This window comes from Solea senegalensis, linkage group LG6 (genome assembly GCF_019176455.1).
Source record: "Solea senegalensis isolate Sse05_10M linkage group LG6, IFAPA_SoseM_1, whole genome shotgun sequence".
Lineage (NCBI taxonomy): Eukaryota > Metazoa > Chordata > Actinopteri > Pleuronectiformes > Soleidae > Solea > Solea senegalensis.
Genome location: NC_058026.1, coordinates 7483811 through 7555899, shown reverse-complemented (window position 1 = coordinate 7555899; position 72089 = coordinate 7483811). Strand labels below are relative to the sequence as shown.

Sequence of the window (72089 nt, the reverse complement as noted above, 5' to 3'; positions counted from 1 at the left end):
TTAAAGAGTAAATTCCTTAAAAAATAGTTTTTCAAAGACATCAGTATGTGTGAAATTGCCATTGTCACCCAATTTTGGTCGTACATAAAACAAATTTAAAGCTTAATTGAAGTAAAAGGCTGTGTAAACTTAAGGTACACAGCTCAGTGATGAGTTGATGAGACACTACTGCAGTCCTTATTTACTTCTGTGACAGCACAAAAACAGACATGGCCTACTTTCTACTCACAGAAAAAAATGCCAACATCGGTCTGATGAGAGCAAAATGAAACAGCACTGAAACACCACCATGTCTCTCTGTTTTTTTTACCTTGTCCTTCAGGTCATCGATGATGGCAAAGTATTTGGTGTAGTCGTGGGCGATGATGGTCCTGCTCTGGTACCAGTCTCTGATCTGCTTGTCCAGACGCTCGTTCTCCTTCTCCAGGGTGTGCACCTTCTCCAGGTAGGTGGCCAAGCGGTCATTCAGATTCTGCATGGTGGCCTTCTCGTTGTCTCCGACGTGCATGTCCAGGCCGTCAGCCAGGTTGAAGCCTCTAGCAGATCCAAGGCCCATGACCTGGGATGAGGAGATACGGGTGCCACGACCGCCTGCTCCACCATAGACACTCATGGTCTTCTGGCCGTAGGATCTTGAGATGAGAGACATGTTGGATCTGGAGTTGATCTGCAGTTGAAAGCATGACTTTAGCCTCCTTCCTTTTATACCTGCCAAACACAGAAAAGTGGGAAGGGCCAGAAAGGATAGTTGAATGAGAAGAATGCAACTGACATGTTGCCCCATTCCTCTAATCACTCCATCAGTGTGGGTGTGGTGAGTACTGGGTATGGGGTACAACCGCCCATTTTTCAGGTTCAACTTGTGATTCCACATTTTCTTTCTCTCAATAAAGGGCATTCCCCGACTACTATACGTTTCCAGAGTCATGTAACTTAAGCCATTTGTGGTAGCAGTTGGCCTTGTTTGGCAGCTTTCAGAGCAGGTTTAAAAACACACTTTCCCCCTTTTTTGGGAAAACCTGTGTGGTGACTGTGGAAAAAACATGCGAGGATGTAATGTTCTGTATGATCAGTGAAATTAGAATAAACACACACACGTACACACATAGAACAGTTTGAAACGATGCATTCCTGTAGAAGAAATAACTGAGCTCACAACAGTGAGAAAAGTGGCACGTACCGGTGAGTTTTTCACCTTGGTGAAACTTGGGGCCAAAGGTTGAGGCCAAGCCATTTTTAGGTTATATTTGTCTTGCCACAGATGAAAAGATCATAAACAATTATATTAGAATGACCTGTAGAAGATTTCACCATCATCGTGCTTGTCTAAGTTACACAGGGAAACATTCTGAGCTATCTGTTCGTCTCTGGTTTGGAGGGGAGAATTGAGAACCTGTGGAAGTATTGCCATGAAATGTGGTTTGTGATTGTTGTAACGTGTTCTATAATGTGTTTTGTGTTGGACCCATCCAGTAATAAATTCTTCAAGATGAATTGGACTGACTCTGATTTGCTCTTACCTCCAGTGTCATGTGTTTCATTTACTTGTTTGTTCAATTGTGTTTTTCCTGTGTCATTGTTCATTATGTACTTTCCTCTGTCGCTCCTTTCCACCTTCTCAAACTCCAAGGCAGTCTGCGTGTGGTAAACTGATCTTTTAAAACACGGCAAACACGTGAATGATCAACCAAACACAGGAATCTGTGGTATTAACAATTCAGGTACATCCACTAAACGTTTTCACAGTCACAACATGTCCCTTGTGTCATACTTATGACCTCCATCTCACCACAAAACTCTAAGTTGTGTGAGAAATATGATATTGCGCGATAATATCTTTAATGCACTAGACACTCGGTGAATGTGCTGGTTAAATGTGCAAACCAGTGCCTCATTATTTCTTAACTTTAATACTGAAAATATCCAAAACTGCCTTAACTGATGTTTCAGAGAATAACGCAAAGCAAACTGTATCTGATGGGACTGCAACACAGTGAATGGTTAATGTGTAGATAGGTACCCTTTAACACTGTAAATATGCCTGCAGTGCCTGAAGTGATGTTGAGAGAATGTGGGTGGACGTCTGTGAACAGGATGGCTTTAAGGTGTGTTAGTTTGTGGACAAATTTCCTCATACAGTACATTTACAAAAGCACAAAATACACATGACTTGTAAACAGTGAGATGAGGTAAAAGCATCAATAAATAGTTTACTCAGTCAAGTCCTACTCCAGATCCTGAGGGATAAATAATTCTGATTTGCTGCTTGATAATCTAAGCTTGTCTCGTCACACACAGAGCGTGTCAGGCCTCCACTGCAGCATCCAGGCCGACTGTGACATGGTTTCATAATCGTTTCTCGCGAGTCTCTCACAAGTATCACCTCATTAAAATGTACCAGAAAGCTTTATTAGTTTATACATAATGATTGTGCGGCCTCCTCATCCTTGAAAAGAAAATGATCCGGAATCTCTTTGAACGGCAGGCACGAGGCGGCTCGACCGCCTCTCCGCTTATGTGTCACACACACATCACTCAGCGGCCACACTGATAAGGAGGGTGAGGTCTGAAAAAGCAATGACGGATGGTTTGTGACACTCTGAGAATGTCGCACTGTTGTTTACTGAAAAACATAGTAAGATGGAGCGATGCATGACACCTTTTATTCCCATGACACATGAGGCCTGAGGTCTGTATCAAGTTCTCGACTTAACTGTCGGAGATTCTTCGGATTGTAGACATTTACTTTTCAGTGAGACAAACTTGATTTTAGGTCGAGGAAAGGTGCTTCAGGTACCAGGGCCGAAGTATAACTATGTTAATGATTTTATGTGTGTAGTTACACGTGTTTATTAGCGAGACAACCAGGAAACAGTTTGCTGTTGTAGTCAGTTTATTGTGTACTTGTATAGTAGTTTTTAAATTCTGTCATTTTACTTTTACTTAAGTATGTTTAATTTAAGATTATGCACCTCACGGTGTTTTAAAACACCTGTGTGACTGTTGTTAGTGTTGGTAAATAAAAGGATGGCCCACAGAATTGATTATTTATGCCACCTTGCATTGCATTGTTTAAAAATGTGTTATGGTGTAGTCTGCACTAAAATGACACATTTTACCACACTAAATGTTTGTTGACATGTTCATTTTTGTCATTGCCCTTTAATTTGTCGATGTTTTAAGAACTTATTTGTGATTTATTTCCCCTCTCAAGAGTTAAAAAAATGAACATTTTACTCCAAGTAGATTTTCAATGAGCCGTTTTTTTTACTTTTTCTTGGGTGGATTATTAAACTTAAATTATTTAAGTTTATTATACTTGTTCTTTTAACTTAAAACAAATATTGTATTCTTTCCATCTCTGCTCACAATAATCCAAATTATCTGCCCAAAGTACAGGTCTAGGTCCAGTTTGTGAAATTATGGTGAATTTATTTTCATTTGGCAGCGGTTTAAGATAAAAAAAATAATTATACTTTCCTTTTTTTTTTTCTTTCTTTAAATAAATGTACAATTGCCTGATTGGATTATTTTTCTATGAGCCTTTTTATAAAGTTCCATTGCACCTTTATTTATACAGAGAAGATCCTTGAGATGAAACTCTCATCATGAGTCATCATCTGCAACAAGTTTTGGCAGAAACAAGAAAAAGAATGAAAACATACAAGCTCAGAGAAAATAATACAATTAACCACCCGCCATCATGCAGAAAACGCCGGGTAAAAGTGATGATATCAGTTGAATATCTTGTGTTTCAGTTAATGTTGTTGTGTTTAAGTTAATGTTGGTGATTAGCACTTCAGGGCCACCGTACAAGCCCTAATAAAATAGAATACAATTGGAAAACAATTAGTAGTGGTAGATGTCAGGGCGAGGGAAACATGGTAAGAGAAGCATGAAGAGTCTTTGTGTGGTGTGTCTTTGAGCTGGTGTCTTAAATGTATGAACGGAGACCAGTCGGTGTAGTTTGAGTTTTGTTCTGGAGGTTGTTCCATTTGTCAGGTTTGTAAATTAAAAGGCACTAACTCAGTTTTTGTATGCGGGACAGACAGATTTATGTATTTCTGTGACTGTGTATGATAATGGTTTTTCACTTGTCTGTGTTAGAGGGGAGTTTATAACAAATATAGCTTCATAGATTAAAAAAAGTGTAGCCTTTTTTCATTCTTCAAAACAAAGCAACTTTCACCAACAAATGCTTGTACATTTTAAATTCCTAGACAGATTAGTTTTAGGTTTTTTAGATTAGACTTCATGTTCACAACACTGTGCTTACTGTATAGGATGTTTTACACATCAGTTTAATTTAATTAATCTTTGACCCCCCACAGTCCTGCAGGTCATGCAGAAAACTGATCGGCATGATTGGCTTGTAGAGCAGGTTTTCTTCCACTTTACCTTAATCCTTTTAAACATTTTACATGACAGTTTAGAAAACATCTTTTGTTCACTGGGACACAGAGACAAAAATGCTGCTCCGTGCTACAGCGACACGACACCCCGGGTGATGTTACAAATTTTTCCTTGTAGCTCATGCGATCAGCAACAGCCGTGGGAATGTTTGCATGTGGTGAGGCATTTAAGGCGTACACGTACATCTTAACACGACAGTCCACAAAAATAACTGCAATTTGTACGTTTTATTGCACAGAGAGACTCAGCCGATTTGGCAAAGAGGTGAAGTGAATCAGTCCAAATGATCTGGTGCAGGAATATAAGAACCTGAGGGTGTGCTGTGTCATGCTTTGTTTGTTTGTTTGTATTGACACGGATTGAATGTGCTATCGTGTGCAATATTTTAACTCCATAAATGCACTTTATACAGCTGCTGCACTTATCTATTTATTTTATCTGTCTATTCTTGTTATCATTTACCTATATTAATATTATTTATTGCTGCCGTTTTATACAGTTTGTGTCCATGTTTTTGTATTTTATGTTTTCAGTTTTTAATATGTGCCTTGCCGCTGAGAGTGTACCAGCTAAATTTTGTGGTGGAAGCACAATGACAGTAGAACTTTCTTATGTCCTTATATTTGCTTGTCACGTTTATGTCATTATGTCAGTGAACGATACACTAAGCAACATGTTTTTATACAAAAAAGAGAGGACAAAACAAAACAAAACAAAACAATACATGGAAATATAACCAAAAAAGGCAAAATCACGTCATATTTGTTCAAGACGAGAAAATAAATTACTTTTTTAAATGTTTTAAGATGTTTGTTTGTGTTTTACAGTGATACACTAGATACACAAGGGTTACACTACATAACATGAAAAGCCAGCTTTACTTCTTTACAATGCAAATGACTTTAGATAACACTGAATATTATGCACTGTGTGGAGCAGGTGAGTCCTCCATGTGACCTGCTGTTTACTGAGTCTTCTTGTGTACATTCTGTGTAAAACTGGTTTTGCATATAGTGAAAATGTGATGTGTGAAATGAATAGTGATGCACAGTAAATTCCTCTTACCCCTTCCATGTCTTATCTTGATCTCATGATTTACAGCTTGCTCCATGTTGACTGGAGCATTTTTTTTTATTTATTTTTTTTGCATGTATATGTTTATGTGTATCTATGTGTTTATGTGTGTGTTCCTACTCAAGCCTCTAGGCCAGGTCATGTTTGTAAATGACAACTGGTTCTCTAACATTTTATCTGGTAAAATACAGGTAAATAAGCAGGTGAATGAATGATGAGGACAGGTGAATGATGAGGACAGGTGAATGAATGATGTGTGTGTGACCTTTGGCCCATTTTGACTGATACATTATGTGTTTACATATTTTATTTTGTGAGCACTTTCATTTGTAAAGGTTTGCCTTTAAGCAAAAAACATTATTGTGTGTGTTCATGGCTGATGGGATGTAGTAGTTGTTGTAATAATAATAATAATGATACATGTCTTCATATTATAACAACAACAACAACAACAACAATAATAATAATAATAATAATAAACTACTACTTAATATACTGTATTGTGCATCTGACATTTAAGATAATTATTTTTCAGATTATTATTGTATGTATTGAGGGAGACAGGGCTGCCCTCTTCCCTCCCTATAAAGAACGCTGTCTCAGAAGGACAAAGATTATTCTAAAGGAACCCTCTCACCACAGTTTCCTGTTTGACCTGTTGACCTTTGGATGCACTACAGGTTTATTAAAGCCCGGAAAACAGGTTCAGAGGCAGAACCACCTGCAAACACACATGCAATATATATATATTTTTTAACTTAACAGCTGCTAAAAGTCCATTCTTTTTTCTACTCTGTTGCTTATTTGTTTTGTTTTTTTAATCCTATTTTACTCTGTTTTTTTCTTGTTGTTTGTATGTGTGCACTTTTAAGGAAGCACTCTAAATGTCTTTGTATCATGTATACAATGACAAAAAGGAATCTTAATGCTTAAGGGATAATGGTCAGTGTTTTGTTTTGTTTTGTGTGTGTAATTTTGAATTAGCAGTTAAATATCATGTTGTCCCACCATACTGTATACATTTGTATATGGCCATGGATGTGCACAGAATAGACTCCAGGTGGCGCTCAAGCACAGGCTCTTTTTTACGCCCTGACCAGGTAAAGGCCCCTTTTGAAAGAAATGTTTTTCCCTAATGTTGAATTTTATTTTAAAGCATCAACTTTAAAACTTGAAAAGTTGCATTGCATTCTCGCAATAATTGTTTTTGAAAGGTAAATTTTAGAAACTAAGCCTATTAAACATCCGCATGAGTGTATGGTTCTTGAAATAAATAAATAAACATAAAAATAAATGTATTGTATGTGGTGTTTATATTCTGTGTTTTATTTAATTTATTATGTTGGTGTTACTTTGTTGTATTGTATCGTATTTTCACTTTATTTTAAGCATGTACAGCACAACAGTTTGAATGTGCTGTATAAATACACTTTGACCTTGACCTAATTACCTTAGATTAATCACTGTAAGTTGTTTTTTCTCAATTAATGACTATGATGGGTGTGTGCCTTTTCACTTAAACCTCTGCCCACTGAAATGACTGTGTGCTGATCAATGCATTGAGCTATATTCTGAAAGTGAGTTGCTGTGAAGATGCAGGCGAGAGCTAAAGGAAATAAAAAAGCCCAAAGTTCTGTCACAAAGAATGGTGCAACACCACTGGATTTGCACTTCCAAACAAGTTCAAGCATGGCATCCATTACGTGCAACACCCCCACACCCACAGAGAGGGAGAGGGAGAGGGAGAGAGAAGGAGGGAGGGAGCGGAGAGAGAGAGAGAGAGGGAGAGGGAGAGAGAGGGAGAGAGAGTGAGAGAGAGAGAGAGAGATCAAAGTGGACACACCTTTTTTTCCTCTGCTAACCAGAACAAGAAGTGCATTGTCTCTTTCTCCTGCTCACTCAGACAGATTCCTTCAGTTGACACACACACACACACACACATAGATTCTGCAGCACTTTTTTTGTCAGCAGACAGATTGCAGATTACAGAGTGCATCTATGTGCACTGACATGTACAGAACAGCCACGTATGTATATGTATATATATGTATATATATACGTTCTCTCCCACTGAAAAGTAAGTTTGTGTGTGTGTGTGTGTGTGTGTGTGTGTGTGTGTGTGGAAGGTGCCCACAACATCCTCCACACTCATCTAATTACCACGTCCGTCGAGCAGGTTTCAACCATGTTTGTCTGCATGAACAACATTACTCCAAAAATAAAGGGTGGATGTTGCTGAAACTTTTCCAGGGCTGTAGATGACGGTGAATGTGGATTCATGATTGTGATTTCGTTGTTAACCATGTACAGACGTGTAATGCTGCCACACCAGCAAAATAAAAACACATCAGTCCGTAACCATGTCAGAGAAAAACTTATTATTCGGCCTTCTTTAAATTAGCAACTTACATTCCTAAGCACAGACCTAACAACTCAGTATAGACCAGCTGCAACTGGCAAATCATAAAGGCCTCTAGGCATCCATAATTTGACGACAGAGTGTTCTTTATTAAATCTTTGTTGAATCTAACTGGGGCAAAGGACCAATAACTCAACTGCAAAGTCCTCCCTAAGGTCGAGCTATCAGCAGAGGACAGTGTCAGACATCTTGACCTGACACCGCTCTCCTCCAAACCAAAGATATACCTTAACTCTGAGATTCACAGGAGAATGCCAGAGTATGTTTGGCATTGTCTCAGTTGTCCTCAGATCAGAGCTGTCTTCAATAAAGCTTCTCTGACTCCAGAGACTCCATCTTTGGTCGTATCATCAAAATCTCCACAGCAATACACAAGAAAAGACAAGTGTGGCCTTGCACAATTTCTCTCAAAATGTTTCTTATAGAAATGCAGAATCAGGCAACTGTCACACAGGGTAAAAGAACTAAAACACAACATCCATTATCAACATTATAATAAAATAAAAAGAGCAAAAGAAAGCACAATTGCAAAGAAGAAGATTTATAGATTTTTTTGAGTAAGAATATTTCACTGAGTGACTGTGACGATCTTCAGCTCACTGTCAACACGTACACACGGACAGTTACTCGATTATCTTTGCATCGGCTCATTTCGCAGTGCTTTTGGAACGTGGTGATGTCATTGTTTCACTCTAGACTGTGCTGGATCTGATCACTGAACGTGCTCAGTCTCCACAGTGAGCAGTGTGTGGGTGATCACTAGATGGTGCCATTCATCAGAAAATCCCCTGGCCCACTCCACTCACACATCTGTGGGGCAGGTTGGGTTGGGTGTGGCTCTGTGACAAACATGTGGAGAGAGACGTATCAGACCTTTTTTACTTTGTCTCCAACGTGACTTATAGGTTTCGTTCTGCATTTATAATTCTCTGTAACATAGTGGAGTGAAGTGCATGTTTGTTTTGTTCACGTCCAGAAGGCAGCTTTTGTTTAACGTTGTTTCCATGGAGTTAAAGGTGCAGCGAGTTAGTGAAAGCATTTACCCAGGACACTTACACTTCATTTGTTCTGTGTGAGATTCCATGAGGGTGACATCATATGACTCCTTTCTTCACGCTTCATCACAGTGTGTCTATCACTACCACTTTATCTGAGGATTGTGATGTAGTAATGATAATAGATTATTTTCATTTATACGGCACATTTAAAAACCATCCATCCATCCATTTTCTACCACTTTATCTTCCACATGAGGGTCACGGGGGGCACTGTGTGCCAATCTGAGCGGACATAGGGCGATAGGCGGGGTCACATCCTGGACAAATCACATTTAAAAACACAACACAACACACATTTATAAAGAGGTTTGACAAACTTGGCAGAAACATGTCACTCACGGACAAAAACAAGGGAAACACAAAGGCAAAGCCACACATTTCAGACGATGTCGATATAAATAAATGCAAACGACAATGTCACGCGAGAGCAAGAGAGTGGGAGCAAAGGGGAAGACAATAAAAAAGTGGTAAAAGGACACTTTGTAAAAAGAGGTTTGTGTAAAAATAGTTTTTAAGAAGTGATTTTAAGGTGCTAAGAAATTTATTGTGTTAAAGTGTGAAGTGATAAAACAATTGATCTCATCTCACAGACAAAGGTACGGTGTTACCGAACACCTCAACAAATCTGAGTGGCTGAAAAAGTCAACAAGTGTAAAAATTGGGTTTCAAATCATGTGAAGATTCAGCGACATTCTCACATCATGGTCTCTAAATGACCACGATAAGTCATCGGAAACTGAAAACACATTAAACTAAAATAACTTTCACTGATGATAATTAGGGAGAATGGGAGGGGCTTTCGCTGCATATCATTACCCTTTAAAGGTGTGGTTGGTGATCATTTTCTGGAGCATTTTTTACTGTATTGCTTAAAATCCTCTTCACTCCCCAATCGTAACCAATTACTTAATGCACTGGCACAAAAACGAAAAATGTCTGGCCTGTAAAAACAATCTTATTGAACGGCCCGGACAAATTCATTGGATGGTGATGCATCAATGACCCTTCCTCCCCTCTATGCTCGTACCCCTCTCCGTGCACTAATCACACATGCTCAGAAGACAACGCCAAAGACAGTTGCAGCAACGTTATGGCAGAAAAGTTGCCAACAACAGGTGTTGGCTGCAAAAGAAAGACTCTTTGAGGTTTTTTGGGGAAAGCTACTGCCAAGAAAAAGGCTGATGCAGAGCGATCCAAGACCAGAGTGAACATAGGTGCTACGTTTGAACGGTGGTGACAACTGAAAGCCCAGAAAGGGCTGCAAAGGGATGACATGGTGGTGCTGTTTCTACCAGACAGGGAGTCCAAGTATCCAAAAAACATTAGTAATAATAATAATAATAATAAAACAACATCTAAAAGAAAGTGGAATAAAACATAATCACTAAAAGGCAGATAAAGACACATTTAGTAATGTTTAGTCAGTAATGAGGTGCAGAGCCTCCGTCAGAGAAATGATCTACTGGTAAGTTATCGCACACTGAAGACTCACATAGCTGAGCAGAATGTGATAACGCCTGTGCAGGGGTGTGGCACATTTTTGAGGCATGCATCTCCACACAGGGTCACATCTGTGTTTCATTGCAGCTCGAGCTGCTCTGACTTGCACCATCACTGTGCATCTGTCAGTCTGTGTCTGGCATTTCAAGAGTGAGTGGGTGACGATTGTGCAAGAAAGAGCTGATTAGCCTTTCACACAGAGTGGATTCAGCAAATCTCATATCACCTTGGAACAGATTGGCAACAACATTCGGTTCTGTTTAGCCTTTGCTGGCATTCATTTATGGCATTTTTCTTATTCTATTTTGTATTGTATTTCATAAATGGTAAATAGTTTGTATTCATATCACCCTTTTCTAGTCTTTACGACCACTCGCACCCACTTTACAACACAGTTTTACCATTCACCTGTTCACACCCACTCACTATGTGCAGTCACACACCCATCATACCCACTCACACACTGCTGGCACAGGCGTCAGGAGCAACTTGGGGTTGAGTGTCTTGCCTAAGGACACGTTGCCTACTGTGCATAGACTAGTGGAGCAAGGGACTGAACCATCAACCTTCCAGCTGAAGACAACACACTCCACTACGGAGCCATATTATATTTTTGAATTACCTTTCTTGCTGGTTCTATTAGTCTCACTGATACCTCAAATCAAATCTAATCTCATCTCATCATGTAGACATTAATTATTTCAAGATATCCATGCTCTCCCAACTGGGTATTAAGGCAGGTTTTATATCTTTAATTATTATTATTATTATTATTATTATCTTGTCCAGCCCCCAGGGCCCAACGGCTCTTCCTACCACTGTCATCACAACTTTCATACAATGTTCCGCCATGTAGACCCATGTCTGACACAGTGACTAATATGATGAATGTAAAAAAAATTGTGCAATGCGACCGTAGCGATAAAAGTACACATGGCCTGCGTCACACTTTCCGCCTGTGATTGTAATTGTAATTTTCATCATCCTACAGTATTTTCTGGTCCAGGTAGTAGTGCTGTCTTGTTTTGGTCCAAAAAAAAAAGACAGTAAACCATGGAAAGTTGCTTGAGGTTAATGACCCATTGCTCAAAGAATACAAGGGCATAACAATTTGGGGCAAGAGTACAAATGAACACAAAAAAAGACTCCTTGGCATCTGTGACATCGTATTATGACATGCTATGACAGACAAACTCTTCATTACGGAAGTGAATGACTTGTGAGCGACATGAGAACACCGGCCACCTCTCATTCCCACCAACCACACACATCCATCAAATGAATGACGAGTGCAAAGTTACTTTTCTGAGATCAGGTGCAGGAATCCAGACCGTCCAGAGCTCAGAACAATCGAGATTTACACCAGAGCAGTGACTCATGCAGTCTGAGTCTATGATGCCTATAGTTGCTAAGCTGCAAACAAACAGTGGATGATTTGATGCTGGCTTGAGCCCATTGTAACATCAAGGTGATATATACCTAATATTAGAAACAGAACAGCGTGGACTTCCTTTCATCCCTCCTCAGGCCTTCAGTCTTTGTTTTTGCACTGAACACAAACCTAGCAGGACAGAAAGAAGTGTGTATTGAGGTGTTGTTGTCTGGCTGCCTCACAGTGTAAATCACACAGGATTTGGAGACTGATTGATGACGGTAAAACCTTTAATTAATGCAGTCAAACTTGCCTTTCTTCCCGTCGCAACTTGAGACTGGAGCACAGAAAACTATCATTAACACAACGCGACACCTTTGCATGACTCATTACACAAGAATTAACAAGTGTCAATGCAACACACAAACAGCAGTTCAATAGGTGTAGAGTCCTTCCTGCAAATCAGTTATCAGCACAGATGCCTGGAAGGAAAAAAAAAAACTAAAGGTTGCAGCCTTTTTTTTATAGAGGGACCTTATCTTTATTAATTCTTCACATATCTCAGTAAGCACTTGGATTTGAAGAGAGGAAAGGGTGGAGTGGTATTTCTGCCGAGTTTATTACCCATAATGCATAAAGAAAAACTCCTAACAATGGACAGGTGGAGGTTTATAGGATATATTATAAAGACTAGAATATATTATAGAATAGGAGAATAAGAATAGGATATTGAAGAACTGCTTATTTAGCTGAAGATATAAGATCATGTGTGTTTGTTTTAAGTTAGTGCAACTCTTGCAGGTCACTGTTTGTATTGGTTAAATTTACTCAATACTTTGTTTTTAGGCCTGCTCAGCCAAAAACCAGGACAGATCCATATTCTGGGCCTAGAGCTCTGAGAGGAATTTGTAAAGACACGTGTGACTTTTTCACCACAGTGAATAACATTACAGTACATCCTAAGACAGGTTCCATTTATATTTTCCACTTTAATGAGAGAGTTTGTTGTCCTCGTCGAGGGTTTTCAGCATCTGCCGTCTGAATCTGAAACAGCAAAGTGCACAGAATTATACTGTAAAAATGTGCAGTCACAGCCCGAGGCATAAGTGAACTAAGCAAACAATAGCGTGTGCAGAAAAGGAAAAAACAACAACATTTGAACATATTAAAGAAATCTAGATATATTTAGATAACTCAAAAGTCTCATGGTTTTAAGTGAAACCAGAGCCATTAAGCTGGTTTAAAGTTCAGTATCACCACACTTAGTGCTTCACATGTGATTTTACTGCCCTTTAATGTTAAAAACAAAAAGAAAACTCTGCTCATTAGGAGTAACTGACTCATCTATAATTCACATTTACAGATCCAAGTTACATTTGTACCAATAATAGTCAAGGAGGTGGTGACAGGGCCCCAAATAACATTCAGCTCAGGGCCAGATAAAGACTTGGAGACAAGAAACTTTCTTGTTAATATGAGAAACCACTCTGTGTGCTTCAAGCTACACAGAGAAACACTGAGGTAAGTTCCCTGCAGCTTCATAGAGGACACTTTCTCGATCAATCATGTGCATGATTCAGAAAGTTGGTTTGTAGTAAAAACATCCATTTGGTCTTTCACCATGGAGTCATCACTAAGCTTTGGCAACTGAAGATAGCTTTTGTTTCCACCATAATGAAGACAAAGCCGTGCTTGAACAAACACCCTCACCAGGAAACTTTCTGTCCACCCCTGTTTGTCTGGACTCAAGGATTCAACTGCTTTGTCATGTCCAAAAAAAACCAAGTTATTTTTGAAATGAAGCTCTGCTCTACTTTCCACCTGGTTTCAAACCTTCGTCGAGCATGATAACCACTCCACCACAGAAACGGCATTCTGTATCCATGAGGCTGACACTAATTCAATCACAATGCACTGCAGCCTTGGTGAGAAAAAAAAAGATTGTAAACAATGTTGAGGTCAATGTAAAAAATTGCTGACAACAGTGACTGAAGGAGTCTTTGTCCTTCCTCTGCACTCCTGGGACATGTAGCAGCACCTTCCAGGGTTCTGTGGTTTTGTGTACCCCAAGCTCAAGTGGGAGGTTTTGTTGTCTCAGTAAAGGGTCTCAGCGTAGAGGAGTTCACTGATTTCATACTGTGACAGGTCTGGTAAGACTGCACTTAGCAGCGATCCAAGGCTACACAAATACACAAGACATGACTAGATTAAGTCCAGCTGAGGCAAGAGTAACCCAGGACCCTAAAAGGCTCTTTTTTAAAAAAAAAATTGTTTCTACTCTCAGACCACAAAAGACTTCAGCAATTATTTATAAAATCATAACATGTTACACGTTAGGAAGTTCCTTTCCTAAAAAGGAGTTTTCCTGTGACACTGGGATTCATTTTTGAATCAATATCTGTTTACTGTGAACATCAGTCCATATCAAAACAAACACTTTTATTTTGAAATTCTGTGAAATGCTGTCACAAATGTTGTTAATGCGACATCCCGATGGATTATCGTGATATTATTTTAAGCTCGTACATCGCCCACCTTGACTGAACAGTTGCTTTGTTATCAAAAAGTTGGACTTTACTGACCAGACTATGCTCAGTGTAAAATAAGAGGTTTGATGCCACTCTTTTGTGTCTTTACGCTAAATATCAAACTACACACTGAGAGCACCTAGCTTAAATTAGCTTAGACTGAAAATAACCTGGTGCACTGAGTTTCTATATTTTTAGATATAAGATGATGACTGGGTCACACACATTTTACGACTGTTTATTCACACAGTCTCATAGCGACACATACAATCTTGACCTTTTTTACTAACATTTGCTACCACATGTAGCCCAATGTGTCGTTAGGATTGTTTTTTGCTATTGATGCCAACTCGTCTATTTAGAAGAGGCTTAAGAGTGATGAACCACGTACAGTTGTGAAATGAGAAGCTATTTCAAACAATCCTGGTTTCAAGTGCCAAGTGACATGACTCATGTTGGAATGATGCTATGACTTCAGCGTGCCGTATAAAGTGGCTTGACAAAATTTCTGGTTCTAAAAGTGAGGCACATAACATAAACACTTTACTCTGACTCCCAAGGTTCATTTTGTCAAAAAAACGCAATTCTGTCGCAGACGACAGAAAACAGAAAATGACAATGTGACGCACGAGGCCCAGCACACTCCAGCAGCAGCTACAACTTCACCTTTTAGTTCCTGTGTTTTGCTTCCTCTCCATAGTTACAGTTTCACAGGCTGATGAGTAAAAATAAAACTTTTGTCCTAATCGGAAGAGACTGAATAGCGCCTGGATCTCATCAACGGCGCAGAAAAAACCTTTTTGGAAAGCTATTTCCAAAAACTCCCCAAATCTTCCTTTAAATATATAAGTTACTTACTTCTTAAATTGATTACAACACGATTACACGGGGGTGTTCAACAGCTCACCTGGTCGCTGTCAGTTCACTTAACTCTCTCTCTCCTACTTTCACACTATGATCTGTCCTGTAAAATTAAAGGTAGGGTTGGAGATCCTGGAAAAACAGTTGGATCAGACTTTCCTGCAAAGCTACGTCTCCAGAGCACAGGAACGCGCAATGAACACAGATTCACGAGAACTGTACAGCATCTGTAACTTTCTGTACTTTTTGGTGACGGTACATTTTTTGGATACTTATTCAAATGACAACTTGATGATGAAAAACAACAAATACTCTCAAAAGATCCCAGAGACATAAAATTAACCTAACTGTTCAGTGGACACAGCACCACCATGGCATCACTTGGCGGTAACTTTCCCAAAAAAAGGTCTTTCGCTTTGCAACCATTAGCACCTTTTCTGTCATAATGTTGCATTATGACAGTATAAGCGCTGGCGTCGTCTTCTGTGCATGCGTGATTAGTGCACAAAGAGGTATACGTGCATAGAGGGGAGGGGGGCAGATGGAAGTTTGATTGATGCATCACCATCCAATGAATTTGTTTGGGCCATATAATATGATTGGATGGTGTTTTTACAGACCTGCCTGCTCCACAGCTGACTGAAAAAAAGGTTTTCATGAGATTTTCTACATGTGTTCTGGGAATAATCCTCTAATTTGTCCATGTGTTTGCTTTACAGTAAGAATGTATATCTTTTACATAATAACACAGTGATGACGAGCGACCAAACCCTGGTCATACACACACACACACATACTTCAAAGGAAGCATGATTTACTTCTCCCTCTCAGAGGTGAACCCCTGTGCCTTCAACCCCCACACCAAAACACACACACATACATACACACATTCTTGCACAGTGTTGACAGTGAGGACACTCATAGACATGATACATTAACTCGCCCTTTACCCTAAACTTAACCATCACAACTAAATGCCTAACCCTAACTTTAACCTGCAAAAATTTAGAAACTAAAATTTCTAAGTTTTTGGTCCTCACAAAGCCATACAAGAACACACACACACACACTCACTCGGTACCCGACCCCCAACTGACACCAGATGTTACAAGAGCCCAGATATTGCCCAGAGACCTCCTCCGAGATAAGATGGACGCATTATGTGCACACACACGCACACACAGGATGCAGGAATGAGGGGGGATGTTGTGCATGATATGGCGAACAATGTGGGGCAGGAAAATCCCTTCACATGGGTTTGACTACAGATAGGAAAAACAATCATGGTTTTGTGATCCAACTTCTCATGCCGCTTCTCAAGTCAGCTATGATTTTTATTAATTTCCTGCACACTTGATCTGGGTGGCTGCAACTCCATGTATGTAACCAAGTGCCAAAGCTTGTAATTCAAATCACTCAGCACGTCACCATTCTCAAAAGCATAATCGTCTTTGAGTGTTATAATACATGTTCCCGTTCAAGTGTTACTCTGGTGTAAGGGTAACGTCTGACACTGATGAAAGATATTATTTGCTGGGTGTAATTATTGACTTATGGCGGGACACTCGCACAATAATTGCATCTTTTGTTTGTATAAGGATAGAAAATGACTCGTGTGCTAACCCTAACTTGCTTGTGAAAAATGATTGCACATATATGGAGTGCACAGTACCAGAGAGATCCTCACAGAACCACATACACTCACACATTACATAATAGTTCCCTCACAGGAGTGGAAAGAAACTAAAATCTGGTCACTGAAAGAAAACAAATGGAGGTTCTGCTGCTCAGCCTGTGGTTAAAGTTTAAAGGAAAACCCCCTCCTTCCTTCTCTGCCTCCCTCCTCCCACCCAGGCCCGCCCTGGTCCAGCACTATATCAGGAGCCTGCCTTCTTTATCAAACTCCACAGTCTTGCCAAAGCCTGCAGCAGTACAGTCCTTTCTCCTCTTGTCCTCTCGTGTCCAGCAGACAGTCGTCCAAGATGTTTGGAACCAGGAGCATCAGACAGAGCCAGAGCTACAGAACAAGTTCTGTTCCCATGAAGGCTCACAGTGTGTCTGGGCTCAGCTATGGCCCACGCATCGCCTCCACCTCCGTGCGCACCGTCTCCTCTGGGTATGGAGGTGGCATGGGGATGAGCGGCGGTGGCATGGGCATGGGTATGGGCATGGGCGGCGGTGGCTTTGATCTGACCAGCGCCCTGGACCAGAGCTCCGTGCATCTGAACGAGAAGGCCACCATGCAGAACCTGAATGACCGTCTGGCCTCCTACCTGGACAAGGTCCGCTCTCTGGAGGCGGCCAACTCCAAGCTGGAGGTTCAAATCCGAGAGTACTACGAGAAGAAAGGCCCTGCAGCTGAGAGGGACTACAGCAACTACTGGGCCATCATCAACGACCTGAAGGACAAGGTATGTATGTCACTCTCCACAGCCGAGACGCCAGGAGACTCAAATGTTTGCATTGCGGTTAATGATTATCAAGGGAAGGCTTTGAAGGGTAGGAATGTAACCACTTAGCTTTGTCATGTCATCGTTATGACATGGCAATTGAGCCGTAGTTAGTGATTGTACTATTTCTATACTACTTTGATGAAATGATTGTGCATGTGTGATTTCTCAAAGCTCAGACCAAAGAAGAAAGTGTTTCACTGTAGACACGTGTTAAGTTAGTTGTGCAAACCATTCAATGCAACTGCACCACTGCACCTATCGGACTGATTTGTTTGCCTTTATACCAACTGCCAACCATTTTTGCTTTTGTTTTTTTCAGATCAATAATGCCACCATCCAGAATGCTAACATCCTGCTGCAGATTGACAACTCCAAACTGGCTGCTGATGACTTCAGGACCAAGTAAGAAAGAATCTGCTCACTCCTGCAGGGCTGCATCTAGTTAATGCCTAAGGAGGATGAGACAATGTAGCAGTTGATGTTCACCAAGTATTCTCTGTTCTCTTAACCTTTTAGATTCGAACATGAGCTGATGATGCGTCAGTCCGTCGAGGCCGACATCGCCAATCTGCGTCGTCTGCTTGACCAGACCACACTGACAAAGGCTGATCTGGAGATGCAGATCGAAGGCCTGCAGGATGAGCTGGCCTACCTCAAGAAGAATCATGCAGAGGTGACTGATGCACTTCCTCCCGCTGACTTTGACACTGGGAGCCTGCTTTAAAAGTCTGAAATTTGGTTTAAAGAAAAAAAAAGATCATGAAAGCTCACTTCATTCTCCCATTGGTTGTTTAGGAGCTGGCAGCACTGCGCTCTCAGTTAACCGGCACAATCAACGTGGAGGTCGACGCCTCGCCCCAACAGGACCTGAACAAAGTCCTGGAGGAGATCCGTGCCCAGTATGAGTCCATCACTGACAAACACCGTCGCGACCAGGAGGCTTGGTTCAACGAGAAGGTGAAATTACCCACACTTTGCAAATGCCTGGGTCTACACCCTCCACGCTCCAACCTGTAACTAAACATAATTCTGTGTGAAAGTCAAACAAGCAATCATTAAGACATGTAACTGCAACTTTATCTCCCTGCTCCAGTCGACAGTCCTGAGCAAGGAGGTGGCCATCAGCACAGAGACAATCCAGACGACCAAGACAGAGATCAGTGACCTGCGGCGCACACTGCAGGGCCTGGAGATTGAACTGCAGTCTCAGCTCAGCATGGTGAGAAAAAAAAAAACTCCAAACCATCTGTTGGCATCTCACAGAGTTTTCCTTATATGAGCAAAAATCCCCCACCCCTGTTTTGGCAAGAGGAAACAGCCAGTGATAGAGGATTGAAGAAGGAGGTTTTACTAAAAAAGAGAAGGGAGGGAAGGAGAGAGAGAGATAAGAATGATGGGAGACGGAGAGTAAAAGGAGGGAGGTGTCTCTGCTGAGGAACATATTTCAGACATCTGCTCAAATTCTGAAAAACATAAAAGAGTGTGAAGAAAAACTGCACAACTCTTGAACTGGACAGCTCAAAAAGTCATACTCCCACCCACTTCTACTCCCTCTGCCACGCCCAGCTGGAGTTAATCATTTAAAACTCCCTGCAAGAGCAACACGCTGCTCCTGCTTAACAGTAAACACAGCTAGCAGCCAGAGTGGCACTCACAACGCTAATTATGACGTTAAAAAAAGGGGAAAGCAGACATGCTTTTGTGTCCGTCTGAAATACATAATCCTAGGTGTGGCTGATGCATGTGCATGAACTGAGTGGTTTCCATTTCCCCTCTGGAACAGAAAGGGGCGCTGGAGAACACGTTAGCAGAAACAGAGAACCGTTACAGCGTCATGCTCAGCAGCTTCCAGAACACAATCAACATGCTTGAAGCAGACATCGCCAATGTGCGCGCCAGCATCGAGCAACAGGGTTACGATTACAAGATGCTGCTAGACATCAAGAGCAGGTTGGAGCAGGAGATCGCCACCTACAGGAGCCTGCTGGAAACAGAGGAGTCCAGGTAGACACTGTGATACAGGAGCATTGGAATGATGCTGATGTGATTTTTTGGAATTTGGAAATCTGACTCTCTTTACCTTTTCTCTCCCTCATCACAGACCAATTGGTTCAGGTACGTGATTTTAACAATGCCATGACATCACATGACTCCAGTGTGTTTGGTGTAATAAAAGAACTTTTTTTGTCTTTTACAGGCGGCTCAAAGACCACAGTCACAACCACCACTGTGCGTAGTTCCAGCTAAGAGGTCCAACCGGCAGAACAAGCTGTTCTCAGACACACGCAGACACAAACACACACGCCGAGTAATAAAAGCTGTTACACGAGATGAGTGAAACTGTACTGATTAAAAAAGGAAAAAAAGAAAAACAAGATTTGTCCAGTGAAGAGAAGAGAAGAAAAAGAAAGAAGAAGAGAAGCCTGTGTTAAAGTTGATGTATGAAACATTTGTCATTCAGAAGAAGAACTGTCTGATGCTGTGTGTTTGTGTTTGTGACCAGTTTGAAGAAATAAATCTGCCGATGAACATAAATGTGTTGTTTTGTGACTATGCTTTGCTTTTTGTCTTGGGAAAAAAAAAAGATTTTTCTTCCCCCCCATAAAGCCACTCTGTTTACAAAGTTGTCATGGCAACTGCATTAGATTCAGGGGGTGGGCTATGAGGAAATGTTATGTTATGTAACTGGAGCTGCTCTCAGGAAAAGGGTGAACAATGGCTAAACAGCTCCAGGGTGGAAAGCGTGAGCGTTTAGGGAAAAGAGAGCTCAACTGATGCGCTCACAACTTTAAAACTACCAGAGGAAACTTTCAGAAAAGTGCAAGTTATGTGAGCAAACACGGTGAGTGGCCCAGAGAGGTTTCTCAAACAAGGCACACCCCAGCGGCTGACTAATCTTTGCCCTAGGTTTTTCAACAGCATTACATTAAGTCTGTCACCTAGTGACAGGAACACACATGGATCAGGACAGAAAACCTGAGAGGGAATGTAAACACTAACCACACAAAGAGAGTCATTGTGGAAGCGGCAGCTATCTGCACAAGCACTTTGGCCCCTTTTTATGAAACTCCTATCGATCGCGGCTGATCGAAGAGCAGTCCTTATAAAGTTGAGGGTGGACTTCCATCGGCCTGTGGTGACTTCATATATGTTGTGAGAGTTGAAGAACTGTGTGTATGTGAACGAGAGGAGCAAAAGGGGGGGAGTGAAAATAGCATTTGAGCCTGAGCATGCTACACAGGTCAGCAGTGAGAGAGAAATCCTGTGAAGAATTCGTAATTCTCCCATGATGGTGTAATGTTGGTTTTGGAGAGGAGGGAGTTCATGGGGAGGATCAAATTGCAAAATCCAACTCCCCTCTGTGAAGCCTCACTCACCCATATTTGGACCCAGTTTGCTGCACATCAGTGTCTCCTGTAAAGTTACAATGATAGCTGATGACAAAGCCCTTCCAGTAATCCTTGTAATTAGATTAAAAAAAAAAGAGGTTCAGAGAAAGACGACGCAGCAACATCAGACCCAGATTTACCCAGATATGTGTTAACCCCTCTGGGCCTGTCTATAGCAAACTGTAAAGAAGTCAACTCATCATGAGTTCTTTGAAGACTTCACTCTGTGTTGGTGGTTTTAGTTTCACTGATTCTCTGAAGAAGTCACTATAAATAAATGTGTCCTGTGCAGGAGTTGCCCACATATGGATCCGGAAACATCAATCACAAGACATGAGAGTTACAGTAGGAGGATTCATTTTTAATCAACTCAATCTTTTGGCTCTAAAGCAAAGCATGTGGGGCCGACGAAGAACAGACTGTGGCTACACACGGACAACTACAACAAGCAAGTGGTTGGTTCTCAACTACACTGTTAACTTGATTTACTGGGCTCCTTGTATGAATGATTACTGAACCACCTCCAATGCTATTTAACTTGAACTGGTTTGACTAATTGCTTAATTTGCAGCAGACCCTTAACTTGGCACAAAAACTATCGGTACAACGTTATAAAAAAATAAAAGTTTTGGTTAATCATGATTGGTAGATGAGATGAAAAGAGGAAAGAATAGGCCGACTGTCTCCACGTGGCCGCACAAAGGAATGAGAGCAGAAGCAGAGCCAATTTGCCAACAGTCATTGCAGTATCTTCTCCCCGTCTTTGGCTGTTTGCAGTTCAGGGCCTACAGCCTGAGGCCTCGGCACAAAGTGAGGTCACGGCTGAGGAGATGTTACACCCTTGATGTCATGAAATACTTGTGCAAGAGTTCCGTTTAATTTGATAAGTGGCAAGATCACAGTGGGAACGTGAAAGCCACCGTTGATTCTCTCTCTCTCCGTCTGTCTTGATAACCGTGATAGCAGCAGGAACTTTTCCATGATGCACGCAAACTTCTGTTGTGCAACCACAAACCCAATATTCATCTGTAATCGACGTGTTGTTGATCATTTAAAGCAGAGCCGCTGCACATGCACACACATACACACTTTATTGGGACCAAAGTAGCTGAATGTTGCCGTTAATATCATTTCCATACTTTGTTTCCTCAACTTTAGGAATTGTAACGTTTTCAAATCATGAAATCATGGGAAGATGCATAGGTGGGACAAAGACATCTCGGCAGGGTTTTTAGGAATTATGTTAACTAAAGCTGAATTGAAGACTGGAGAGAAATGCTGTGTTTAACTGTAACAGCAGCCAACGCTGCACTGAACAGGGCAGCGTTATCAAAGGGGAAACACTCACTGCAAAGTGTTGATTTTATTTTTTTTTTGTGAAAAAGGGTTGAAAGTCTGACTTGAAAGTAGGTCTACTGTGTTTCCGCTGTGGCATTTTACAAACTCCAATTAATCTTGCATATCAGTGAAATGTGTAGTTAAGTATTAGTCATATCTGCAGCAGGCAAACCCAGAGTCTGAGGTCTGCATCAGCAGGAATGCTGTTCAGGGTCAGAAAGTCCATTATGGGTCTGGAGTGAGAGTGAGTGAGAGAGAGGGAACATTCTTCTTCACTTGGCTGGCGGACTCTATTCTTGACCAGTGTTAGGTTTGACACACAGGCTGAAAGGAATGCCTTGCCTCTTTGCTAAAGGCCCTGGACACTGCATGGCATCAGATCTTCCTGTGAAAGCTCCTGTGTGTCCAGGCTGCAGCGAGCCGTATACTGTAGGAACAGTTGAGAGTTAGAGAGTGGAACAAGATCCAAACCATCTTTCAGGTCCTGCCAAGCGCTTACTGGTCCTGTGCAAGCATGACCAATCACTGTCTGTCCTTTAACACTATTTTAAATATACTTTAAAGCAATGAGTATTGTCTTTTAGTGTAATGTGGCTGTTGCTGTGGTCGTGCAGTGCGGGGTGGCTGTTCAACAAGTATGACGGGTTTGAGGAACCACACCCTACATACAATCACTAGAGCTCAAGGATCAGGATGTGTCTACATGGGCGGGGCTCTCGGTGCTTACAACAGTATTATAGTATCTGTGCTGCATGCTATCATAAAAGAACAAGCTTTCTTTCTTTCTGTGGTGAGTGCAAAACATGATTTTGTGCAGTCAGTGCAGTCACTTCGTAAGCCTCCCATGGGCTGGGTGGATGTGTACTGGAACATATCCCGGCATGCACTAGGTGGAGACACCCATGTGTTTAAAGAAATGCGTTCTGTTGAAAGCCCCATTTAGGAGCGTAAAAGTGAGAGCCAATGCTCGGTTAATAGAAACACAGATCAAAAGTGCTCGGTGGCAGAGTGAGGCACATTTTCCCTACAAAACTGCTACTGCTGATGCTCCTGTAGCATGACTCTGATTTTCCAATTTTTTTTGTGAGCCCGTGGCTTATAATAAACTTCAACAAAAGAGCATTCATTGCACCGGTTGTAAAAAAAAGAAAAAAAAAAAGTAGTGGCAATATGAACCTGATGTTCAGTATGAGGTATTGCCACAAGAACAACTCAGCAACAAGCACATATGGTGTACTGTATACCTAAATAAATAAAGTCAGGGCTGCTACCAATCAAAAATAAAACAAAATTGAATTTTTAATTTATAGTAAATTCACATTGGCAGAAAACAGTAAGAAGTTATAGTGTGATCTTGACTCTGCATGTCGAGGTGTAGGTCTCTACAGGGCCACTCCCTTCTACAAAGTTTAATACAACACTGCCCCCAACTGCTGCTCTTCACTTTACAGTCTGACTTAAATACACATTAAAATTACGATTTAACACACAGCGAGTGAAACCTGACATTCATGGAGGAAAACCCAAGTCCTTGTCTGCACATTCTCAACATCACACTCGTCTAACAATAGACACAGAAACCAAGCATGAAGCCACTTCTCTGCCATTTCAAAGTAACACACCTATGATACAATGGGTCAAACAGCTGGTTGGGCACACACCTCGGTGCTTCACTGTGAACAACCTGGTGTAAGAAGTGTAAAAAAGGCGACGAGTGTGTTTGTCTGAGAGAGGGAGTGGTGGAAAAGGGAAGCGGAAGAGTAGCCTGTAACCACACCTGCTGTCAGGACAAAGTGTAACAACCAGATCTGGCTGAAGAGAAGTTTTTATTCAAGCTTTCGTTTTGTCTCTGCAAATGTTTTTGCTGTGTTCCTGTACCGCACTCTGTTTGGAATATGTTCTCGTCTGGTCTGATTTTCAGTGATTTTCTTGACTGATTTTACAATGTGTAGGAAATACATAAATCAAAAGAAGCAATAAATCTGGGATGTTCTGCAAGTTGTGTGTGTGTGGCTTTTTGACAAAAGTTTTTCGACATCGTGTTTAACCAATTACAAACAGCTGCAGACAATTGCCCATAATTAGACTCCCAATAAAAAGCTAATATACACCTGAAGAAAAAAAAGATGCTGCACCCTGTGACAGCCAAAACCACACAGCAATTCATCACACCTGGAATTAAGTCAGCGTGCAAGCAACTGCCAAAACAAACACGCATCATTGTTTCCCAACACCTTGGCAGCTATCAGAAAAATCTTATAAATGTGCACAGATTTATTTTGTTAATAGATTTATTTATGGATGAATTGTTAAATGCCCTACAAGCATTTCACTCTCTACAATCGCCTGCGTACAAAGAACAGACATTCTTCATGGACCATGATGTCACAGCTTGGGTGCATGAAGATGTTTCAAGTGCAGTGTTCAAATCAATTCGGCTTGGTTAGGTTTGGGTGGGATTATGAAGCATTTTGCAGTGGGAGAACAGTGCCATCTAAAGGTTTGGAGAAACGATTGCTTACAGTACGATGTAGGTGTGTTGAACTCACACACACACACACACACACCAGGCACTGCCAGGCAGGAGGAAAAGAGGACGACCACAGGAAGGTCCGTGGATGTTGTTGTGAAGGAGGAAATAAGGCAGGCGAATAAAGGAAGAAGCCGAAAGAAGATTTCATCCATTTTTACACACCAGTAGTTGAACAGACACAAACAGGGCCCATGGAGAAACCTGGTGCCTTGCTCATGGGCACCCAAGCCATTGACCCACACCGTGATTTGAACCCACCAGCAGTTACAAGCAACCAATTCCTTTGCTCTGGGCTGTCCTAAATTATTTTTTTAGAGCTATGGGGTGTCAGATACATGCTCAGGGGTACTTCTTTTATGACCTGGTAGGATTTGAACTGACAACCTTCCAGTTACAAGCCAGGTCCCATCTCCCACTTGCCATGGGCTTAAATGTAGTCTGGCTGCAGCAGTAGGATTTAGCACCTCAGTGGATCAGGAGAGTGTGAAAATAAACAGGCACAAGAAACCATGTTCTCCACCAACGCACTGAACGCACCAGTGCACCTGATCCTAAACAAAACCTCAGTCTGTTTACACCTGACATCAAAACAAAGACCCTGATTGAAGACACATCAAAGCACATTATTTATTATCACTTTAATTTTTATAGGGGAACCACAAGTACTTTAAAAGAAGGTTATACAGCGCTGTACATTCGGGGAGTAGTACTGACTGACTCCATAGTCACACAGTATCTTCTCCCTTTAAATACGATTCATTTAAATGTTCTATAATCTTATCATGATACAGTGATACAATAAAAGCTTGTGTAACTGGTCCTGCAGCTTTCCTGATATGTCGATATCATTTTTGTTGGGACTATTTTCTCTTTGTAGTTTCCAAAAAAAGGAAAAGTAAAGTTATGTTCAAAAACCATATGACAGGCAGAAACTGCCAGGCTGTAATCCTGCACGACTCCCAATCCACTCACACAATAGAGAGAAAGAGAGACAGAGAAAGGGAGAAGGGGAGAGAGAGAAAAAAAAAACAAGATACAATTTTTCATGTTCTGAAGGCTGGTCTGTGACGGAGATGGACATCAGTTCATAGCGAAGGACAGAGAAGCACAAGATATACATTTGCACTTTCTGTGACTCCAACTCTTACTCTGCCCAGCCATCGACCCGCTTGACGGCTCACTTCCATAGCTGTGTGCTCAGAGTCTGGCCAGATCCAGCCGCTGCCCAGCCACCCATCGCTGCAGTCGGCTGACCGAAGGTCATCTGACCACCAGCACCATTCAGAGTCAAACCTGACATCTGTTGGTTCATCTGAGGGTGAGAGGGTGAGAGGCAGAGAGAGCAAGTGTGAGCAACACTGCTGGATGAACATCAAAGAAACCTGCGATTATTGATTTATGACACCCAGCTTGACTTGAATAATGGCAAGACTTATTGAGACATAATAACCTGCATTAATCACACTGTACATCCACACTTGTTGCCATTCCAAGTTTCAGCAGAGAAAATATTCAGATCTCCAGGTAACGCCATCATTGCCACATTCCACAGCTTGAAAACCATGGTGCTCTCAGTAGAAGGATAAAGTAAAATGTATCCATCTCTGCTATGACTTACTATGAAACACAATAGGGTAACAATTCCCACGATGCCACACTGCTTCCCTGCATCATCAAACTAAGTCATTTTCAATAACAGGACGCACAGGAGGTCACGATGACCTTCAAGTGAATGTTTTGGCCATTGTCACCATGGAGGTGCAAAATATTTTCTTCTATTTGCCTTCTAGTAGTCAGAGTTTGGTTTGCTCCACTAACAAATCTCAAGTGCAGACATTCTGACAACCTGTCTTGAGCTAAATTGACAAAAATGAATTACCATTATATATATATACACAGTATATATATATATATATTAACAACCAGTTAATTTGGTCTGTGTTTCATTGGTCTGTGTAGATACAGTACACTCTTTTTGTGTGCGTTACCACAAACACGTTTTAAGTTTCTTTCCTTTCTTTGTTTTTGGTTTGGCTTTAATTTCCTGTTCTTTCTTTTGTAATGAGCACATGTGATTTGCATGTGCATTTGCTCGGTTTACCAAAACTAAATAAAGTAAAAAAGAAACTGTTGATATGTCCTATGCAGTAACTTACATTAAGAGTTTTACATGGAATACAAAAATACCTTTTCCTAAACTAACTAGGAAATTATGTTATATATTATGTTATTCACGCAGAGACACAAAGTTGTCTTTGTGTATGTAATGGTTTCTGTTTTCATGGATGTTCCTGGTAATGTTCAAAACCTACTTGGAGATACTAAAATGATCTGCATCACTGTTCCACTTCTTAAAAAAAAAAAAAATTCAGGTTTGTGCTGCCATCTAGTGGTTGTTTAACACCAAACCAACACAGTGTACAACATGACCTCTAACAATGCACCATTATAAAAAGAATCATTGCAGCCGAGTGTGGTCACATGTGAGACTAATCACAACCATTATTAGTGCCACAGACTAGATTCAGAGTGTGTTTTATGATCAATATCTGTCTTTTAAATGCTGATGACCTGGTTATTTCCAGTCCATGCAGCATTTATTAAAAGGTGCACTCACAGTACAGGTAAAGATTATGACATCAGATACAACAGAGAGTCAAAGGCAGACAGGACAAGAAATTACTGAGCCCTGCTTTTTATTTGCGTGACTCTCCTCTCACAACGTGCAAGGAAATAAAAATACCTCGGCCATTTCATCACTGAGACGTTGAACGATGACAGAGATGTTTATTGACAGTGCTGTAAACTTCATTCTCAAGCTAATACCATGTGATGTACATTTTTAATGTGCGTTGTCAATGACAACTGTTCATTCTTTAGGGCTTTCTGCACACCTATGTACACTAGGAATGGGGCAGATTAACCAATAAGCAGAGACAAGCGGAGTATTTGCGTGTCCGTCCATGACACCTGTTCTGTGTATTTATTTGTGAGTTAATTAAAGATGTTAAAGTGGTTAATTGGTCAGCCTGCTGTCTAATTGCATCATGTTGTGTTAAATTGTACTGGGGAGTAAATTGTATCACATCTGTAGATGCTACTTATGATCCTTTAATTTATCTGAGCATTGGCTTTATCAGTTTATCAATATTTGTACCATATCAGCCGCAGACCAGAGATGCACAACCCTAACGTACACACACAGTGCATCTTTGGTGTGAGGAAAGAGTTGAAGAACCACTATCTCCACCATATAGAGAGAATGTATGCAGGAAAATAGTTTGGACAGTTTCACCATAGATACCACCATAACCACGGTTATGTGATCCATAAATACTTCCTTCATGCAGTCTGTGTACCACAGACATCCACATGAAAGTCTCGAAAAGCTAAATGCTGTAGATATTAATAGTTATTATTATGGGACGTATGAGGAAAAGCAGTATAAAGAAGCTCAAGGTGGCACACGATGAGGCATCAAGGCCGCTGCTTCAGGTTTCAAGGTGGAAGAGCAGTTTTGTGAGTCATGTGAGGCACGTTTTAATGACTTTGTATCTACGCAACACACAAAACCAAGCAGTTCCATTTCGGTGTAGTGAACTGAATCATTACAATCAGTTAATTAAATATATTGGTTCATTACTTCATGCATGACCGGAGCACAGACTCCATCTGACACAGTCACTGAACTAAAATATGGCTCACGATCGGTGGCTTTCAGCAACGCTGTCGCTACATAAAACCTCGGTTAAATATTGAGATTTTAAAGATTTCCTTTGCTAAATGTTGGTTTTTAACACGTTTTCAGGATTTTTCAGTAAGTCTTTTTTGGCATTGTTTGGTTTGTTTCCACGCTCATGACTCTTCCAGTGACGACACTCTCTGACCAATCAGTGGCCAGCAGTCGGTCGACATCAGACTTTAGTATTGGCTCAACCCACTTGGAACTTTGCCAGAGCAGGTACTTAAAAAAAAAGCACCAGGTAACAGGTACCATCACTAATGAAAAAGCAAAATAAACCCGAGTAAAAAAATAGCATCATAAAGGCTTTACCCAGCCTGAGGAAGTGCTGATTTCCATATTCATCCACGCTCAGAAAACTCTGGGCAGATGCCAATATATGAATTGTATTTTATTAATCATGTGGTATATTGGACCCGCATTACTATTTTATTTATTTTGTGGTAAACTCATAAAACTGTCTGCATACCTGACCCATGTTCCACTGAGTCTGCTGCCCGGGCTGGATGGCGTACATGCCCTGAGCAGGTAACATGCCTGCAGGCATCGCACCGCCCTGTGGTCCCATCATTCTTGGGGCCATGCCCATCACACCTGTACCAGGTGCATTTCCCATGAAGCCATTAGGCATCGTCATGCCGACCATCATTCCTGGACTGGGCCCCATCATGGCTGTCCCGCTCTGAGCCATCATGGCACCCATGACTGTGGTGGGTGGCATGGCCGTGCCCATGCCGGGGAAGGCCTGATAACCAGCAGGGGCCTGGACAGGAAACTGCATCTGGGAGGGGCCCATGAACATGCCAGCTGGAGGGGGAAGAAGACGGATACGCGTGTTATGCTATGTGTGAAAGAGTGAGGTTGGAAAATATTTTGCTATACGAGACTAGATATTTGAGACACGTGTTTGTATTTTCGGCAAAGATATTAGGAGACATTTATGGAATTGTTGATGTAAAATGGGCACATGTTATTACTTGCTCCCTTTGGACCTTGCTAAAGGACATTCACAGCTTCCTTGGTGAGTTAAATGTTACCTTGAGAGACAGGAATATCGGCATGAAAAAAAAAATGTCCAGGTACAGACACGGATTCGATCTGTAGCTCGGGAAAAACAGACAGTGTCACTGAACAACTGCTGATAAACAGTAAAGGTGTTTGGCCTCGAGTCTGTTCATAATAATCAAACCAAGCTCTTAGATTTTTGAGCTTCTTAAGTGTGAATTATTTTTCTGGTTTCTTTGCTCCATAAAACAAGACAATTGAGAACATGATTATTTCGAGGTTTGGGAATGTTTTCTGACATTTTATGGACCAAACAATTAATGTATTCATTGAGAAAATAATCTACAAATGTATTCATTAAAAATAATCTTTAGTTAAAGAAAAACATTAGGGGTGTTGTTTTTGGCCTGAGTTCACCCTCTTCGTGTAAAAATGTAGTAGTTGTTTTAAAGGGAAGTTACAGAACATCAACATGATAAAGCTTCTGCTTCTGTTTTTGAGACTAGTGAAGCATGACACTTCCTTACCAGGTGGCTGTGGGTGGGACATGTTGTTAGTTCCATAGAGGGACAGGATGGAGTCCTTGGACAGGGGCTTCTTGGTCATGTCGTCTGTTTTAGTGGTGCTACTGCTGTCACAGAACAGGTCAAGTTCTCCCTGCGCCGACCCTGAGCTGGCTCCTACTCCTGCTGCTGGAGCTTGTGTCGGGGTGCTGGCCGCGTTACTAGAGCTCACCTGGGGGAAGGGAAAGAAATCCTGTGATGTTTAGACATGTTTTCATTCATTTAAAAAAAAAAAAAGAAAGACAGAAGGGGAAAACAATCACCTGTTAAAACCTTTAATGAAATAAAAGTGTTCTACCTAAAGGACTGCATAGAAAACAATCTTCAGCAATCAGTTCCATTTAAAACAGTTAATTAATAAACTGGCTGTTGTTAGTCTATCTTGTATAAAAAGGCTAATAGTAATTAAATCTCCACCTAATAAAAATGAATTCTAACAGTACTCGCTGTGCCAAGGCAAAGTAACATCAAATTGATTTTGCTCCCTGCCCACTTCGCTATATGTAAATGCATGTATGTATGTATATATATATATATACACACACACATACATACATACATACATATATACACATACATACATACATACATATACATATATAGACACACATACACCTATATATACACATATAGGTGATTTAAACTTGCGATGGCATTTCAAAAACTGTGTTTCTGAAGCACACTAAACAAATTAGTCTATAAAATTGTCCAATCATACGCCAGGAAATTGTGATTTATTAATTTTTCTGTAAATATAAAAGCACAATGTGCCCTTGTTCCATCCCTGTACAGTAGGATATTCTGCTTTTCTCTTATACCACTGTCAATATTATATTGAAAGACCAACTTAGACATTCAATCACCTTTGTTGGAAATTACAAATGAATGAAACTCATGTACAAAATCATTGGTCAGTGCTTCTTTTCATTTGAGTTCATCTGAGTATCAGTGTTGCTGTCTTGTGGCTGCTGGTAAGTGTTCAACAACTTGTTTTTATTACACACTTAATTTCAGTTCTGCAAATAGACTATCATTACAATTCAACCCTGCTGAGTAATATTTAGACGTTAGCACTAAATTAGGACTTGGGAGTTGCTACACAGTTTTACCTGAGGAAACTGAGCTGCAGACGTGGACACAGGGAGGGGGTTGGATACCATGGGGCCGAATATATCCAGGTCATTGTTGTTCTGGCTTGTGCTCGTGCTACCATTGTTAGCTGATGATGCTGCTGGTGTGTCTGTGAGAGAAAGGTGAAAAAATAAAAATAAAAACCATACACTAGGGAAAACAACACTGTGAAAACTCAGCATAACTCATGATTTTCTACCTGCATCCACCAAGAACTTGTGAAAAATCATAAATATAATAAAATCTTAATACACAAACTACTGTGAAAAGTGGTTTGAAACCAAAACAACTTGTGTGTTAATATGGGTGTGTTTATTTATTTATTGAACTACTTTGCCCTCCCACAGAAGCACAACAGCCTGCACAGTGAGAATAATATTTAGTACAGTACAAAATGAATCAGCTTACCCTAAGTAGCTCATCGGCCACAGAACAAAAACAACAGTTAACATTCCACCCAAATAACGCAATACCACTCTATGCCATTCAGTAACGTACATTTTATCCTCTTATCACTCTTATCTTAAATGAAACTGCTGAAATTAAGTTACTATTGCCTGAGAGACGGAATTCATTCAAACAATATCGTCATATCAAATAAAACAATGGATAAACAATAATCTGTACTTTTACCCATATATATCATTATGAAAAGCTACAAACATAGGCCAAACGTTTGATAATATATTAGGACAGAAATGACCACATAACTACCACATGGACACTGACAGACTTGGTGTAAACCTACACTATACAAACCAGTAGAGCTGAAGCGATTAATCGTAGAATCAATTATTAAATTAATCAACAACTATTTTGATAATCGAATAATTGGTTTGAAGCTTTTTTCATGATTAAAACAATATTTTCCAATTTAAGCTTCTTAAATGTATTTTCTTCATTTCTTTGCTCTGGATAACAAATAAATCATTAAAAGTCAATGATTTTGGTTTGTGGACAAAACAAGACATTTGAGAACATCATCATTTCCAGGTTTGACGAACACCGATCAACATTTAAGGTTTTCTGATATTCTGAACACAAAACGATTAATCGAGAAAATAATCGACAGATTAATCGATTATGAAAGCATTCGTTAGTTGCAGCTCTACAAACCAGTATCTCCCCTCTAACTAGTGTTTACAACACCAAGACTCACTACATTTCAATTGGACTGCCACACTTAAACACACAGGTCAGTCCAAGACAAAAGTGAAAGTGACGGCTAATACCAGTAATCTACTGTGCCTATTCTATCTGGTCACCATAGACACATATCTTAATGTATGCATCAAATTACTTAAAAGTGCAGGATAAAGAAGACCAGCTCCGAGTAATTCTGGATTCATTTCACAACTTGTAGAGCTCTCTATTGCAGAAATGACAGAACAATATTAACCCTGGTCCCTCTCCTTGTCTGACACCTTTAATAGCCAGAACAAGTTTTCTTAGAAAGTAAATCCACAGAGTCGCCTTCAGCTAGACTCCTAAAACAACATTCTGCCAAGACTGAGTGCCTTGTTACTCGCTATGTCTATTGCTGTATTCAAGTGGAACTTGAAAACCTGCGACAATGACATACACGTCACGTTGGGGACATCCTGAACTTTCAGAAAAGGGCATTTCCTGTGGTAAAACACAGTGAATGAGTATGAAGTCACTCATAGGTCTTTTTTCCTGATCTTGAGAGGCATAATGTTGCATATTCCAACACTGATCCTCCAAAATAAGGCACCAACAGCATTTACATCTAGATTTGCATCAACAACAAGAAACAAGAAGTTACTACTAGGTCTCTAATGTTGAGTCAGCAGCTGCAGCACTTCCTCAAGCTGACAGTAGTTTCCTGCTACAAAGTGTATAGTGCAAAGCAGCAGGATGGGTTGCATAGTTTGCATTAAGATCAACAGACTTCATTATAGCTCAGCAAACACCAGATTCAAAATCAGTAAACGTGGCTAGATATTTAGTGTTAATACTCATCAGGCTAACGTGTTCACAGTGACAACACAAGCTGCAGATGGTAATGGTTACAGTTTGGCCCTGAATCCTGAGCCAGTGTCAGTGCTCAATGCAGTCCTGCTCTGCTGCGTGTGAAGGCACAGTTTTACACAATCTCAGGTACAACACGATATGGGTGGAGACTTTCTGCATCCACCAAATACACAGCACGATACACTACACTGTTGTTTCTGAGGTAATAGAGACTCATTAGTTGACATTGACATTTACAGTATGTGGCACATAAAGTCCATAAAATGTTAGCACCAACCCAACGATTTTATGAAGTGATTCATTAAGCATCATCGTAAACAAAACAATTTTAAGCGAGGGCCATTTTAGCCCGATTCCACAAACACACATATTTATAAGGTCCATTTCAGACTACTCACCAAGGCCTAGTAGGTTCACAGAGGGTTCTGAAGTCTTTGAGGGACTGATTTTAGGAACTGGCCGAGGTTCTTCACTCTATGAATAAATTAAGAGTTTTAATAAGCAATTTTAATTTAATGGAGTACAACAAACTGCAGACAAGCGTGTTTAAACAGCTCTACTAATGAGTGTAATTGTGATACCTTGGTGTAGGATGACACCTTGCTCCCTCTGTCTGTCTCTCTCTCTTTCTTGCTATCTTTTGGCTGAAAACACAAAAGGAACTCAACATGAACCACGGGTGTATGCAAGTACGAAAAGCAATGATGGACAGCTGATCCAGCTTTAAGTTCAAATGTTAGGATTAAGCTTTAAGTTAAACATGTTAGACTGTGCTTACACTGCTCCCATTGGTCACATTCTTGCTGTAGTATTTCTTCTTCTCATATTTATCCCTGATAAAGAATTCCACAGCTCTGGGTCAGAGTTAAAGGGAAAAAAAGAGGTGGCACACAAAGCTAAAATGCATGACTTTCAAATGTACGTCCATTCAGTCTAAGTGGGTCTGCGCAAAGTGAAGGATACTGGTCTGTTTGAGGTCTTCTGAAGCTATCTGGAAGGTTGGCCTCGTAGAGCTGCCTGGCCTTGGTGTTACCCATGTCCTGTATACTCTGAAAACAGTAAAGACAGAAGAGTTAATAGGACCAGAGACGATTTTCCCTCAAGGCACTCTGAAATATTTAAAGGTCACCCCACTGAATTAAGACACGATTGGCTTGTTCATCATCAGCAATGCAACTATGACAGTGAAAACAGTGTTGCAGTGTTTTATGTGGTTCCAGTGGAGCTCTTTGATATATGGGAAAATAACCCTAATGATGTTATCAAGGTTTTTGTGATCTTGGCTTGAGCCTTGTAGCAAACTGGGGGGCTTTAATGCAAAAGATGAGGATGTAAACCAGATGAAAAACAATATTCACTGTGCAATATGTTTAAAAAAGTATGAGAGCTCACCACATCAAAATATGAACTACTCAATATTCTAATGCATGGACGGGATGTTTAAGATGTGAATTATCATTACTGAGATAATTAACAGTGGAGTGTAAACCTTGGGCTAAATATGCTGCATAACATGCATCCTAAATTGCAGCCTTTGAAATTTGATTATATTAATTTTGAATTGAAAATGATGAATTATTCAGCCCTAATGCAACTTTTCATGGATTCTGTGTTTAAATGGTTTATATAGTAGCTGGGATATAATAGTAGCTTTCAGGTTTCACAGTTGTAATTATGATGTGGATGTTAATGGTTATTTGTAATGTGGAAAATGGTTATTATGGTAATGTGCAAACTATATGATGCAGCTGTCTGAAAGGCTATCATGTTACAGTATGGAAAAGGAGAAGGCGAGGGTGTGATTGGGAGTGAAATGTAAACTGAGTCAGCTTCTGCTGCACAACTGGAAGTACCGCTCACACTACTACTTCCTAGTACAACTACTGACAGAGTTCAGAGGCACTGAAGCATAATTACAATGTGACAGATATGCAAAGCAAAAGGAGGCTGACTACACTTTTGTATGTCCTATAAAACAAAGATTTGTCACCAGACTAATCGTAAACTAAGGCTCTGATAAATCATGACCAAAATATTAAATCAACCACACAGTACCTGGATTTGGTCTGTGGTCCATTGGTCCAGGTTGACAGACTTCACTCTGGATATATGTACTCCAAGGTTCCTGTGGATGCCAGCACATCGAATGCAAATAAATACTCCCAGATTCCAGGATGCCCATCTTGGACCTAATAAAAAAGGGGGAACAAGGGGGCAGATTGTGGATTTTAAAACAGACAGATGTTTGACAAAAAACTCCAACAATCCAATAAGAGGCTTGTTTTCGGACATCCTGAGTAAATAACTGTTACTAAATAAGTAATAACTTTCTTATTTACACCTGTTCTACTGCTAATTAATTAAAATATTAGCAGTAGCCCATCACGTAGTAGCAACGCAAAGCATTTGGGCATGTAGACATGGTCAAGATGACTTTGAAGCTGAAGTTACAACCGAGTATCAGAATGGGACAGACAAGTGATATAAGTGACGTTTGAGTATTTTTAGAAACTGCAGGGATTTTCATGCACAATGATCTCTAGCTCTATTATAGTAAGGCAATAGTAACTCACACAACTTGTGTATACAGAGGACCATTACTGAATACCCAAGGCATCAAATCATAAGACAACAGTTTGCATGGGACAATAAAAGCATGGTTTTTAATGAATTAATGACACATTTAATAATACATTTATGTAATTATTTAATGGTGTATTCATTTATTTAATTTTGGCACTTTTAGTCCTTCATAACACAGAGGCTAAGATATGATATATATTACGATACTTATTTTAGGAGATGTTTAAGTCTCAAGACTACCATCACAGCATTTGCTGCTGTATCAATATTCTGTGATATTGTTGTTGTTGTTGTTTTTTGGCACAAACCCAATTGGTAACACTATAATTATTGTATATTTATATGTATAACCATAATAATACTAATGCTTTATGTGTAGTATTGTAGACTGCATCCACTTGCATTTGCAGTTTATTCATGTCAGTTTCAACAGTGTTTGTACAAAAAAGTAAACCCACAGAAAATGCTGCCAAACTGTCAAACGCCTCCAACAGGTTGTTTAATTAACTGTTAAAGCTAGGGATGGTACAACACCACAATACCACTTTATCATGTTCGATATGACACTGATATCACAAACTCCAAGTATCTGTCGATGCCAAAATGAGTCCAACGCAGTCATTTTTCAACTATGAACCTGTCAACAAAACGTGTGCTACTTCAAAGACACAATTCTCTTTCTTTGCAGCAATATTCAACCAAGCCAGACGTATCCTTGTGTTGTACTGAGAACAATTTACTCCTTTTCAAACATGTGAGAGATGTAAATGTGTTGTCATTGCAAATGTTGCACGAGTTTGAGAAAACAAACAAAAAAACTACCCATCTAAGATTGACAATAAATTGAGGAGTTCTGCTCTAGAGGACAAGCAAATTGCCACAGTTTTGTGTAACAGCAGCGTCACAAGAAGACTGAGCTGAGGGAGAGGATGGCGCTTTTGTGGCTTTAGAGAAGTTAGCTCGACAGTTAGCCACTTCATTTAGCTTAAGGGGAAGACATGTCAGCTGACTAGCCTGAGCCACTAACAAACTAGCGGGTTAGCCTAGCTAGGCTAATCAACGCATATGTTATCATGTTGCTAAGCGTTAGCGGTGGATAGCTGGGGTGAAACAGTAAACTTTGAAAAGAACAAAAAAACAACGACAAAGGGAGCGTCTCACCTTTCGCCTCGCAGTCGGCGCAGTACTTGTTGTCGTCCTCTCTCAGCAGTTTGGACAGGATGGCCTGGTGCTGCTCGTTCAGTTTCTGGGCCTTCTCTCTCTCGGAGCGGGTCGTCATGTTTGCGGCGGCTGTGGTCGCACTTTCTTAACTACGAAGACTTTACTATAATCCGTCTTAAATGGGAGTATATGAATGTTAAAAGACCATAATCAAAGGACTGGGCGACTCCGAGTGGGCTATGAAAACACCCGGAACCGGAATCTTTCTCCGCCCACAGGAATTCTAGAGTTGACGCGGCGGCGGCTCTGGATTGGACGAGAGTCGTGACGTGGACTGACGCACAGTTAAAATGTGTGTGCGTGAATTAAGTTCTACACTGTCATCAAAAATTAATCATCTGCACTCAGTCAATCCATACTTCCTATTGACAATGTCTGAAATGCATTAATCTCCTGCTGAAGACCAAAACGAGCATCACAGTGAGGAAGAAAGGTGACTTTGAACATGGCATGGTTGGTGGTGTCAGACAGATTGAGCTGAGGATTCCACAAACTGCTGATCTACTGGGATTTACACACACAAGCATCTGCAGTGTTCAGACATAATGGTTTCAAGGGGGGGTGTATGCAAAAAAGCCTTGTGGAAAATCAACTCCAAATTAACTTTAATAAAACATGAACTTCAGAACATTTTCAAGGATGCAGATAAATACTAACAGAGTACATTATTGAATGATGGGTCGAATAAAGACAGAAAATATGTAGTCAAGAAAAAAAATTGTCAACTCTTTTTGTACATTAATTAAACTCTACATTTACAGGTTACAGGAAAAATACTTTTATCACTTCATCGTCTACTACTGCTTTAACCTCTACATGCGGGTGGTGGGGCCACTGAAGCCAAACCCAGCTGATAGGGCGAGAGACGGGGATACACTCTGAACAGGTACTAGGTCGATAGTCCATCACAGGGCCAACACGAACAATCATTCAATCTAACGGGCAATGTAGCGTGTCCAATTAAGCTCATGCCTGTTTTTGGAGTGTGGGAGGAAACCAGAGTACCTAGAGAAAACCCACGCACATAAGGGTAGAACATACAAACCCTCGGTCCCGATCCTGGTTCTTTTTGCTGCAAGGCAACAGTGCTAGCCACTACTCTACCACGTGGGCCCATCACTTCAACCATATAGTTTTCTTATCCATGGTTAGTTTATATTTCTATACCATAGATACATACACAGTGCATTGGGGCTGCAATGATTGATGGGTATACGGTTTAATTACTGAATTAAGGCCAACCATTTAAATTTTATTTTAAATAAAAAAAGAGATTTGGGATGTGTTGTTTTGATTGATCAGTAATAAACATTATCATGAGCTGCATTCCTACAGTATATCACCAGCCTTGTTGCTTTCCCAGCACATTTTGTAACAGCTCACACAAATATACACAACGACCGCACTGTACAAGCAGACTTGAATTAGGAACTAAGTGGTGTGTGTGAGATGGTTAATGCACCAGCTAAAAGAAGGTTTCCAGGCGGAGCTTAAAGTTATTCTCTTGGTGCCTCACTGCAACCCCATAGCGAAGGAGCATCTCCACATACGGTGGCCAGTATGTGTCATCCATGGTCACATAGGGGTCATGTGGTGTGTTCAGGGCCTTGTTCATGAGTACCTGCAGAGCAAAACAAGACAGGGGTAGACTGGGGCAGCTACAGTGCAAAATTTAGAATACTGTATTACTGTAAGAATATTATTCTTCCAGTATACAATGTTTATTTCTAATGAACAGTAAATTAATTGTACCCTGCCTCTCACCCAGTGTAAGCTTGGATTAGCCATGGCTTGCCCCACACAAAAGAGAAAATGAATACATGTAACCCCATAAAAATATGTAGTCTCCAACAGGTCTAATCGGATGCTTTAAAAAAAAAACAAAAAAAACAAAACAAACTGTCCTGCCAGAAAAACGAAATCCTTTTAAGTGAAGCTTAATTTGTGTTTGCGTGAAACTGTTGCCTCAAAGGCATCCGTCATCAAAACAAAACATCGCAGAGAAAGCTGGTGCCTCTTCATATTACCAGAGCTAAAATATTAGACTGTTTAAGTAACACAACTATAGAATGACAGAACCGAACTGAATGCACACTACATACAAGTCATTGCCAAATGAGTTCACGCAGTGCATAGCAGTGTTTTGTTTTTGTGTTGCCTGGGGACATTCCCACGTCACATGCAGGAAAGTATTCAAATTATGTCCCAACTCACGGAGGCAAGATGAAAGGCATCTAAGCCAGCTGTGTGTGTGGATGCTGTAAAGTAAGAATGCTTTCACAAATACATATTGCAAATATATTGAAAGAACTTGACAGGTTGTTCCAAACATCTTGGAAACCTAACCCCAGATCTTCAACAGATGTAGTCTGGTTTAAATCCTTCTGTCTCCTCATTTAATCCCAGACACGCTCAGTGACGTTGAGATAAGGGCTCTCTGTGTGAGCCTTACCATCACTTTCGGGACTCTCTTGTTTATGCTGAATACGGTTCTTAATCACATTGTATGTTTGGAGTCCTCGTCCTGGTGTAGAATAAATTTGGAGCCAATCAGATGCCTCCCTGGTGATACTGCATGATGGATAAGGATCTGCTTGTATTTCTGCCATTAATTATGACCAAATCTCCAACTCTCCAATGCAGCCCCAAACCTGCAAGGAACCTCCACCATGCTTCACTGTCACTGTTCTTTATAGTTCTGCTCTCCAGCCTTCACAGAACAAAACTGCCTTCTGCTACAGCCAAATATTTAAAATGTTGACTCATCTGTCTCAGCTGCCATTTTTCTGCACCCCAGGAATCACTTGGCTTTGGCCTTTTTGGCTGCAATTCTTCCATGACTCGGGACAGTAGACATATTTGATTTGGCAGGGAAGTAAGCTTGATGTGTATTTCATCTGCCACACTAGGTATCTACAGTCCATAGCATTGTGCTTCTTCAAAAGAGCTTGAACAGTACATCTTGAAACCTTAGTCGTCTTTAACATCGTTGCCTGAGTGAAATCTTGCTGATGTAGTTTAACTGTCTTGTGTCTTGTTGCTGTAGTCATGACCTGTGACATTAAACTGTCTTCCACAACCTCAGTTTGGAAGCAGAATCATCCAGAATTTATATCCGTGAAAGCATTCTTACTTTACAGCATTTTTCCCCCCCATCAACGCTCATTGTGTAGTGCATAAAAACTTACCTCCAGAATCTCATTAAGGGAAATCAAGTTTTCACTTATCTCAGGGTCAATGTTCTGAAAACAAAAAGAAAGCAGTAACAGCACAATTTTACATGTAAATAGGCTGTAAAAGTGGGTGGCAATCACCAAACACAACACAGGTCACTGCACCTTTTTCTTCTTGTTTGTACTGGATTCATTCTGAGGTAGGGGAACATGCTTCTCCAAGATGTCCCCTAGACACTCCATCAACCTCCCCTGGTAGGTCTTCATTTTCTGGATTTTTTCCTTAGTGTCCTGTAATACACTGTGGAATGCAATTTTTTGGGGCATTATCTGTCCACTTTTCACATTTCTGGGTTGGTTTTTATCATGTTTAGTTGCCTCTGAGGGTACAGAATTATGAACTATTCAGTAGCAGCACCCTTTGTTGAATATAACCAACCAATTTCCTCTCTCGGGTATCCAGGTATTGATAGTGTCAACTTGGAAGTTGTCCTTTGAAGGAGACACTTTTGGATCCACTATCACCACATGGACTAAAGGCTCACTATGTTCACAGCTTAGTCTATAAAACATGCTGTATAACTCATGACATGAATGAACCATCTGATCTAGTGCAACCACTCTCACCTGTGCTCTGATAACGTCTCCTTTTCCATTTTAAGTCGTTCCGCATGTTCACTGGCAGCTCTAAGCACCTGTTTCTTCTCCTCCAGCCACTTCTGTTCACTACAAATAGAAAAACCACAAAGATCACATCCTCAGTCCAAACATGCAAAAACAAACAAATAAAAACATGTCAAAGGCATCTTCAGTCACTTCTATAATACGCTCATGTGCCCCGAGGCAGCACAGTCAGTTAGTGAAAGCCTGCAGTGTAACAAAAGGATTACGTACAGTTCTTTAGTTTCCCTCAGTTTGTCTCTCTTCGCTTCATAGCAGGAAAGAATCATCTCAAGTTCAGTGCACAGCTTGAGCATCTGCACAAAACAAAGTGAGAAGGATGGATTGCATAACCCCAACGATGCATTTAATTAAACACTTCATTGACACATATTCTTCAATGCCACAGTTTACATTTTAACATACATACCTCTTCTTTCCCAGCTTGAAACAAAACTTCAGAGTTTGCTGCCAGCACTGAATATCACAAATCAAGTGAACTCGTTAAAATGCACATTTAACAGCAGATATGACAATTGCATCATTAATTGGAGTTAAGAGGCCTAGAATTGCAATTTGACATGGACACATGAAATCAGTTAGATGATTAAACAGTGACTGATTTGGGGTATTTATGCATTCAGATACTTTGCATGATGGTTTCAGCTCACATCACAGTGTTATTGGGGGGACTTACATTTAGGCTCAACCGCCAGCCACTGCTTCAGTTCAGCTTCTGTTACCACCAGTCGATTTACTGACTGTTATAGATGAATAAACACATAGTATAAACAGACAATATTGATTATTAATTTAGCTGACAACCTAATGACGATCAACAATGAAGATCAACCCATAATAGCAAAATGCAACTGCTGAGTTTCTATGTGCTTGTGTGTATGCTGCCGTATGAGTACTCGTATTTGCATGAACATGTTGTCAGGCTTCATGGCTGTGACATTACATCACAAGAGGGTTTGTAATATAAACATTTTAGGGATGGCAACTGAGGATTATTTTTCCTTTTTTATTCATCTGTCAGTTATGTTCCCAATAAATTGATTAGGTGTTTGCTCCATGAAATCTTAGGGAAAAACAGTGGAAGTGTACACTGTACACTGTTTCCTATATCCTCAAATGTCTTGTTTTGTCCACAAACCAAATACATTTATAGTCTACCAACAAATCCAGAACATTATTTACATAAAAAAACAAAACAAAATGCATCTAGAGATATCTTTTAGATCTCAAACACCTTAGTAGCCAATTATGAATTTATCAATTAATGTTACAGCTCTAATACTTGTTTATGGCGTTTTTTTAAGCAGAAACATGTGCCACTTTGACAAATTTGGTGATTCGATGCTTTTCTTCAGTTTTGAGTAGAGCTGAAACGATTAATCTACTGGAAACTAAATTAAACAACAAGTATTGTGATAATCAATTAATCGGTTTGAAGCTTTTTTTCATGATTAAAACAAGATTTCTGATTGTTTAAGCTTCTTAAATATGAATATTTTCTTAATTTCTTTGCTCTGGATATCAAAGAAATCATTAAAAGTCAATCATTTTGGTTTGTGGTCAAACAAGACATTTGAGAATATCATCATGTCCAGGTTTGATGAACACCGATCAATTTTTTTTAAGGTTTTATGATATTTTATGGACCAAAAGATTTATCGATTAATCGAGAAAATAATCGACAGATTAATCGAATATGAAAATAATCGTTAGTTGCAGCTCTAGTTATGAGCGTGTACTGAATTGTAGTTTGGACTAATAATGGCAGAACGAAAAAAAGACAATCAAAACATTTCCTTGGCCGGTGGACATTACGATAAATGTTCACCGCCATCTGAACTGTACATAGCTTCAGATTTTCATGTGTGATCTGTGACTTTAGGAGGATACAGTAAAGAAATAGGTCAAGTCATCTCACCTGTTCTTGTGGCTTCTCACAGAAATCTGGCTCACACAGTATAATCTCATTCTGAAGCTGCAACACAAGAGACAGACCAGTTTTACAGTTTTACCTTTTCATTAAAAACAAGTGACTGTATAAACCCAAGAAACAGTGTGTGCACAGTGTGGATCATGAGAGTGAATGGAGAGATTACCTTCTCCAGCTGAGCAAATTGCTCCTCACACAGGTCCAGCAGCTCTGACTGAGCAGCCACTGACAGATCTGCTGCAGCCTGTCCAGCCTCTTTCATCTCAGCCTTGAAATGCAAACACAAAGGCTCAGAATCGCTTCTGCCTACTACTTCACCCAGCAAATTCGCTTTGCATGCTCCGATGTAGGGAAAGGACTGATTTTGATTGTCTTTGGGGTGGAGGGGTGGGCCTGCATTACGCTTCAAGTGAAGATTTTATACGACAATTTGGGCTGAACAATTTATCGAAATTTTATTGAAATGGCAATACAGCCTATTTTCAAATCACAGAATGTGTGTCAAAATATAATTTTAGATTAATTATTGTCTCGATCCATACACATCTTATTCTACAGACTGAAGAGAATATCTTTGTTTCTCACAGATCTGCACAAAGTAAATGTGCAATTCCTGTCAAAATAATCGTAATTCGATATCTATTCTAAATTGCACCAAAATTTACCAGAATGTCTGCAAATCACTGGTAAGATACTGATGCTGTTCTTTTCATTTCTTTAGTGTTCTAATGTTGAAGCAACATTTTACATGTTTCAAAAGGCAATACAGGGATGAGTCAATTCAGTAACATATCAGTTTGATACTGGACAAAATAAAAATAAAACATTTTGGAAAATTACAAATAAATAAAATGCAATGTAATAAAAAAACAACTCTCCATAACACAGAAATGCTTGATTAAGCACAGGCGGTAAAAATATTAATTAAATCATAAACATTTTAGCTAGATAGTCCAAGCGGCAGCTAGAAATATAAGTATAACAATATTATCCGACACAAACACTAGTACTATCAATATAAAATGGTTAGAAATATAAACGAGTATTACTTTTACCACACTAACTAAAAGTTCTAGGAAAGGAGATAGTAGGAACGATTATACATTAAGAAAAATAGCATTGTGCACAACGTGAAGGTAACATTTTCTTGGTCGTCCCAATTCACAGGGAAAACTTTCAACCACTATATTGTATTGGGGGATAGATTTGGCGTTACCCGCGTACATATCGGAGAAGTAAAAACGTATTGTTTTACATAAACAATGTCAATGTTTCTAACTATTGAACATGAAAATATCTCACTCACGTATCTTGACCGGAACTCTTGTCAAATAACGCGTATTCTTACCATAATGTGTCAGATTATCTCCACTGAACGACCAACAACCACTGTCCACTCCTTTTCAAAATACCGCCAACGCTGATGACGTCAGAAATGCGACAGCGCGGGTGCTGAGGAGCGCTACTGCTGCGCAGGTCTGCGCAAGAGCGCTGAATGATGTTTGTTAATGAATTAAGAACACTTCGTGTGGCTCTGTTGTAACGTCAGTTAAAAACAGGTCAGTCACCGTAAAACATCATGTTTTCTTCAGATAAAACACACCTGGTTTTCATTCTACATACACACATTATACACAAAGTTTATCATTACATTAACAAAGGTTTAACCAAGCAGGATGAATGTTATATAATACATATATACAATATGTAACAATATTATTTTTCTTTCTCATGTGTTGTGTTTTTTCCTGAATTGTGGACTCCAGGGATAGTAGCAGTGCTGTAAGGCCACTGCTAATGAGATCCTATAAATAAACAAATACATACTTACATCAAGGGCCTTATGTTGGACGAGTGGCGAGCACTGCTGCCATGCTGCAAAAAGACCCTGGTTTAAGGACCAGTCCGACTAAGGGCCTTTTTCCAAGGAGTTAACCTGTTCCCGTTTGTGTGTGCATGGCTTTTCTCCAGTTTCCTCCCACAGTCCATAAACATGCAGAGGTTAATTGGACACTCTAAATTGCCCCTAGGTGTGAGAGTGAATGTTTGTCTCTGCGTGTTGGCCCTGTGATGGACTGGTGTCCTGTCCTGGGTCTACCTCACCTTTCACCCTGTGTCAGCTGATTGACTCCAGCTCCCCCTGACCCACATATGTGAGAATAGAGCGGTAGACAATAAATGAGTGAATGAATGAATGAATACTTACATGATGACATAAATCTGACACAACCTGCACAAATGCAAATAGGGTAATTTAGCATTTTAACCCTTTTTGCCCCCTTGATAAATTACCACAGCTCCTTATAAGGACATCCTGGGGGATGTTATATGGGATGTTTATAGGTCTGATTTTAAACATTTTGAGTACTTTTTGCTCAGGTGTGTTTTTTCATCAGATTGTCTAGTTGTGCTGAAAAAAGGGATATAAGTCTATAATAAGTCTATAATAAAAGCAGCTGAAATGATCACATTTTCTTGAAACATAAGACACATCTTTGGCTAATTGAGTGCGGTGAATGAGGTTCACTGACACAGAAACACCAGAAGGTGTCACTGTTTGCCTCTGTACTCAGAGTGGGACTGAGTTTATGGTCCTCACAGTTTACAGTCTTCACCTGCACCTCCTCCTCCTCCTCCACCCTCCTGTTTTTTTTTTCCATTTCATTTTGTCAGTCTGAACACTGACAGTTTTTTCATCACCACAATGTTTAGTCTGACACTTGATTTAAAGGATCAATGCGTCAGATTTGGACGTGCCAACAGGACGGGCATCTTATATAATTTCACTTATTTAACAACCTCGCTTACATTCATTTGTCCATTTATCATAAGTTTTTTTACACTATGAAATTAAGTTATCCATCAGTTAACTTCATCTCAGCTCAAAGGGTAGAACATTTTTGCCTTTTTTTATTTCATGCACTTGACAATGATGACACTTACACAGCCTTTAATGACATGTCATTTTTTGGGTAGGAATTTAATTTGTTTTATTTTCAAGTCTATTTAAGTCTTTAATTCACATCCTTGCTGAAAAAAATACTGAGTTCAGAATGCTGGTGCAATTTTAAATATATTCATGTTAGACCATCTAAAAAAAAAGCTGCTTCTCCTGAAAACTGCAAAAAAATATCATTTTAACAAAGACTTGTTTTCCACACCCTTCGCCTTGTGTGACTTCTCACAGAGTCATTTAGAAGCCGTCTTATCATATTTAACCATTCTTTATTATTGTTGTTATTATTATTATTATGCTGCCTCTTCAAAAATATTTATCATCACTTGAAACACAGTGTCAGATTAACAATCACATCAAAAAGTGCCATTGTACGTATGATTGTTTTGTTTCTGCATATTCTTTTCTCTTTTTTTTTCTACTTTATCTTCTCTTGAGCCACAGACTTGGATTTGTTGTTGTTTTGTTGCAAGCACATTAATCTGTGAGTGCATTTGCAACACAATTAAAGGACTAATTCAGTCCAAACTGATTCATCCTGCAGCAAAACACTGGAGAATATCATTGACATGTGTTACATGTGCTGGTTTTCCTGGTGTAAAAAAAAAATAGAAAAATCCAAGCTCCATCCAAAAATAAAAGAAAAGAAGAAGAAGAAGAAAAAAAAATCACATAGCCTGGATTATTTGAATGATCAATTAGAATTTGATTAATATGCAAATTTGCGAACAAACTGTTCCATTTGAGCCTTCAGCGCAGCCTAATTAATCAACAGTTAAAGGAAATTAATACATACATCAATTCTGTCAGGAACATGCTTAGTTCAATCGCCCGTAAAATTGAAGTTTGAAGTATTAACTGGCTCCACAGGAAGGCTATGATTAAAACTCTACAATTCAGCTCTATTTAGATATATAGAGTGATTTAACTCCAGGCAAATATAAAGCCATTTACAGATCTCTCCTTTTTTTATATATATATATTCAATAATAATAAAAATGATTATTATTATTATTAGAAATAAAATGAGGGGTTGTTTGAGGCCTATGGATATACATTATTTTGAAATTTCCTGCAAAGACTGAGCTAATTAAGTCTGTGAAATGCTTAAATACTGTCACTCGGAGAGTGTCTTGATGACAGTGCCTTAATTTACACTTTGCACCTGAGACTTTTCCACAAGGTGCAAATAATAAAAGAGAGAGAGGGAGACAGAGAGAGAGAGGAGGGGAGAGTGTGAAAAGGGGAGGGGAAGAGATGAAAAGAGAGGGCTGCACTATTGTTTCAGTAGGGACTCATGCATCAAACTTCAATTTTCCGCACGATTGAAGTAGTGATTTTTTCCATCTTGAAGTGAAATACTGAAATACACTTAAGACCTCCAGATTAATTACCACGAAGTGGTCCCTCAGACTGTAGTATTACTTATCGCTGGGCCCGCCTGACAAGCCCTCATAAAATAAGCAAGTGGAATCCATAAACTTAGCCTGCCTTAACACTCTCTCCCTTCATAAATATGCTTGATTCAGAACAGGCTGCACAACACACACACACACACACACACACACACACACACACACACACACAGAACAGACAGAGTGTTAGGATACACTTTAAAAGAATCACAGTCTTCTTGGACATATAGCTTCACAGTCAATGGTCTCTGCTGGTTTAACAAACACTAACAATTTTGACTAATAAGTTATTGACACTCTAATAATAATAATTTTAAAAGGAATAATGGTAAGAAAGTGGCTGCATCTTATCACCACTCATTCATTTTCTACTTTTTTTTACTACATTCTGTACACACTTCTTTATACACACATACATATATGTGTGTGTGTATATAGAATATATGTACACACACATATATATGAACTGATTCTACGTTTATATATACTAAACACACACATGTATTCATGTATAACTGTGTGTGTGTATATATACACATATGTATGTATATCCATACATGAATACCTATGTGTGTATATATAAAATAAAAAATAAATATGTACACACACACACTCTATATATATATATATATATATATATATATATATATATATATATATATTATATATATATATATATATATATATATATATATATATATATATATATATATATAATATACATAATATCTTAGAGTGTATATACACATGTATAAGTGTATATGTACACACACACATACACACACTCATATGTATATATATGTATATGCACACATTTATTATATAAATATATACACATAGCACACACTGAGCCTGTGTCTCAAACCCCAACTTTTTCAGGTCAATTTAGGCAGAAGTTTAAAAAAAGAAAAGCAAAGAAAAGCAAAGAAAAGAGTAAAACCAGATCAAAGAAAACCAAAATAAAGAAAGAGCAAACACTATAAAACATTTCACAAGAAGACAGCTCCACTTATCGTTTCCCTTAACAAAAGAGGGTTAAACGGGAGGTTGCCTTTTGAGTTCCTCTTTCTGGACAGTCCCTCTTTCTCTCTCTCTTTTTCTCACATCACCATGTTTTCAGCTTCATTAAACTCCTCAAAGACAAAAGAAATAAAGGCAACAGCAGCAGCAGGGGAAAGGGGGTCAAAACAACAACAACAAATAAACAAACAAAACAAAAGAGCTCCCTAACCAGACTTTGGCGTAAACGCCACAGTCTCAACTCTTTATAGCTCCCTACTTAACATTAAAAACGCTCTCAACAAAATCCATTTCTTGTTTAGAAAACGTTCTTGGACAGAAGTCAAACATATTATTCCGCCGCTAAAAAAGCGGAGGAACACAAGCGGCTCACAAAAAAGGGGCAGTTTCATTGTAATTCATTGACTTGTTCAAAACGCCAGCCAAAGAAAGGGGCGAGACATTAATAGCCGCAGATGCCCTCATGAAGGGAGAGTCTATATGGCCTTTGTTCGCGCCCAGTTAAACTGTTTAAAAGGAGGGTTAACTCAATCCATCAAATTGTCTGAAATTGTGAGGAAATTTCAAAAACCATATGGCCTCCAAACGTTTGCGTCCTTTCTGTGCGGTGGGACACACTTGTCTCAGTATTGCTGCCTGCGGGGGACCGGCCCTGCTCCTTTGTGGCCCGTCCCATCAGGGAACGCTGCTCATTTGTCCCCACTTTTCATGCTTTACGCTCAAAATTACGGCCCAGTCCCGCAGAACAAAAAAAGGTCTATAAAGGCTCGGAGAAACTGGCCCAAAAACTCTGCGGTTTTGTGGCATCCTCCTTCTTCTTTTCTCCCCGCCCCCCCCTTCGGCACCAGATTTGTGTTTCTCACATAAATTTTTGCCACGAATGGAGAAACACGTCTAAGGGTCAAGAAGCCACGATACGCATTTAGGCGGTGAAAGGGGATGTGAGATTCCCGGCCACAAAATGTTTAGAGCATCACAGTAGAAAAGGACACAAAGGGGACAAAATAGTTCAGAATAATAACTCTAAACGGGCCGCTTTTCATGTGCTTACACGCCTGGATTTGGCAAAGAGAGCGTGTTTCTGGAATTACATTTAAAAAAAAAACCTTTTATAATATCACAATTAACCATCGGGGTCAATTCAAGAATTACAACATAAAAGGAATATTCAGAAAAAGCCATTTTATTCCCATAGTAGCCTATATACATTACAGTCTGTGCATTGGTTTTTCAAATAATGTCCTGATTTCAGAAAGGCACTTACAGGTGTACAAAACATAACAAATTTAGGCTATGACTGTAAATCTATTGTATCCAAACAATAAATCTAAAAAGTAGCCTTACAGCTCGTCAAAAACCACCGCAGTGTTCGTTAATTGTTGTTGTTGTTTTTTTCCTTCCTCTTCTTCTTCTTCTCCTCCTCCTCGCCATCGCGTGAGCATTCCCATTAAAAATCAACAACAGCAACGCACATACAGGACTGTGAGCGTCCGAGTTTGCCTTTCCGATCATCATCATCATCATCATCATCATGCACTGCAGCATCGGGACGCCAAATATGAAGTGAAGTCAGGGTGGGGGGGTATACAGTCAGATGATGAGGAGGAGGGAGGAGGAAGAGGAAGAGCCGGCAGTGACAAAACTTACACAAAAGTGTTTAAATAAAATAATAAAAAAAACAAGAATAATAATAGAGTCAAAAATAAATAGATTATGATCACAAATCAAATCATGCATTCACATGCAAAAAAAATAACAAGAAAAAAAACAAAACACATGGGGTGTGTGTGTGAGAGAGAGGGGACAGCAGGCCCAAAAGCAATGAAACAGGTGTGTGTGTGTGTGTGTGTGTGTACAGTGTAAATAATAATAATGATGATAATAATAATAATAATGATAATAACAATAGTCATGTGATGTTGGACCATATTGCTTTGATTGCATGGAGTAAGAGTTTGCTGTGAATACACTGTAAAATACCACTGCATATTTCTTTGTTCTGTGTTCATGCTTCACTATATGAATAGTTTTCTATCTGTGCGCGGATATAAAAGTCATTACATTTTGGTACATGTTCTGAGATATGGTATACAATATAAGCAGTAAGTTACAAGTCCTCTGTGGGGATTTTTTTGTTTGTTTGTTTTGTTATTTTTTTTTATAATCGTCTTTTGTGTTTCTCCACTTCTCAGCCCCACGCTGCGCCATCAGTCATCCACGTCAATCTCCACGTCCTCGTCCTCCGAGCACTCTTTACTCGTTGTGTGGTCCGAGAATGGAGACAGCGGCGACGTCCGCAGTTTCTGGGAGAGCTCGTGCTCCTGCTGGCCGACCCGCGCGGGGGACTCGGCGCGCGGGTGGCCCAGCGTGCCGTTGGCGCATTTCTCCAGGTCCGCCAGCTTGGCGAGCTTGTCCAATGGGACCTGGCCCAGGGCCTTGGCCGATTCCACGTCGGCCTTCATCTCCTCCAGGTCCCGTTTTAGCTTGGCCCTACGGTTCTGAAACCACGTGATGACCTGAGCGTTCGTCAGGCCGAGCTGCTGCGCGATCTGGTCCCGGTCTGCGGGGGACAGATATTTCTGGTACAGGAAGCGCTTCTCCAGCTCGTAAATTTGGTGATTGGTGAACGCCGTCCGAGACTTCCGACGCTTCTTCGGGGTGGTTCTCTGTCCGAACAGAGTCATCCCGTCCCGGCCTGCAGTGAGGAAGAGGAGGAGGCTGGGTGAGAATCACGGGATTCAATTCACGCCTGCAGGTGCGTGTGGATTTATCTGCACCGCTGCAGTATGTGTGTGTGTGTGTGTGTAAGTGTGTGCGTAAAAGTGACCATTACGCAAAAAAAAGTGAAGATGATCACTGAAACACTGAAACCTTCTTGGCCCTTATGGGAACAAGTAATTACAAGAAGATTACACAGACACCACTGGGAAATATTGAGCAGCAGACACACGAGGCCCTGATAATATTAAAGATATAAAAAAAACATGGCGATTTATTTCGTTGAAGAAGAAAACTAACGCCGGGTTTCTTCCATAAATGATCGCAAAAGGATCAAAAACGTGCTCTGGGTATGAACGAATTAAAATAACGTTTACATAAATAACAATAACATAATTTTCATTTTCTACAGGCTCTTAAATAACATGTTTTAAATAACCACACATGCTATAACAGAACATTTGCTTGCGGTGTTTTTGAGGCGTGGATTGAGATTTACCTTCCGCAGCCTGTAAAACGCTGACTTCCAGCCCCTTGAAGGTCTTGCTGGCGAGTTCCTCCAGCGCGCACAGCGGCGACGTCTGGTTGAGTAGAGCGCGGCTGGACAGAGGGATGCTGGACGGACGGTGCTTCTCCGAGGACGAGATGAGGTGAGCCGTGCCGCAGATCGTGTAGCTCCGCTTCACGGACGGCTTGTTGAGGATGTCCTCGATGCTGAAGGGGGTCAGCGGCTTGTTGGAGTTGGCAGGAGGCGGCAAGTGGTCCAGTGGACTTCGCCTCCTGTTTTCCACTGCATCACATTTGGCCACCTCTTTGGATGTCATCATTAGGCTTGTGCGCAGAGTTTATGCGGGACTTCGTTGAAATGATCAGCGGTTGGGGGGTAAAAAAAAAGGGGTGAAGTCACATAACAGTTGGGAGGTTAGAGGAGGAAAGGGGGGAGGAAAAAAAAGAGGAAACAAAGGTGCAGACAGAGGACGAAGAAAAAGAAACTCTTATTCCAAAAGTGTGTCTCCTCGGGAGCAGCAAGTCCGCAGGAGTGAGATGCCTCCCTGAAAATGGCGAAGTCCACACAGTTGACGATTACTAACAAGTTACCGTCGATTGGTAGGTAATCAATTATCTCCAGTGGCACTTTCGCCCTCTTCCTTTCACTCTTTGACTATGTTGCAGTCCAGTGCAGGGCTTTTTGCGACTGGGGGTGTCCCATTAATTAGGACGCATGGCTGGAAGGAGGAGGAGCCCGGCGGAATTATAATGCTTTGTGCTCTTATCATCTTTGGTCTAATTTAGTCGTGTGGTGAGACACCAGAATAGGTATATGGGGTAAATGAGGGGAGGCAGGGAAAAGGGGAGAGAGAGAGAGGGAGAGGGAGAAAAAGAGGGGAGATGAGGGAGAGAGAAATCACAATCCGTAGCCTACTTAAGCGTTTTTACGCGGAAAAAAACTTTCAGTTTCAGCTCAGCAGCAGCAGGTGCTTCTGGTCCTTGATTTAAAAATGTGTTTTGGATTATCCGGAGGTTGTCACCAAATAAAAGCCATAGTCATAGTCAGAGAAGGATGTTTTTTTTCTTCGTCCTCGAACCCAAAGCGCGTGGATGATCCTTTGTTTTGTAGTGAAAAAAAAAAAAGGTAATGTAGAGATGCTGGCTCATATATCAGCTGTGACGATCAGCCTCCTCCTCTGGGGCGGGAGAGAAGGAGCAGCGTGCGTCCCTCTCAGCGACGCCGGGTCCGGGCCATAACTCAGGCGAAAGAGCTGCTGCTTTTATATCATCCGAGAAAATAGTTCATCTCCTCTCACACTCTCCCCGCGCGTCCTCCAGGTTTGACATGATGGCTTTATTCTGGTGCTGTGGCGTAAAAATCAACGACAGTTTGTTTTATTTATTTATATATTTATTTTACACGAACGAATTTTCAATGTAGGACTTTTAAAATATTATGATTATTATTTATTTTATTTTATTAATCCAGGAATGTAAAAGGAGAGTAAATACGTTGTTTTTTTTAAACATTCGATTTCAGTGTTCAGTCTTAATATTTTATATTTGTAATTCGAACAGGCCTATTATTGTTATCATTATTATTCGATTGTTGTTATTTTTATATATATATATATATTATTGTGTATTTATTTCGTTTGTTTACAGTCAGTAACACCGTGATTTTACTGTAGTTTTACGTCACTGATGAGCAGTGGAAATAAAACATCAAAATGATGATGATTAGAGAAATACACAACCATATAGTATTTATACTATATTTTATTTATTTCAATGTTTCCGGTCTAATTGCTTTTTTTATTTTTTTTTATTTAAAGATCATGTGACTGTTATGTCAGAAATCTTCTCCACAGTGATTTTAATTCAATTCAAGATTTATTTCTCTTCTTATTATCACAGTTATAACTGTGTCTGTAGTGTAGTATAATATGATCCAATAAAGATATTTTTTATTTCGTTAACATCTGTTAATTTTCTTTACTATTACAGCTATAGTCTGCACATGTAGCACCTTTATTTTATCCAAACATTTCAACTTGATTTATGTTTTTATTATTATTATTATTGTTATTATGAACGATAGAGCGAGTGTGTAAAGTGAGATCTTTGCTGGTTTTGTTTCCAGTTTAACTTGATCATGGTTATAAAAGCAAAAAAAAAAATCAGACACATTTAAGCTAGCATACTTAACATTTGCACTGTGTGTGGGGGGGTTGGGGGTGGGGGAGTGGGTTATATCTAATTTCAGGATACATCACGTGTTCCTCTCAGTTTTAAATATATATTAAATATATATACGTATATATTTTTAATTTCCACATCATTTCTGCACACTTTGTGTCTGTACATAACCAAAACCCTGCAGCTGCAGCACTTTATTTTCCCCACTATGCTACTTTGAAAACTAATGTTTCACTCATATTTGTTTTTATTTTCAACAACATTATTTTGTAGAAGAAAAACCAGATTGTGTTTCATTTAACACAGATGAGAATACACACTGAGGGGAAAAAATGTGTTAAATGTGATAATTAAATACTATAGTATGGTCAAGTAAATCAGTTTTAAATATTACTTAACTTAAATCGTGTGCACGTTTCTTCACTTTACAAATCACATGAGTGAGTGTGTTCCCATGCAGGCTGTGGAGGATCATGGTGCTGAGTGGTGCAGAGGCCTGTTTATTAAAGACAGATATTTGTAGTGGTGTGACATCATCTCTGTGTCTGCCTTGCCAAGGTCAACGACATGTCCTGCTCTCCTCTGGTTGCAGGACTTCATTTCTTTTTAAGATCCTAAACTGTGCAGTAGAGAGCACACACACACACACACACACACACACACACACCAGTATACTCTCTCCCTTTACTCACATTTTAATGAATGCATATATGAAAGAGGATTAGCTAGTTTTTGAAGATGTAGCAGGTGATTTTGTAAGGATTTATATCCACAATAAACCCTAAAACCTTCTGGAGGAGGAATCAGTCACATGTATTCACAGTGTCCTATAGTCTGCATGCTCGGACATTCATAAAACAAAGTATCTAGAGATCACGACACCTCTTTGTCTCCACAACCAGGTGATGATTTAGGCCGTTTTTCCCTTCACAGCTGCACTGTGTTGGATTAAAGTGCCATCCTGCGATATTCTGTGACCTCACACAGGACAGCGCTCACTGTGAAGCTTGGACTGTGATTGTAAGCTTCAGGGGGAAAACTGTCCACATAGTAGCCATTTTGGGAGTCTCACCCCCCCCACCCACCACCCACAAAGATGGGTGTCATGTCTCCCTGTCTCCCAAAGGTCTGCCTGTTATCACACATGACACCAAATACAGAGAGAGAGAGAGGAAGGGAGGGATCGTCTGGCTCAGATGTGTCTCTCTCTGTGTAAAACATGTACTGTATAAATCACACGTCATTACCAGAGGTCACTGGCTGAAGGAACACCATTGGACGGTTTCATATAGCGAGGGCCAGTCTGGTTGGAGGAGAGTGGATTTATCTGGCAGTTGGATGTGTGGCAGCCATATTTTATGTGTCTGGAGATGTAATAACAGGCTTCATGACAAATCCCTGACGGGCCGGCTTTCCCCTCCTGCCTCACAGTGCTGTGCCCATAAGCAGCGCCATTATCACTGTGACCGCACTGTGCTGCGCTCTCACCAGCGCCACAAGCTCTTTGCTGTGACTTTCACAAGTGTCTCATTAAAGGGTCAATTCACCAAAATCACCACAAACATGACCATGTTTGTTTATGTCTGTCAAAGCTTCTGGTTTTGTGCAGGTTCTTCACCTCTGACCACTTGGTCATGTGACAATATGGTGTCACCACAGACATGTGCAAAGAGCACATCCAAAATAGAATATAACAAAACAATGTTTTTTTTTTTATTTTTAATTATTTTACAAATAAAATATTCAACTTATAAGAAAAATAACACAACAAGGTGTTTTCGCAGCAACAGTAGCAAATAATTGGCAAATTTAAAAATTTTAAAAATCTTTTTAAAATCAACACCAACACCTGAAAATATGAGTGGTCAGAATACTACACATTGTTTGTTTAAAACATAAAATATAACTACTTTAACTCAAACAAAGATGAAGTTGTGCACAATGTAGTTTTGTGTAGAGGTCTCTTTTAGAACCTTATTGCTAAATTTTAACTGCACAGGTTCCTTTCGTTGAAATGCAAGATAAAATCTGTTTATTTTCACATAGCTGTTTAAAACATGCAGTGAAATGCTTTGAATGCCAGTCCCACTCGACGCAAAACAATCCAAAATCTTGGCATATAATAGTTAAAATGACACTAGAATTTGACGAAAATTGAAATAAAGGGAAAAGAAGCCCAAATTAAAACAAAACAAAACACAGAGTTTAGAAAAAAAGTCATGGGCAGATGTGTTGTTAAGATTAAATGTCCAAGTATATCATAGAAGAAAACATAAATACTTCAGTTATACAGGAGAGCATGCGAGTAAAGTACATTTGCCACATACAGGATTTATTTGGGTGAACTGTCCCTTTAAAATGTATTTGCACTGATTCCTCCAAACTAAGCAGCAGTGGGTTTCTTTCGAAAAGTAAAAAAAGGTGACACAGACTGAGTGAGAGTAAAGTTTGTGGGACACGCCAGTCCATAAATCACAAATCATGACTTTATCCCCGTGCAGGAAAAAAGCAAAAAAACAGGTGCACCGTCTGCCAGGAAACACAAGAAGCACAGAAGTTCCCCCATGGGGTCTGCGTAATGCAGAGTAAGTCTCTCCTTAAAGAAAGCCTTTTTTATGGTCTCTGGCTGTAGAGATAAACTCTCTGACATGGACACTGCAGCACAGAAACACTCACTCACCGAACAACAGTCTGACACCGATTGACAGGCTTATTTATTTATTTATTTATTTATTGTTTTTTATTTATTTATTTATCCCCCCCCTCCCCCCCCCTTGCCTCGTGACGGTAATAAAACCTGAACCTGGTCAGATGTGCTTACTGCGTCGCCGTCAGTCGTTGTACCTGCTGGAACAGTTGCTCGTGGGCTCTGCCAGCCCAGTAACAGACTGGCTTCACGCCCCTGATCATACTGGTGTGGTTTGGGGCCTGTACACTTGTAGTTGGCGAGGCCTGAACATACGCGGTTGCTAATTTACAGAAAGCACACACTTTGAAAGTGCACATATGTGGCCACTGGAAATGAGTCGATTTTTTTTTTTTTTTTTTTTGATCATCCTTTCCCAATCTGTTGTCTTCATTTAAAAGCGATCAGTTAAGCAGCAGTTTGCACACACACACACACACACACACACACGCCTCCTTTGCCCTCTCCACGCTCAAAGATCCCTCCACTGCACCGTGTGTGGATGCCACAGCGCGGCACCGGATAGATGCTTCATTTGAATGTGCTTCCTTTCTCATCTACACTTCACTATAAAACACAGTAAGCAGTGATGCTGAAGGATTGTGTTATTTGGGAAGGCCAGGGTGGAAAAGATTATTCACCGCCTTTGGTAATAAAAACTGCCAGAGGAGAACTGGGGAGAATTATGACAGCAATCCTTTAGTTTTTGTTTGTGGAGGCTGTGTGTGAGTGTGTTTTTTCTTATTATTTTTATTTGATGTAAACACTTACAAAGGAGGACAAAGAGACCTTGAGGTGGGAAAACAACAGAAAATCAAATGTGTAGTGTAAATACCAGCTGCATTGCTGTTGATTACTCTTATGTAAAATTATAGATCAAATTGTATTTTTGATTATGACTTGTTACTCACTGTTAATAAAAGCAGTACCGGTGATAACCTGTTTTATCCACCCTGTGATCTGAAATCAGGTTCAGGAAAGGGCGCGCGGTGTCACCGCCTTCAACCGAATCAGAGCTTATATTGTTCAAACATGTATTTAAAATAGGATAAGACCACAGGGCCACTCTAATTACATGAAGTAGCTTTGGGTTGAGTTAATTCAATGCCCATAGGGGTTTTTCCAATATGGCCGCATGGGAACAAAATGCTGACAGGTCAGCTGTTCTCTCTGAGAGGAGAGGAATGTCTCCTTTTTTCTTCTCCTCGCTCCCTCGTCCTCACTCCCTCCATCCCTTGTCAATTACTTTCCACTCTTTTCTTTTCTCACTCTTCTCTCTTTCACATCCCCCAACTCCCCAACACACAAACACACTGAAGCACACACACACTCATGCACACACTGTGTCTTTGAGAGATGGCCTCTGTCTTTCAATTAGCCTGCAATGGCCCTCTTACAAGGCTGGCGTCTGGTGAGTAAGGCCCGCAGCAGATGCTGCCGCGGATTGGCCGTTCATCTGCAGCCTGCAGACTGTATTGAACACTCATTAGGGTGGAGCTGACTATTCATGACAGAAGAAGTGCCTTTGTGTGGGAGGAGGAGATGCTACTACATCAGGTTATGTTTACTCTCTTGTCCTCGGCGGGGTTTTTACTGCGCAAAGAGGGACGGACGGGGGCTCTGATTAGGAGGATAAACACATAATGAAGTGTGACTGTTTGACACTCGTCACTCGCGATGTGATTTCTTTATTTAAAGCTGCAGTGCGTCACTTTGGCTGATCTTTTTGCCGTTGTTGTCATTCTGCCTCTGTTTAGTCTTTGTGAAGAGAAGCGGATACTATCATAGCACAGGAAGTGCTATCCCATTGGTTTTCACCTCGGAAACTTTTCTCAGACGCTTCTTCGTGCATTCATTTGCACGCCCGATTACGCAAAGACAGGTTTTTCCATTAACTTCTCCTAACATGTTTGCACTTTACTAGTGTTACGGCGTTAAATTGAAAGATTTTATTGAAGGAGAACAACGCCTGAAATCCGAACAGCGAGGCATGATCGCAGATCGCAGGTCTGATACATACTGTAGTGGAAAATACAAACTTAGTTTGTTAGCTGTGGGCAGGTTCCTACGGGCTTGACTCATAGGTACTGTCACAATTCCTCAATCACCAAGGCAAGGAAGAGTCAAGGGAAGGGTTCGCACCTTTATTTCCACTTGCCGTGCATCAAAGTTTAATTTCTACCCTCATATATCCAAGCCTCCCTCGGATCAACAACATATAGAAATATTCCCTTCATGTTCCAGGTTGTGAATGACGATCTATAGATTGAACAGTAACATAACGGTCAAAAACTCTTACAACGGACACGTCAACCGACACAAAATGCTCGATATCTTCCAGCATCTATCATAGCTGTCAAAGGTATCACAGTGTCCATGTTACTCGTTATCTAATAAACTTAGTAAGTTTTAATAACATCAAAGGTTCACAAAGCCACATTCCTTGACTTGCAAAAAATATTTAAGGCCGACAGTTTACTACTTTAACTGTTCACTGTAACATGTAATCCTGCATTAATCCTTTAAACTAACCCTAAACTGAATGAACTCAGTACGGTCTCCTGCACATATAGTTAGTAAGATTTGAGATAGTGTATCCGGTCTGAATGTGTGAGTAAACTAAACGTTGGCTGAAGATGAGAATTTTATCTCGCACAACAAATTGAACATAAAATGAATCACTTCATGTGTGTCGTGTTAGAATGTCGCCGGGTGACACAAGATCTAAACACCACTAATACTGACAGAGAGAGAGAGAGTCATGTAGAGCTGAAATAAAATAAAATATCACAGTTGATTTTATGATTTTCTGAAAGCTGAGAAGTTGCACGTCAAATCCAACGTGTGGTTATTACGGTAATTTCACTCGTGCTGTTGCAGGAAGCTGACAAAACAGCGCTTTTGTCACCAGAGAGGGGAGAGTTGGAAAAAACGCCTGTACATAATTTTCCAGTTTTTGGTGTGTTTCTGGACATTGAGACAAAAAGTCAAACAAATCACAAACACAAAACTTGGTGTTTTGTGTTTGTGATTACGAGTAACTACAGTGTTTTTACTAAACAAAACTTTTGTTTTTTCTTCATTTTAAAATGTCAAAACTCTATTTTAACATGCAGTACATTGTAAATAACTGCACTGAAAGTTACTCTGGGAAAATGACTCAGTCACAGGACATTTTCTGAAGTTATTTTTTTAAAATAAGCAAAAACACTTGAAGCTTAGGGTTAATAAGAATTGTGTGAACATTTGACAATGGATATATATATATATTATTATAACAGATATTTATTTATATTTAACAGTTTTAAATTGGTTTTCTTGCTACATGTTTATCTCAAATATTGTAGGTCATCTCTGCCAAGTCAAGCAGCAGTGTGGAATTGTGGGAGTAGTTGTCTTGTGTAGTGTGGTTCATGTGTGCGTTTGCTCCAGCGTGCAGAACACCTAGCAAACGATGAGTAGCTGTGTAATCCGTTAGTGAGAAATACAAGAAAACGAGTGGCACTAAATATTTCCTTCCTCACTCTGACATTTCCTGAGGAATTTGCCCCTGATTTTAAAGCACAGAGGGGAAAAGAGAGCGGATGACGTCATTAAAGGGCGACCAAAATGAATCCAGGCTTCTAATGGATTTAAAGGAGTGTTGGACATGTAATATACAACATCACTGTTGGATATGTTAATGCATAAATGTTACATATGATGTCTTTAAGGGAGAAAGACGGGAGGAGCAGACAGACACTGGGAGCCCCCTGTTGAGCGCCAGAGCCACAAGCCTGTCTGTTACATTTGTGTATGATTTGTCGACTCTCTGTGGGTCCGTTCATGGAGCACCTGGCAACCCTGCACAGAGGAATACGGTGGCTGCCATGACCATACACCAACACACACACAACCATATGCCTCCATTGTCATTCCAATGAGCTCAGACAACATTCACTTTCCCCTCCTTTCAGCAAACACTATCAATACAAACCCCATGTGGAGGGGCCCGGGTCAAGAGGGAGACTCACTACAAAGTGGCTGCTGACACACACGGAGAGGCACAAGCAGGCGTGCACACACACACACACACACACACACACACACACACCCTGCTGCCTCCCTCTGCTCCTCCTCCTCCTCCTCTCCCCTCCCCTCCTGAAACCCCGTAGGCTGGACTGAGGAAATGTGAATTAGCTTCATCAATGCAGAGGTTAACATTGCGCAAAGACGATATTGACCTCTTGTTGTATTCTTGGTTTGATGTCTTTCTTAGGGCCAAATGCTTATGAATAAAAATGGCAAGGGGAGAGGTTGACAAAGGGATTTGTCTGACTAATGCCGAGGGAAAACCCCTGAGGGAGAGCCTGGTTAAGCCCAACACCACTGAATCCCCCCTGCAGTATTATCAATCACAGAGCAGCTCACGCAGCATTGTTATTGTTTTTGCCATAATTGTATCAGAACAGCTTTCATTTGTCTCTAATGAAAAGTGTCTGCATTCATCATGCTAATGCAGTGACAGCATAAATATTATGCACATGGCGACCTACGGTGCCTCCTTAAACATGCGGCCATTTAAAATATGTGTGGGGAAACATATGTGTTGCCAGGTTGTGACTGTGTTGTAACAAAGCAATTTAATTTCTCTCTAATGTGTGGGATCAATGCAGCCATTTTACAGGCAGACGTGGTGGTGTTTGGCTTTTATGTAATGCTATGTAATATGCAGGAGACAAATCTATGGAAGCAAGCAACACTTTATGAACGGAGCAAAAAAAAAAAAAAAAACCACAAATTATATAATACACAAATTGTAAATAAAATATCGATTTGAAATATGTTACATTTTGGGAGGTTTTTTGTAAAAAAAACATTTTGTTTGCAATGATCAGAATGACTCGTTTGCGTTTGCGCTCCCTGATTTGTTCTTTGCACCGTGGTTTTTTGTTTGCAATTCAGACCATGGGCGGTCCTCAAGAAGCTGCCTGCTGATTGGCTACTGCGTTTTGGAACGACAGCTCAATGGACCGGAAGTCGTCACGATGGGCTTGGAGTCGCTGTCCATCTCGTCAAATTATAAATGTTAGGTACCAACAATTATTTTCTCGGATGTTGACGGGGAAATCTTGGGGAACGAGTTCCAGACGGACAGCGACTCCAAGCCCTCGGCTACTTCCGGTCCATTGAGCTATCGCTCCAAAACTCAGTAGCCAATGAGCAGACAGCTTCCTAAGGCCCGCCCATGGTCAGAATCACAAACAAAAAAACATCGTGTAAACAACAACCCAAGGAGCGCAAACAAATTTCTGATCATTGCAAACAAAAAGTGTATTTTTAAACAAAGAAAATACAATACTTTTGAATGATTAAATCAATATTACATTTGTTCATTTTTTTATTTTTTGTTTCAAAGTGTTGTTTGAAACAAATCTACAAATCGAATTATTCTGGGATTTTTGCTCACACAGGTGGGTTTTTTTGTTTTTTTGGAAGCAAACAACCTTTGATTGTATCTGAACAATGACTTAGTTTTGATGAAATGATCATGGATAAACCAAAAGGTAAGGACAAAGTAACACTATCGGCCACATAGGAGTTACTGGAATATTACACCTGTGACTATTATTAATATTAGACATGTCGTGTTTTAAACACTGTAAATTATTCATATTCCTAACCTGGAGAGAAATATCTCACACATTATACTACAAAAGTTAGTTAAAGTAAGTATGCAAAAAAAATGTCTTTCTATAATTAAATAAATGATAAAAAGCCAATTACATTTGGATTCTTAGAAAAGAAGATGGAGGGGAGGGGGGCAAAAAAAGGCTTAATCCAGCATTTCCTGCAAACGGATTCAACAGAATCAGCACTAATTTTACAGCCAGTCTAAAGGGGCTTTGATGGCGTCGTCTATAAAAAACTGTTAATGGTAATAACCTTTGGTAAGAACATAAACAGTGGAAAACCCGGGGCGAGAGGGGTGAGGTAGGAGCCCAACCTTTAACCCTGGTATAATTGAAAAGCATGTCAGTGCTGCTCGGTTGGTTTGTTGAGCGCGGACGTTTGGAAATGAGAGCTTAAAAAATGTAGCTTTGTGTGAGCGTGTCCTGTGTGTGAGTGAAGATGCAGGTGGTCTGTCTTTTTTTATCCCTTCTTCTTCTTGACTTTTTTTTTGTGTGCGTGCAAACAAATTAAACACTGCACACTCCCACACACACTCGCCACATTATATGCTCCACAGGGCCGGGGCTTGTCTTTATGAGTTTATTAAAAGCGTCTTGTTTCATATCATGCTCTCGCAGCAAAGAACCATATACCCAATATATCATCGCACTGTTATTGTAGGTAATTAAGTCCAAAACTTGGTGTTATACAGCGCCTGTTGTGCATAAGCAAAATTGACCATTTTAATTGCAATGGAAATATTTGCTCGCAGTTTATCTAGCGTGAAAGATAGTATTACTCTTCTTAATACTGAAGGAGGAGGAGGACCAAGAGGAGATAGCGCGGGCATTCATTATACTAACAGTCCCCCTTTAAAAATGAATGGTAATGAGACACAACAGCTATTTACTTTGCTTTAATGCTGTGGCAAGTGGCAGTGAAAGCGCCCTCCTCCCCTCCCTCTGCAAAAGCCCCCGCTGCTGCCCAAAGCTTTTTAAATCTTTGGACTTGTTACACTGCGAAATACAACACAGCATAAAAAATTTAAGAGATATGAGTCGAGCTCAGACGAATCCACCTCGCGCTGATTATCCTGCTAATCAGAGCAACACAGCATCTGGTTTCTATTGCTACTACTGCTACTACCACTGCTGCTGCTGCTGCTGCTGCTGCTTGTCACTCTTTCTTTTTTTATTATCTTTACTGTTTATATGGACGGGGGGGAAAAATCCCCAACATCCTTATCTGTCACTCATCCCTTCTTTATTCTCCTCTTCTCCACGTCCGCTTGGTTTTTCTTTTTTTTTGGTCTTTGTCTCAGTGCTGTGCAGTATTTGTCACGCAGAGCCTGCATCCCTCTCTCTCCCTCTCTCTCCCTCTCTCCCTCTCTCTCTCTAACAGATGAGTGTGGCCTGAAGGAGGAGTGCTGCCATTCATCCAGATCTGTGACTGTTCCTGCCGTTTAAACCCGAGCAGGCTCGACTAATGCCCCTGCCTCACTTCTCTGACGCGCTGCTGCTTTATAGGCTTTGTTTGAGGTAGCACATTCACCCCCACCACCATCCCATCCATCTTTTCCATATTTTTCAACTCCTAATTGTGACCCCCACCCCACCACCACCTCAGCTTAATTTCTGTCCTCTCATCAGCTACTTTTTCCTTCTCCTGTGCTTTCATCTCATCACCTCCTTTACCTTTCACATCCCTCCTTAGCAATTGCTTTCTCCATCTCCCTCCTCCTGTAAAAAGAAAAAAGAGCACACACACACACACACACACACACAAAGAGCGGAAGGAGGGGGTGTTAGACGTGAAGTCAGTGGCGTTGAGCCGAGGAGGACACACTCCACTTAGATAAATATCCCCATCGCTCTGAGCAGAGCCAGGGAGATTTATTCATCCGCCGAGCTGGCAGAAAATTGACTTGTTTCATGGGGGCAGGCTAGTGACGCATTGCCATGAGAGGCAGAGAGACAGGAAAGGAGGGAGTGAGGGAAGAGGAGAGATAAAGGATGACAATGGGGAGAAGGCAAGTCACATGGAGAGGGGAGAGAGAGAGAGAGAGAGGAGGGAAAGGAACACGGCGGAGAGAAATGAAGGGGAAAAAAAACGGGGAGAAAGAGTAAAGCGATTTAGGGAGTGGGGAGGGAGAAAAACGATAAAGAGAGATGAGAGAGAGTGATGTCCCTCCCCTTGTACCAGAGGATAAAGCCAGTCGGGTGGTGAAACAGTGATGAGGGAAATGGTACAGCTGACATTTATATAAGAGGATATTGATGAAGCAGAGACAATAGCAGACTCAATCCACTCCTCCTCCTCTTCCTCTTCTTGCCTCCCTTCTCTTGTTTACTACTTTTCACTCTTCCTCTGCTCGTCTCTTTTCCCTCCGTCTCCTTCAACTCTGTCTGTCTTTGGACTGACAAAGCGACGTTATTGGCCACTACATCCTCATTGAGAGAGAAGGGCCACAACCTTGGGTGACTTAAGACTACAACCGACAATGCATCACAGTGATAATCTCTTATTTCCTCCTTCCCACCGGCACCACACACACACACACACACACACACAGGTGTGCGTCGCTATGCTTTTAAGGACTTGCACTGACGTCCATTCATTTGGAGTGGGCCTAAACAAAAGCGGTATCCCTAAGCTTAACCATAATCACAATTCACAATTCAAATATTAGCGTTAAACTTAACCAGATCCTCAAAAAAATTAGGTTCTGGACCAGGTTTTTCGTCTCTGTGAGGACTTCTGGTCCTGACATGGTCAGTGTTTATGCCTGAAAAATGTCCTAAAAAGGTAAAAAAAAAAAATAAAAGCACACACACTGGACTGCAGCAGCAGCAGCAGCAGCAGCAGCAGCAGCAGCAGCATCGTCCCTGAACAGCAAAAACTACAGTGTTCCTGTGTTTCATATTGCATCCATGCTAACACAGCAAATGGAGAGGAGACAAATGCTTCCTCCCCTTGGCTTTTCTTGAAGAGGTGTTGTGAATAGAGCTGTTACTGTGTGTGTGTGTGTGCGTGCGTGTGCGTGGGTGTATTTGTGTATGTGTGTTTGTGTGTGTAAGTGCGTATGTGTTCTGGGAGCGATGGGGCATGGAGGATTTCTGCTTGTATCAGCACCTGGGCTGCACTGAGAGAGAGGTATACAGGGGAGAAAGATGGGGGAACTGGGAGTCTGTGTGTGTGTGTGTGTGTGAGAGAGAGGGAGGGAGAGAGAGAGAGAGGTAAGGTGGGGGTGGCTAACATGGAGTGGAGTATAATTTAGTTGCACCGAAGCTCAAGGCTCATGTCAACCTTGGATAGGGACCCAGGATGATAATTTGAATTGGGAATTAAGTCACCAATCAATGGTTATATTTATGCTGAATCAGTGGTTTATTAATGTGAGAGAACTCAATCATCTGATTGTGCATGTGTGCTTGTGTGTGCGTGCATATGCGCAGGTGTATTTTCCTCCAGTGTGAGAACTGGCCCCTCTTCTTCTTTCTGTGTGATTACATGCAGATGTTTTATGCCATATTTATGTGTCAATGGAGTAATGCACTTTCTGCTGACGGAACAGATCGCCCCAAAAACTGAAGTGCAATGATTGGTTTTGTCTCAGCCCCTCCGACCGAAGTGATTTAATACCGTTTGTGATCTGCCTGCTCAGTGGTGAAGGTTTGGTTACAGACAAAAACAACCAGACTTAATCATCGGAAAGAACGCGGTTAAAAAAAAAAAAGGCAAAACAAAAATGAACTGCTTTGTTTAGTTTCATATAAAGTTCAGTCATGACTCATTCACTACAAAGTAGCCGTGTCACACTACGTCCTCTGCCTTTGTTCCTCAAACACAACAGTAATAATTCCCACGCAGCTGAACGCTGCCACTGTGGTTTCAAGGATAATAATCACCTTCGACAGCTGAGGTTATTTGGTTTTTAGACGATTTTGTCTGTTTGTAGTAAAGGGATTTTGGATGAAATTTTCTGGGGATGTAAGCTATGGCCCAATAAATGATTAGATGGTGATGCTGATTAAGGACACAGATTCAGGATTTCACTGTTAACCTTGTGAGACAGGGGAGTGAAATGAAAACTGTGTGCGGCCTGTTTTGTGGCTTTTATGATTTTGTTTGATTTTAGCCAGACCTCATCAGACGAAAGCCATAGTTTTATCGTCATCTCCTCTGTTCCTTTGTTAACCTGGTATATACTCTCTCTCTAGCTCAGGGATCAGCAAGTAAATGTGGTCAAGGGACAATTTATTTAGAAGCAATTGAATATTCGGACCCAAACATCATATCTTCATAAGGCAAAGTGCCTTAAAATGTCTTCAGTCAGAAACAAAAACACACATTTGCCACTTTGAGCTAACAATAATGTGGACGCTGTCTCAAATTAGCAGCGTGTTATGAAGACAAATGCAATATATGAGATATATGAGTTTTAAGAATTACTACTTCTTCTTTTGGCCTAACACATGCAAATAGTTATTTGATGGACATTCACTCCCCAAACCTGGCTGTCACCATGACAACAGCAGTGTTTTTCATTTTTATTTTTCAAACCAAACATTTAGTTTAGGTTAACCATCAATCATAGCAACATAATCTATTGGAATAGGTTCATATTTTTTCAGAATAAAAGCTCTGAACTCGATATATATATATATAATATATGTATATATATATTATTTAATTTTTTTTGAAGATAAGCAAATAATTGAACCCTTTAATACCTAAGCCTAGCCTTTTTTGCTTATTTTACCAATAAAAGGGCCAGAAAATGTCCTCTGAGTAAGTCTTTTGCCTATTTTTACCACCTGGCAGTGGTGCACCTACTGCATGTTAAAAGTCACGAAAAATAAAAAATGCAATTTCAGTGGGTTTTTTTTAGAAAAAACACTGTACATGAAGAAGAGATTTTGTATTTTAATTTTGAAATTTAAACAGTATAAAATGTAAAATGTACAAGTCTCAAAATTAGATTTTTGATAAAAAATAATATGCTCTCTGCTCTGTTGTATATGTCAGTGAAATTACCGTAATAACCACATGGTTGGCTTTGAAGTGCACATTCTTAGTGTTCAGAAATCATCAAATTCTTCCGATAGCACAAATCGTTGTGTAATTACTGTAATGCAAAGAGCGCTGGCCCAAACCTGTCACCAGCAATAATATCAGATTTGTTAAATCATCTGCCGGGCCTGATACTGATTCAGGCGGGCCACTTTTGGCCCACGGGCCTCCAATTGCTGGCCACTGCTGCTCACAGTGCAGCACAGGTTATATGTTAATAAAATGAACAGGAAAACAGTACAACTTGGGTCGTGGTGCACAATAGTTCCTCAAACTGCTGACCTTGCAGTCACAGCAGATAAATCAGCTTCCTTTGTTGTGTCACATATCTGCAGCGGGCCACTGACAAGTGAAACTGGAGACAAATACACCGTGTATAGCTCTTTACAAATGAGCCCAGCCTCAGTGTATCAGTGTTGAGGGTGGATTTGTCTTTGATGTCACAGCGGTGGTGAATTTGCAGGCCCCCTTTCTTGTGTGTGTGTGTGTGTGTGTTGAGGGGGTTCTTTTCACAACTTAAAATTTTGGTACTTTTCCGTTTTTGGAGAAGTGGTGCAGACAATGTATGCAGCACCCACCATGTACTGAAGTGTGCTACCAGCCCAGCACCAAACACACACAACCTTACCTCTGATCTCATCTGGCACAACAATAAAACAGCCTCCAACAAACAATACACCCAACACTTTCATACAACCTCAGGTTTTCTTGAGTGGCTGTAAGGTGTGTGTGTGTGTGTGTGAGCGTGTTTGTACCTCTGGAGTCTGGACAAATGTGAGTGGCAGCCGTGTTGGAGAGGCACCGTGACCTTCTCTCTCTGGACTGTAACTCAATCAGAGCTCAAGGCGTGACACCATAACCCTGCGTGGCAGGAAGCGGCCTGGCTGCGCCGCTCTGCTAATGCCTTCACTAACGGCCGTGACCGCGCTGTGCTCATATCCCCCCCAGAAAACATATCTGCTCCACGGCCAGCTCCTTCACCAACCAGAGATAAGCCATGCCTCTTTCCTCGCGATCTGCCGCAAAATGTGTGTTCAGGACGACAGGTTCACAGGTTAACTTTTCTCAGGTTACAGGTTCATTAAGGGAATTAATGATGCTTCTGTGGCAGCTGGATTAAGAGAGTATCTGCTTCCCTTTCCTGACGTGCTCCCCGAAAAACAATGTGTGCTATAGACAATTATCTTTAAATGGCTTGTAAAAACGGGACAATGGTCGCTTCATGCCTTCGGTGTTGATTTTTCTCAGGCTATAAGACGGCTTTAGGTTAGGTCACTAACACTTGTAGATGTTTAGATAAGGGGAATTAGCTAATCTGATTATGTGGAGTTGATTACAGGCTCTAAATGGTGGATGCTGGCTGTGTTTCATCAGCTGCTGAGAGGAAGCGCACAACTTGTGTCACTGTGCTTACAATCACCTGCATACTCCCCCCTGGGTGTGTGTGTGTGTGTGTGTGTGTGTGTGTGTGTGTGTGAAAAAGAGAGAGAGAGTGAGGGAGGGTATTTCTGTGCTTGAAAACACCAAAAAAAAAAGTAATTTGATATCAAATCACAGAATGTAATATTCAGAAATATAAATCACAATTATTACTAATATTCATACTAATGCTTGTTAGTCTAAATTAGTCTGTTAATATTCAAAAAGCAACAACATTTCTGTGACAATGAATGAACATGGCAAGAACATATTGATCATAACAAAGGAAGTATTTTTAAATCAATAGTATGTGGTTCTATAGCGAAATATGAAATGATAATTGGAATTATGGAGATCAATTTTGTTTTAAAGCAGTTACAGAAAAAACATTAGCCATCCATATAATTAATAAGGCTCGTTATTAAAATACAAATTGTTTTTTCATTGCCCTAATGCAGGGGTCTGCAACCTATGGCTCCAGAGCCGCATGTGGCTCATCAGTGCCTCTGCAGTGGCTACCTGTGGCTTTGAAAAAACTATGTTTATCTTTATTCTTTCTTTCTTTCTTTCTTTCTTTCTTTCTTTCTTTCTTTCTTTCTTTCATTCCTTATTTCTTTCAAAGTGATAACTTATTTTTATTTTTTTAGGGATCAAGGCGATACATGAAAGTGGTTTAATATGAAATGTGTTCATTTTCTTCATTTTATGGCTCCAGATTACATTCCTTTGGGTGGAGAAAGGACAAAAATGGCTCTTTTAATACTAAAGGATGTGAAATGTCATCATGAATATGTATGATAAGGTAAGATAATCCTTTGCATTTTATATTTTAATATTGTAAATGACATGTAAAATGTATTTCTATTGTTGGAGTTACACATGGAACACTGCAAAGATACATTTTTAGAACGGGTCCATTGCATGGCTTGTTTGTAATGAGTGGTCGTGCGTGTGACTGTTGCGTTTCTATCATTTCAAACCTGCCTCTCTCTCTCTCTCTCGTCTGACCTCTGGCATCAACAGGGAACATTTGCCAGGAGAAGCACTGCTCACTGGATAGTTTCCCCCTTTTTTTTGGACACATCTCTGTAAACCCTAGAGATGTTTGTAGGTGAAAATCTCAGTAGATCATCAGTTTCTGAAATACTCAGTCAGACCCAGCCCATCTGACACTGACAACCATGCCACGTTCAAAGTCACTTAAATCACATTCATTCGCCATTCTGATGCTTTTCTGCAGGTCATCTGTCATCTGTCTACATGCCTTAATACATCTGGCTGCTGCCATGTGATTGGCTGAACAATGAGGCAGTTGAAATGATGTACCTAATAAAATGGCCAGTGAGCGAGTGTATGTACAGTGTAATATCTATGCTCTACTACAACAAACAAAAGCAATCTGCATAAAAAGAGTGATATGATAGGAAATAATTGAGGTTTGCATTTGTGGGGGATCTAGTTTGATCGGTGGATGAATACGTATTGTTTGAGTGTGGATTTACAGCAGCGAGAAAGTGCTTTATGGCACGACTCCATATAAACTTCACTGGAGATGTTCATCATAATAAAAGAACACGTCGCCCAGAGCAACAGTGTCATTCACTCGTGGGTTTTATTAGTTTGTAGAGTGGACACACTAATGGGGACATAGAGTATGGCACGGACACGCAGGGTTTGTCTACACATGAATGATACTGTTATTTGCATTCATTCATTGCTTTTTCTTTGGTATTTTTGTAATTTGTTAGAAAAAATTACAATTTTAACTGATTTTTTTTGATGTTAGTTCATATTTTTATCACTTTCAAACACTAAACTTTGCTCAGCTTCATCCTCGTTCAGCACATAATCATGAATAATTAAAAATTAGCCATCAATTATTCTCAGGTATAAAAAGACACAAGCCCTTTCTGTTGTGACATTATGCATGTATTTATATGTGAAATGAAAATCAGGCCACTCTACTCATACATGTGGCAGAACAGGTGCAGCTTTCCAAACAACAGCAGCCCATTTTCTCATCTCTTCTCCCCCAGAGTCAGAAATCGTGAGAGTAAGCGACTTTTGTCTTCCAATGAGACGAACAATCGCGACCCTGCTCGTAAACGCTGAGGTGCCGTGGATAAAAGGAAAATGTCAAGAATTCACGTTTGGAAGTGATGGAGAAGTCTGGTGTGCTTGTGTGTCCGTGTGTTGCATGTTATTTCAGACCGCCGTCAGGTTTTGCAAAGCTCTGAGTCAGATTACATGCGGCGCTAACGGTGAAAATACATTCGGAGATATGCGGAGCTGTGCAGGCACGCACTCACACATACGAACACACATGAGCGCCACAGCAATGTGCTCTCTGACACTCTTGTTTATTATCATGGCTGGAGCTGGGGAAAGAGCTTAGTCGCAGGTCAGAGGTTGCGGTGGTGGGATTTCATGGATAACACAGTGATCGGGCCACTTGTGAGAGATCGTGGCCCCACAGAGGTGCAAAAACAAAGTAAATCCCCGAATGGACACGCTGGACAAACACAAAGGAATAACTCGAGCGAACATCAAGAGATACGCTTTGTTTCTGTTTTTCACCAAAGAAAAGTCCTGGTGGCAACTGGCCACGATGGCACAGATAAGAATCTGAAATTCACAGAAATCACCTGTCAGTCACACTGATGGTAAATGGTCTGTATTTACATTGATGACCACTCAAAGCTGCTTGACACTACAGTTTTGCCATTCACCCATTCACCACTCACTCTTACATACAGTGCATCTAATGCAGCACATTTCCTATCAATCATCTTTCATATCCATTCACACGCTGCCGGCACAGGACACTTCAGCATATAGACTAGCGGAGCCGGGAATCAAACCCACAACCCAAAAGACGACTCGCTCTACCACTGAGCTACCGTCGCCCCTGATGTCTGCTCATATTTTCCTTTAAACGGGAAGATAATTGCGATTGAAGAATAGCCGAAACGAAACTAGCGACTAAAACTATTGACTCCTCAGGAAAAAGGTTTTTTGAGACATTATCAAGTGGGATAAGAGAGATATTTCTGCAGCCAGTGGAGTCGCCCCCTAGAGGGTATATAATTTATTCTTACTTCCAAGATAACTTCACACGGCAAACCGTGAAGTACTCTCTCTTATTTTAACCATAAAAGGCTAGAAAATGTCATGCGAGTAAATGCTTTAGACAATTTTTCAGAATAACTTTCAATATCTGGCAGTTATTTACAATTTACTGCATGTTAAAATACTGTTTTAACAATTTAAAATGAAGAAAAACAAAAGCTATTATTTCAAAAACAAAAAACCCACTAGTTGTACGTGAACACCAGATTGTGCGCGTTAAATTGAAGTTAAAATGAAATTGGAACAGTAGAAAACATATGTAAAATAACAGTTGTTTGAGTCAGGCCAAAAAAATGGAAACTTATGTCCAGGCATATTTCCAACTCTCTCCTCTCTGTCAACAAAGACGCCGGCTTCCCAAAACAGCGCGA

At 40.4% G+C, this 72089-nt stretch overlaps 5 protein-coding genes across 5 annotated transcripts in view; 1 reads left to right on the top strand and 4 right to left on the bottom strand.

Moving 5' to 3' along the window:
• The window catches only part of krt98 (keratin 98), a 3245-nt gene extending 2561 nt beyond the window's left edge, over positions 1-684 (bottom strand). Inside the window, exon 1 of the mRNA XM_044029175.1 lies at positions 311-684. Coding sequence (XP_043885110.1) covers positions 311-649 — 339 coding nt within the window. The 5' untranslated portion in view covers positions 650-684. The remainder of the gene's footprint in view (positions 1-310) is intronic.
• Positions 685-17120: 16436 nt separating this feature from the next.
• On the top strand, positions 17121-20213 carry krt94 (keratin 94). Its single transcript, XM_044029184.1, has 8 exons — positions 17121-17636; positions 17998-18080; positions 18195-18351; positions 18474-18635; positions 18772-18897; positions 19462-19682; positions 19780-19793; positions 19876-20213. Exons 1-8 carry the CDS (start codon positions 17208-17210, stop codon positions 19923-19925), a joined length of 1242 nt encoding a protein of 413 aa, XP_043885119.1. The 5' UTR covers positions 17121-17207; the 3' UTR covers positions 19926-20213.
• Positions 20214-25561: 5348 nt separating this feature from the next.
• Positions 25562-37407, bottom strand: LOC122771549 (stromal membrane-associated protein 1-like). Its single transcript, XM_044029177.1, has 10 exons — positions 37119-37407; positions 35430-35563; positions 34338-34423; positions 34153-34228; positions 33956-34018; positions 33773-33848; positions 31358-31488; positions 30213-30420; positions 29150-29487; positions 25562-26250 (listed from the first exon to the last, which is right to left on the bottom strand). Exons 1-10 carry the CDS (start codon positions 37234-37236, stop codon positions 26116-26118), a joined length of 1365 nt encoding a protein of 454 aa, XP_043885112.1. The 5' UTR covers positions 37237-37407; the 3' UTR covers positions 25562-26115.
• A 359-nt stretch (positions 37408-37766) lies between these two features.
• Positions 37767-44374, bottom strand: cenpk (centromere protein K). Its single transcript, XM_044029185.1, has 10 exons — positions 44311-44374; positions 43129-43230; positions 42951-43007; positions 41709-41772; positions 41442-41488; positions 41246-41328; positions 40979-41077; positions 40517-40652; positions 40367-40420; positions 37767-38799 (listed from the first exon to the last, which is right to left on the bottom strand). The coding sequence occupies exons 1-10, from the start codon at positions 44311-44313 to the stop codon at positions 38644-38646; spliced, it is 801 nt and encodes a 266-aa protein (XP_043885120.1). The 5' UTR covers positions 44314-44374; the 3' UTR covers positions 37767-38643.
• Positions 44375-50107: 5733 nt separating this feature from the next.
• On the bottom strand, positions 50108-53069 carry lbx1b (ladybird homeobox 1b). Its single transcript, XM_044029183.1, has 2 exons — positions 51571-53069; positions 50108-51048 (listed from the first exon to the last, which is right to left on the bottom strand). Exons 1-2 carry the CDS (start codon positions 51896-51898, stop codon positions 50561-50563), a joined length of 816 nt encoding a protein of 271 aa, XP_043885118.1. The 5' UTR covers positions 51899-53069; the 3' UTR covers positions 50108-50560.
• Positions 53070-72089: the final 19020 nt, after the last annotated feature.

Excerpts from the sequence above, each read along its gene's own strand:
- krt94 (XM_044029184.1), top strand. The coding sequence starts at position 17,208 with ATGTTTGGAACCAGGAGCATCAGACAGAGCCAGAGCTACAGAACAAGT. Across the intron at positions 17,637-17,997 it reads TCAACGACCTGAAGGACAAG|ATCAATAATGCCACCATCCA; the intron begins GTATGTATGTCA and ends TGTTTTTTTCAG. Across the intron at positions 18,898-19,461 it reads TGCAGTCTCAGCTCAGCATG|AAAGGGGCGCTGGAGAACAC; the intron begins GTGAGAAAAAAA and ends CCTCTGGAACAG.
- LOC122771549 (XM_044029177.1), bottom strand. The coding sequence starts at position 37,236 with ATGACGACCCGCTCCGAGAGAGAGAAGGCCCAGAAACTGAACGAGCAG. Across the intron at positions 34,424-35,429 it reads GGACCACAGACCAAATCCAG|AGTATACAGGACATGGGTAA; the intron begins GTACTGTGTGGT and ends TACTGTTTTCAG. Across the intron at positions 31,489-33,772 it reads TGTGAACCTACTAGGCCTTG|ACACACCAGCAGCATCATCA; the intron begins GTGAGTAGTCTG and ends TTTCTCTCACAG.
- cenpk (XM_044029185.1), bottom strand. Across the intron at positions 43,008-43,128 it reads AATTTGCTCAGCTGGAGAAG|CTTCAGAATGAGATTATACT; the intron begins GTAATCTCTCCA and ends CTTGTGTTGCAG. Across the intron at positions 41,773-42,950 it reads GTGAGAAGCCACAAGAACAG|TCAGTAAATCGACTGGTGGT; the intron begins GTGAGATGACTT and ends CATCTATAACAG.
- lbx1b (XM_044029183.1), bottom strand. The coding sequence starts at position 51,898 with ATGATGACATCCAAAGAGGTGGCCAAATGTGATGCAGTGGAAAACAGG. Across the intron at positions 51,049-51,570 it reads CGTTTTACAGGCTGCGGAAG|GCCGGGACGGGATGACTCTG; the intron begins GTAAATCTCAAT and ends TCCTCACTGCAG.